Below are 70,880 nucleotides of genomic sequence, written 5' to 3' on the forward strand. Positions count from 1 at the left end.
GCAGCAGGATCAGCGCAGTAGCCGACGCCGATGAGCAGAGCAGAAAACAGCAGCAGGACCAGCGCAGTCGTCGACGAGCAGAGCAAAAAACAGCAGCAGGAGATGCGCAGTCGCAGACGCCGACGAGCAGAGCAGAAAACAGCAGCAGGATCAGTGCAGTCGCTGACGCCGATGAGCAGTGCAGAAAACAGCAGCAGGACCAGGCAGTCGCCGACGAGCAGGGCAGAAAACAGCAGCAGGTCCAGCGCAGTCGCAGACGCCGACGAGCAGTGCAGAAAACAGCAGCAGGACCAGCGCAGTCGCCGACGCCTATGAGCAGAGCAGAAAACAGCAGCAGGATCAGCACAGACACCGACGCCGATGAGCAGTGCAGAAAACAGCAGCAGGACCAGGCAGTCGCCGACGAGCAGGGCAGAAAACAGCAGCAGGTCCAGCGCAGTCGCAGACGCCGACAAGCAGAGCAGACGCCGACGAGCAGAGAAGAAAACAGCAGCAGTACCAGCGCAGTCGCCGACGCCGACGATCAGAGCAGAAAACAACAGCAGGACCAGGGCAGTCGCCGACGGCGACGAGCAGAAAAGGAAACAGCAGCAGGATCAGCGCATTCGCTGACGCAGACAAGCAGAGCAGAAAACAGCAGAAGGATCAGCGCAGTAGTCGACGCCGATGAGCAGAGCAGAAAACAGCAGCAGGACCAGCACAGTCGCCGACGAGCAGAGCAAAAAACAGCAGCAGGAGATGCGCAGTCACAGACGCCGACGAGCAGAGCAGAAAACAGCAGCAGGATAAGCGCAGTCGCTGACGCCGACGAGCAGAGCAAAAAACAGCAGCAGGAGATGCGCAATCGCAGACGATCAGAGCAGAAAACAGCAGCAGGGTCAACGCAGTCACTGACGCCGACGAGCAGAGCAGAAAAAAGCAGCAGGAGATGCGCAGTCGCAGATGCCAATGAGCAGAGCAGAAAACAGCAGCAGGATCAGCGCAGTCACTGACGCCGACGAGCAGAGCAGAAAAAAGCAGCAGGAAATGCGCAGTCGCAGATGCCAATGAGCAGAGCAGAAAACAGCAGCAGGATCAACGCAGTCGCCGACGCCGATGAGCAGTGCAGAAAACAGCAGCAGGACCAGCGCAGTCGCCGACGCCTACGAGCAGAGCAGAAAACAGCAGCAGGATCAGCACAGTCGCCGACGCCGATGAGCAGTGCAGAAAACAGCAGCAGGACCAGCGCAGTCGCCGACGAGCAGAGCAGAAAACAGCAGCAGGACCAGCGCAGTCGCAGACGCCGACGAGCAGAGGCGAAAACAACAGCAGGACCAGCGCAGTCGCCGACGCCGATGAGCAGTGCAGAAAACACCAGCAGGACCAGCGCAGTCGCCGATGAGCAGAGCAGAAAACAGCAGCAGGACCAGCGCAGTCGCAGACGCCGACAAGCAGAGCAGACGCCGACGAGCAGAGAAGAAAACAGCAGCAGTACCAGCGCAGTCGCCGACGATCAGAGCAGAAAACAACAGCAGGACCAGGGCAGTCGCCGACGGCGACGAGCAGAGAATGAAACAGCAGCAGGATCAGCGCATTCGCTGACGCAGACAAGCAAAGCACAAAACAGCAGAAGGATCAGAGCAGTAGTGTACGCCGATGAGCAGAGCAGTAAACAACATCAGGTCCAGCGCAGTCGCCGACGAGCAGAGCAAAAAACAGCAGCAGGATATGCGCAGTCGCAGACGCCGACGAGCAGAGCAGAAAACAGCAGCAGGATAAGCGCAGTCGCTGACGCCGACGAGCAGAGCAAAAAACAGCAGCAGGAGATGCGCAGTCGCAGACGATCAGAGCAGAAAACAGCAGCAGGGTCAACGCAGTCACTGACGCCGACGAGCAGAGCAGAAAAAAGCAGCAGGAGATGCGCAGTCGCAGACGCCAATGAGCAGAGCAGAAAACAGCAGCAGGATCAACGCAGTCGCCGACGCCGATGAGCAGTGCAGAAAACAGCAGCAGGACCAGCGCAGTCGCCGACTATCAGAGCAGAAAACAGCAGCAGGACCAGCGCAGTCACAGACGCCGATGAACAGTGCAGAAAACAGCAGCATGACTAGCGCAGTCGCCGACGCCTACGAGCAGATCAGAAAACAGCAGCAGGATCAGCACAGTCGCCGTCGAGAGGAGCAGAAAACAGCAGCAGGACAAGCGCAGTCGCAGACGCCGACGAGCAGAGGCGAAAACAACAGCAGGACCAGTGCAGTCGCCGACGCCGATGAGCAGTGCAGAAAACACCAGCAGGACCAGCGCAGTCGCCGATGAGCAGAGCAGAAAACAGCAGCAGGACCAGCGCAGTCGCAGACGCCGACGAGCAGAGCAGACGCCGACGAACAGAGAAGAAAACAGCAGCAGGACCAGCGCAGTCGCCGACGCTGACGATCAGAGCAGAAAACAACAGCAGGTCCAGCGCAGTCGCCGACAGCGACGAGCAGAGCAGGAAACAGCAGCAGGATCAGCGCATTCGCTGAAGCAGACAAGCAGAGCAGAAAACAGCAGCAGGATCAGCGCAGTAGCCGACGCCGATGAGCAGAGCAGAAAACAGCAGCAAGACCAGCGCAGTCGCCGACGAGCAGAGCAAAAAACAGCAGCAGGAGATGTGCAGTCGCAGACGCCGACGAGCAGAGCAGAAAACAGCAGCAGGATCAGCGCAGTCGCTGACGCCGACGAGCAGAGCAGAAAACAGCAGCAGGAGATGCGCAGTCGCAGATGATCAGAGCAGAAATAAGCAAGCAGGGTCAGCGCAGTCCCTGATGCTGATGAGCAGAGCAGAAAAAAGCAGCAGGAGATGCGCAGTCGCAGACGCCAATGAGCAGAGCAGAAAACAGCAGCAGGATCAACGCAGTCGCCAACGCCGATGAGCAGTGCAGAAAACAGCAGCAGGACCAGCGCAGTTGCCGACGAGCAGAGCAGAAAACAGCAGCAGGACCAGCGCAGTCGCCGACGCCTACGAGCAGAGCAGAAAACAGCAGCAGGATCAGCACAGTCGCCTACGCCGATGAGCAGTGCAGAAAACAGCAGCAGGACCAGCGCAGTCGCCGACGAGCAGAGCAGAAAACAGCAGCAGGACCAGCGCAGTCGCCGACCCCGACGATCAGAGCAGAAAACAACAGCAGGACCAGCGCAGTCGCCGACGGCGACGAGCATAGCAGGAAACAGCAGCAGGATCAGCGCATTCGCTGACACAGACAAGCAGAGCAGAAAACAGCAGCAGGATCAGCGCAGTAGCCGACGCCGATGAGCAGAGCAGAAAACAACAGCAGGACCAGCGCAGTCGCCGACGAGCAGAGAAAAAAACAGCAGCAGGATCAGCGCAGTCGCTGACGCCGACGAGCAGAGCAAAAAACAGCAGCAGGAGATGCGCAGACGATCAGAGCAGAAAACAGCAGCAGTGTCGGCGCAGTCGCTAACGCCGACGAGCAGAGCAGAAAAAAGCAGCAGGAGATGCACAGTCGCTGCGCCAATGAGCAGAGCAGAAAACAGCAGCAGGATCAACGCAGTCGCCGACGCCGATGAGCAGTGCAGAAAACAGCAGCAGGACCAGCGCAGTCGCCGACGAGCAGAGCAGAAAACAGCAGCAGGACCAGCGCAGTCGCAGACGCAGACGAGCAGAGCAGACACAGACGAGCAGAGGCGAAAACAACAGCAGGACCAGCGCAGTCGGCGCCGCCTAAGAGCAGAGCAGAAAACAGCAGCAGAATCAGCGCAGTCGCCGACGCCGATGAGCAGTGCAGAAAACAGCAGCAGGACCAGCGCAGTCGCCGACGCCTACGAGCAGAGCAGAAAACAGCAGCAGGATCAGCGCAGTCGCCGACGCCGATGAGCAGTGCAGAAAACAGCAGCAGGACCAGCGCAGTCGCTGACACCGACGAGCAGAGCAGAAAACAGCAGCAGGATCAGCGCAGTCACTGACGCCGACGAGCAGAGCAGAAAAAAGCAGCAGGAGATGAGCAGTCGCAGACGCCAACGAGCAGATTAGAAAACAGAAGCAGGATCAACGCAGTCGCTGACGTCGACGAGCAGAGGCGAAAACAACAGCAGGACCAGCGCAGTCGCCGACGCCGATGAGCAGTGCAGAAAACAGCAGCAGGACCAGCGCAGTCGCCGACGAGCAGAGCAGAAAACAGCAGCAGGACCAGCGCAGTCGCCGACAAGCAGAGCAGAAAACAGCAGCAGGACCAGCGCAGTCGCCGACGAGCAGAGCAGAAAATAGCAGCAGGACCTGCGCAGTCGCCGACGAGCAGTGCAGAAAACAGCCGCAGGATCAGCGCAGTCGCCGACGCCGACGAGCAGAGCAGAAAACAGCAGCAGGACCAGCGCAGTCGCAGACGCCGACGAGCAGAGCAGACGCTGACGAGCAGAGAAGAAAACAACAGCAGGACCAGCGCAGGCGCCGACGGCTACGAACAGAGCAGAAAACAGCAGCAGGATCAGCGCAGTCGCAGACGCCGACGAGCAGAGCAGACGCTGACGAGCAGAGAAGAAAACAACAGCAGGACCAGCGCAGGCGCCGACGGCTACGAACAGAGCAGAAAACAACAGCAGGACCAGCACAGTCGCAGACGCCGATGAGCAGAGCAGACGCCAACGAGCAGAGGCGAAAACAACAGCAGGACCAGCGCAGTCGCCGACGAGCAGAGCAGAAAACAGCAGCAGGACCAGCGCAGACGCCGACGAGCAGAGCAGACGCCGACGAGCAGAGAAGAAAACAGCAGCAGGACCAGTGAAGTCGCCGACGGCGACGAGCAGAGCAGAAAACAGCAGCAGGACCAGCGCAGTCGGCAACGCCTACGAGCAGAGCAGAAAAAAGCAGCAGGATCAGCGCAGTCGCCAACGTCGATGAGCAGTGCAGAAAACAGCAGCAGGACCAGCGCATTTGTCGACGAGCAGAGCAGAAAACAGCAGCAGGACCAGCGCAGTCGCAGACGCCGATGAGCAGAGCAGACGACGACGAGCAGAGGCGAAAACAACAGCAGGACCAGCGCAGTCACCGACGCCGATGAGCAGTGCAGAAAACAGCAGCAGGACCAGCGCAGTTGCCGACGCCTACGAGCAGAGCAGAAAACAGCAGCAGGATCAACACAGTCACCAACACCGATGAGCAGTAGAGGAAACAGCAGCAGGATCAGCGCAGTCGCCGACTAGCAGAGCAGAAAACAGCAGCAGGACCAGCGCAGTCGATGACGCCTACGAGCAGAGCAGAAAACAGCAGCAGGATCAGCGCAGTCGCCTACGCCGATGAGCAGTGCAGAAAACAGCAGCAGGACCAGTGCAATTCGCCCACGCCTACGCCTACGAGCAGAGCAGAAAACAGCAGCAGGATCAACGCAGTCGCCGACGCCGATGAGCAGTGCAGAAAACAGCAGCAGGACCAGCGCAGTCGCCGACGAGCAGAGCAGAAAACAGCAGCAGGACCAGCGCAGTCGGCGACGCCTACGAGCAGAGCAGAATACAGCAGCAGGGTCAGCGCAGTCGCCGACGCCGATGAGCAGTGCAGAAAACAGCAGCAGGACCAGCGCAGTCGACGACAAGCAGAGCAGAAAACAGCAGCAGGACCAGCGCAGTCGCAGACCACGATGAGCAGAGCAGACGCCGACGAGCAGAGGCGAAAACAACAGCAGGACCAGCGCAGTCGCCGACGCCGATGCGCAGTGCAGAAAACACCAGAAGGACCAGCGCAGTCGCCGACGAGCAGAGCAGAAAAAAGCAGCAGGACCAGCGCAGTCGCAGACGCAGACGAGCAGAGCAGACGCCGACCAGCAGAGAAGAAAACAGCAGCAGGACCAGCGCAGTCGCCGACGCCGGCGATCAGAGCAGAAAGCAACAGCAGGACCAGCGCAGTCGCCGACTGCGACAAGCAGAGCAGGAAACAGCAGCAGGATCAGCGCATTTGCTGACGCAGACGAGCAGAGCAGAAAACAGCAGCAGGATCAGCCCAGTCGCTGATGCCAATGAGCAGAGCAGAAAAAAGCAGCAGGATCAGCGCAGTCGCCGACGCCGACGAGTAGAGCAAAAAACAACAGCAGGAGATGCGCCGTCGCAGACGCCGACGAGCAGAGCAGAAAACAGCAGCAGGAGATGCGCTGTCGCAGACGCCAACGAGCAGATGAGAAAACAGCAGCAGGATCAACGCAGTTGCCAACGCCGATGAGCAGTGCAGAAAACAGCAGCAGGACCAGCGCAGTCGCCGACGCCGACGAGCAGAGCAAAAAACATCAGCAGGATCAGCGCAGTTGCCGACGCCGATGAGCAGTGCAGAAAACAGCAGCAGGACCAGCACAGTCGCCGACGCCGATGAGCAGTGCAGAAAACAGCAGCAGGAGATGCGCAGTCTCAGACGCCGACGAGCAGAGCAGAAAACAGCAGCAGAATCAGCACAGTCGCTGACGCTGATGAGTAGAGCAAAAAAAAGCAGCAGGAGATGCACAGTTGCAGATGCCAACGAGCAGAGCAGAAAACAGCATCACGATCAGCACAGTCGCCGACGCTGATGAGCAGTGCAGAAAACAGCAGCAGGAGATGTGCAGTCTCAGACGCAGACGAGCAGAGCAGAAAACAGCAGCAGAATCAGCGCAGTCGCTGACGCCGACAAGTAGAGCAAAAAAAAGCAGCAGGAGATGCGCAGTCGCAGACGCCAACGAGCAGAGCAGAAAACAGCAGCAGGATCAACGCAGTCGCCGACACCAATGAGCAGTGCAGAAAACAGCAGCATGCCCAGCGCAGTCACCGACGAGCAGAGATGAAAACAGCAGCAGGACCAGCGCAGTCGGCGACGCCTACAAGCAGAGCAGAAAACAGCAGCAGGATCAGCGTAGTCGCCGACGCCGATTAGCAGTGCAGAAAACAACAGCAGGACAAGCGCAGGCGCCGACGCCTACGAGCAGAGCAGAAAACAGCAGCAGGATCAGCGCAGTCGCCGACGCCGATGAGCAGTGCAGAAAACAGCAGCAGGACCAGCGCAGTCGCAGACGCCGATGAGCAGAGCAGACGCCGACGAGCAGAGGCGATAACAACAGCAGGACAAGCGCAGTCGCCGACGAGCAGAGCAGAAAACAGCAGCAGGACCAGCGCAGACGCAGACGAGCAGAGAAGAAAACAGCAGCAGGACCAGCGCTGTGGCTGACGCCGGCGATCAGAACAGAAAACAACAGCAGGACCAGCGAAGTCGCTGACGCCGATGAGCAGAGCAGAAAACAGCAGCAGGATCAGCGCAGTCGCCGACGCCGACGAGCAGAGCAAAAAACAGCAGCAGGAGATGCGCAGTCGCAGACGCCGACGAGCAGAGCAGAAAACAGCTGCAGGATCAGCGCAGTCACTGACGCCGACGAGCAGAGCAGAAAAAAGCAGCAGGAGATGCGCAGTCGCAGTCGCCGACGAGCAGAGCAGGAAACAGCAGCAGGATCAGCGCAGTCACCAACGCCGATGAGCAGTGCAGAAAAAAGCAGCAGGACCAGCGCAGTCGCCGACGCCTACGAGCAGAGCAGAAAACAGCAGCAGGATCAGCACAGTCGCCGACACCGATGAGCAGCGCAGAAAACAGCAGCAGGACCAGCGCAGTCGCCGACGAGCAGACCAGAAAACACCAGCAGGACCAGCGCAGTCGCAGACGAGAAGAGCAGAAAACAGCAGCAGGACCAGCGCAGTCGCAGACGCCGACGAGCAGAGCAGACACCGACGAGCAGAGAAGAAAACAGCAGCAGGACCAGCACAGTCGGCGACGCCGACGATCAGAGCAGAAAACAACAGCAGGACCAGCGCAGTCGCCGACGGCGACGAGCATTGCAGAAAACAACAGCAGGACCAGCGCAGTCGCCGACGCCTATGAGCAGAGCAGAAAACAGCAGCAGGAACAGCGCAGTCGCCAACGAGCAGAGAAGAAAACAGCAGCAGGACCAGCACAGTCGCCGACGCCGACGATCAGAGCAGAAAACAACAGCAGGACCAGAGCAGTCGCCGACGTCGACGAGCATTGCAGAAAACAGCAGCAGGACCAGCGCAGTCGCCGACAAGCAGAGAAGAAAACAGCAGCAGGATCAGCGCAGTCGGCGACGCCTACAAGCAGAGCAGGAAACATCAGTAGGATCAGCGCAGTCGCCGACGCCGATGAGCAGTGCAGAAAAAAGCAGCAGGATCAGCGCAGTCGCCGACGCCTACGAGCAGAGCAGAAAACAGCAGCAGGATCAGCGCAGTCGCCGACGCCAATGAGCAGTGCAGAAAACAGCAGCAGGATCAGCGCAGTCGCCGACGCCGATGAGCAGTGCAGAAAACAGCAGCAGGATCAGCGCAGTCGCCGACGCCGATGAGCAGTGCAGAAAACAGCAGCAGGACCAGCGCAGTCGCCAACGAGTAGAGCAGAAAACAGCAGCAGGACCAGCGCAGTCGCAGACGCCGATGAGCAGAGCAGACGCCGACGAGCAGAGGCAAAACCAACAGGAGGACCAGCGCAGTCGCCGACGAGCAGAGCAGAAAACAGCAGCAGGACCAGCGCAGACGCCGACGAGCAGAGCAGACGCCGACGAGCAGAGAAGAAAACAGCAGCAGGACCAGCGCTGTCGCTGACGCCGGCGATCACAGCAGAAAACAACAGCAGGACCAGCGAAGTCGCCGACGGCGACGAGCAGAGCAGGAAACAGCAGCAGGATCAGTACATTCGCTGATGCAGACAAGCAGAGCAGAAAACAGCAGCAGGATCAGCGCAGTCGCCGACGCCGACGAGCAGAGCAAAAAACAGCAGCAGGAGATGCGCAGTTGCAGACGCCGCTGAGCAGAGCAGAAAACAGCTGCAGGAGCAGCGCAGTCGCTGACGCCGACGAGCAGAGCAGAAAAAAGCCTCCGGAGATGCGCAATTGCAGTCGATGACGAGCAGAGCAGAAAACAGCAGCAGGATCAGCGCAGTCGCCGACGCCGATGAGCAGAGCAGAAAACAGCAGCAGGACCAGCCCAGTCGCCGACGCCTACGAGCAGAACCGAAAACAGCAGAAGGATCAGCACAGTCGCCGACGCCGATGAGCAGCGCAGAAAACAGCAGCAGGACCAGCGCAGTCGCCGACGAGCTGAGCAGAAAACAGCAGCAGGAACAGCACAGTCGCAGACGAGGAGAGCAGAAAACAGCAGCAGGACCAGCGCAGTCGCAGACGCCGACGAGCAGAGCAGACGCCGACGAGCAGAGAAGAAAACAGCAGCAGGAGCTGCGCAGTCGCCGACGCCGACGATCAGAGCAGAAAACAACAGCAGGACCAGCGCAGTCGCCGACGGCGACGAGCAGAGCAGGAAACAGCAGCAGGATCAGCGCATTCGCTGACGCAGACGAGCAGAGCAGAAAACAGCAGCAGGATCAGCGCAGTAGCCGACGCCGATGAGCAGAGCAGAAAACAGCAGTAGGACAAGCGCAGTCGCCAACGAGCAGAGCAAAAAACAGCAGCAGGAGATGCGCAGTCGCAGACGCCGACGAGCAGAGCAGAAAACAGTTGCAGGATAAGCGCAGTCGCTGACGCCGACGAGCAGAGCAAAAAACAGCAGCAGGAGATGCGCACACGATCAGAGCAGAAAACAGCAGCAGGGTCAGCGCAGTCGCTGACGCCGACGAGCAGAGCAGAAAAAAGCAGCAGGATCAGCGCAGTCGCCGACGCCAATGAGCAGTGCAGAAAACAGCAGCAGGATCAGCGCAGTCGCCGACGCCGATGAGCAGTGCAGAAAACAGCAGCAGGATCAGCGCAGTCGCCGACGCCGATGAGCAGTGCAGAAAACAGCAGCAGGACCAGCGCAGTCGCCAACGAGTAGAGCAGAAAACAGCAGCAGGACCAGCGCAGTCGCAGACGCCGATGAGCAGAGCAGACGCCGACGAGCAGAGGCAAAACCAACAGGAGGACCAGCGCAGTCGCCGACGAGCAGAGCAGAAAACAGCAGCAGGACCAGCGCAGACGCCGACGAGCAGAGCAGACGCCGACGAGCAGAGAAGAAAACAGCAGCAGGACCAGCGCTGTCGCTGACGCCGGCGATCACAGCAGAAAACAACAGCAGGACCAGCGAAGTCGCCGACGGCGACGAGCAGAGCAGGAAACAGCAGCAGGATCAGTACATTCGCTGATGCAGACAAGCAGAGCAGAAAACAGCAGCAGGATCAGCGCAGTTGCCGACGCCGACGAGCAGAGCAAAAAACAGCAGCAGGAGATGCGCAGTTGCAGACGCCGCCGAGCAGAGCAGAAAACAGCTGCAGGAGCAGCGCAGTCGCTGACGCCGACGAGCAGAGCAGAAAAAAGCCTCCGGAGATGCGCAATTGCAGTCGATGACGAGCAGAGCAGAAAACAGCAGCAGGATCAGCGCAGTCGCCGACGCCGATGAGCAGAGCAGAAAACAGCAGCAGGACCAGCCCAGTCGCCGACGCCTACGAGCAGAACCGAAAACAGCAGCAGGATCAGCACAGTCGCCGACGCCGATGAGCAGCGCAGAAAACAGCAGCAGGACCAGCGCAGTCGCCGACGAGCTGAGCAGAAAACAGCAGCAGGAACAGCACAGTCGCAGACGAGGAGAGCAGAAAACAGCAGCAGGACCAGTGCAGTCGCAGACGCCGACGAGCAGAGCAGACGCCGACGAGCAGAGAAGAAAACAGCAGCAGGAGCTGCGCAGTCGCCGACGCCGACGATCAGAGCAGAAAACAACAGCAGGACCAGCGCAGTCGCCGACGGCGACGAGCAGAGCAGGAAACAGCAGCAGGATCAGCGCATTCGCTGACGCAGACGAGCAGAGCAGAAAACAGCAGCAGGATCAGCGCAGTAGCCGACGCCGATGAGCAGAGCAGAAAACAGCAGTAGGACAAGCGCAGTCGCCAACGAGCAGAGCAAAAAACAGCAGCAGGAGATGCGCAGTCGCAGACGCCGACGAGCAGAGCAGAAAACAGTAGCAGGATAAGCGCAGTCGCTGACGCCGACGAGCAGAGCAAAAAACAGCAGCAGGAGATGCGCACACGATCAGAGCAGAAAACAGCAGCAGGGTCAGCGCAGTCGCTGACGCCGACGAGCAGAGCAGAAAAAAGCAGCAGGATCAGCACAGTCGCCGACGCCGATGAGCAGCGCAGAAAACAGCAGCAGGAGATGCGCAGTCGCAGACTCCGACGAGTAGAGCAGAAAACAGCAGCAGGATCAGCGCAGTCGCTGACGCCGACGAGCAGAGAAGGAAAAAGCGGCAGGAGATGCGCAGTTGAAGACGCCAACGAGCAGAGCAGAAAACAGCAGCAGGATCAACGCTGTCGCCAACGCCGATGAGCAGTGCAGAAAACAGCAGCAGGTCCAGTGCAGTCACCAACAAGCAGAGCAGAAAACAGAAACAGGATCAGCGTAGTTGCCAACGCCGATGAGCAGGGCAGAAAACAGCAGCAGGACCAGCGCAGTCTCCAACGAGCAGAGCAGAAAACAGCAGCAGGACCAGCGCAGTCGCAGACGCCGATGAGCAGAGCAGACGCCGACGAGCAGAGGCGAAAACAACAGCAGGACCAGCGCAGTCGCCGACGAGCAGAGCAAAAAACAGCAGCAGGAGATGCGCAGTCGCAGACTCCGACGAGTAGAGCAGAAAACAGCAGCAGGATCAGCGCAGTCGCTGACGCCGACGAGCAGAGAAGGAAAAAGCGGCAGGAGATGCGCAGTTGAAGACGCCAACGAGCAGAGCAGAAAACAGCAGCAGGATCAACGCTGTCGCCAACGCCGATGAGCAGTGCAGAAAACAGCAGCAGGTCCAGTGCAGTCACCAACAAGCAGAGCAGAAAACAGAAACAGGATCAGCGTAGTTGCCAACGCCGATGAGCAGGGCAGAAAACAGCAGCAGGACCAGCGCAGTCTCCAACGAGCAGAGCAGAAAACAGCAGCAGGACCAGCGCAGTCGCAGACGCCGATGAGCAGAGCAGACGCCGACGAGCAGAGGCGAAAACAACAGCAGGACCAGCGCAGTCGCCGACAAGCAGAGCAGAAAACAGCAGCAGGACCAGCGCAGACGCCGACGAGCAGAGAAGAAAACAGCAGCAGGACCAGCGCTGTCGCTGACGCCGGTGATCAGAGCAGAAAACAACAGCAGGACCAGCGAAGTCGCCGACGGCGACGAGCAGAGCAGGAAACAGCAGCAGGATCAGCACATTCGCTGACGCAGAGGAGCAGAGCAGAAAACACAGCAGGATCAGCCTAGTCGCTGACGCCGAAGAGCAGAGCAGTAAACAGCAGCAGGATCAGCACAGTCGCCGACGCCGACGAGCAGAGCAAAAAACAACAGCAGGAGATGCGCAGTCGCAGACGCCGACGAGCAGAGCAGAAAACAGCTGCAGGATCAGCGCAGTCGTAGTCGCCGACGAGCAGAGCAGAAAACAGCAGCAGGATCAGCGCAGTCGCCGACGCCGATGAGCAGTGCAGAAAACAGCAGCAGGACCAGCGCAGTCGCCGACGCCTACGAGCAGAGCAGAAAACAGCAGCAGGATCAGCACAGTCGCCGACGCCGATGAGCAGCGCAGAAAACAGCGGCAGGACCAGCGCAGTCGCCGACGAGCAGAGCAGAAAACAGCAGCAGGACCATCGCAGTCGCAGACGAGCAGAGCAGAAAACAGCAGCAGGACCTGCGCAGTCTCAGACGCCGACGAGCAGAGCAAACGCCGACGAGCAGAGAAGAAAACAGCAGCAGGACCAGCGCAGTCACTGACGCCGACGATCAGAGCAGAAAACAACAGCAGAACCAGCACAGTCGCCGACGGCGACGAGCATTGCAGAAAACAACAGCAGGACCAGCGCAGTCGCCGACGCCTACGAGCAGAGCAGAAAACAGCAGCAGGAACAGCGCAGTCGCCGACGAGCAGAGAAGAAAACAGCAGAAGGACCAGCGCAGTCAGCGACGCCTACAAGCAGAGCAGAAAACAGCAGCAGGATCAGCGCAGTCGCCGACGCCGATGAGCAGTGCAGAAAACAACAGCAGGACCAGCGCAGTCGCCGACGAGCAGAGCAGAAAACAGCAGCAGGACCAGCTCAGACGCCGACGAGCAGAGAAGAAAACAGCAGCAGGACCAGCGCAGTCGCTGACGCCGGCAATCAGAGCAGAAAACAACAGCAGGACCCGTGAAGTCGCCGACGGCGACGAGCAGAGCAGGAAACAGCAGCAGGATCAGCGCATTCGCTGAGGCAGACGAGCAGAGCCGAAAACAGCAGCAGGATCAGCCCAGTCGCTGACGCCGATGAGCAGTGCAGAAAACACCAGCAGGACCAGCGCAGTCGCCGACGAGCAGAGGAAAAAACAGCAGCAGTCGATGCGCAGACGCCGACGAGCAGAGCAGAAAACAGCAGCAGGAGATGCGCAGACGCCGATGAGCAGAGCAGAAAACAGCAGCAGGATCAGCGCAGTCGCTGACGCCGACGAGCAGAGCAGAAAAAAGCAGCAGGAGATGCGCAGTCGCAGACGCCAACGAGCAGAGCAGAAAACAGCAGCAGGATCAGCACAGTCGCCGACGCCGATGAGCAGTGCAGAAAACATCAGCAGGACCAGCGCAGTCGCGGACGAGCAGAGCAGAAAACAGCAGCAGGACAAGCGATGTCGCAGACGCCGACGAGCAGAGCAGAAAACAACAGCAGGATCAGCGCAGTCGCTGACGCCGACGAGCAGAGCAGAAAAAAGCAGCAGGAGATGCGCAGACGCCGACGAGCAGAGCAGAAAACAGCAGCAGGATCAGCGCAGTCGCTGACGCCGACGAGCAGAGCAGAAAAAAGCAGCAGGAGATGCGCAGTCGCCGACGAGCAGAGCAGAAAACAGCAGCAGGATCAGCACAGTCGCCGACGCCGATGAGCAGTGCAGAAAACAGCAGCAGGACCAGCCCAGTCGCCGACGAGCAGAGCAGAAAACAGCAGCAGGACCAGCGCAGTCGCAGACGCCGACGAGCAGAACAGACGCCGACGAGCAGAGAAGAAAACAGCAGCAGGACCAGCGCAGTCGCCGACGCCGACGATCAGAGCAGAAAACAGCAGCAGGAGATGCACAGTCGCAGACGATCAGAGCAGAAAACAGCAGCAGGGTCAGCGCAGTCGCTGACGCCGACGAGCAGAGCAGAAAAAAGCAGCAGGAGATGCGCAGTCGCAGACGCCAATGAGCAGAGCAGAAAACAGAAGCAGGACCAGCGCAGTCGCAGACGCCAATGAGCAGAGCAGACGCCGACGAGCAGAGGCGAAAACAAGAGCAGGACCAGCGCAGTCGCCGACGAGCAGAGCAGAAAACAGGAGCAGGACCAGCGCAGACGCCGACGAGCAGAGCAGAAAAAAGCGGCAGGAGATGTGCAGTCGCAGATGCCAACGAGCAGAGCAGAAAACAGCAGCAGGATCAGCGCAGTCGCTGACGCCGACGAGCAGAGCAGAAAAAAGCGGCAGGAGATGTGCAGTCGCAGATGCCAACGAGCAGAGCAGAAAACAGCAACAGGATCAGCGCAGTAGCCGACGCCGATGAGCAGAGCAGAAAACAGCAGCAGGACAAGCGCAGTCGCCGACGAGCAGAGCAAAAAACAGAAGCAGGAGATGCGCAGTCACAGACGCCGACGAGCAGAGCGGAAAACAGCAGCAGGATCAGCGCAGTCGCTGACGCCGACGAGCAGAGCAAAAAACAGCAGCAGGAGATGCACAGTCGCAGACGATCAGAGCAGAAAACAGCAGCAGGGTCAGCGCAGTCGCTGACGCCGACGAGCAGAGCAGAAAAAAGCAGCAGGAGATGCGCAGTCGCAGACGCCAATGAGCAGAGCAGAAAACAGCAGCAGGACCAGCGCAGTCGCAGACGCCAATGAGCAGAGCAGACGGCGACGAGCAGAGGCGAAAACAAGAGTAGGACCAGCGCAGTCGCCGACGAGCAGAGCAGAAAACAGCAGCAGGACCAGCGCAGACGCCGACGAGCAGAGCAGACGCTGACGAGAAGAGAAGAAAACAGCTAACAGGACCAGCGCAGTCGCCGACGCCGGCGATCAGAGCAGAAAACAACAGCAGGACCAGCGAAGTCGCCGACGGCGACGAGCAGAGCAGGAAACAGCAGCAGGATCAGCGCATTCGCTGACGCAGACGAGCAGGGCAGAAAACAGCAGCAGGATCAGCCCAGTCGCTGACGCCGATGAGCAGAGCAAGAAACAGCAGCAGGATCAGCGCAGTTGCCGACGCCGACAAGCAGAGCAAAAAACAGCAGCAAGAGATGCACAGTCGCAGTCGCCGATGAGCAGAGCAGAAAACAGCAGCAGGATCAGCTCAGTCGCTGATGCCGACGAGCAGAGCAGAAAAAAGCGGCAGGAGATGCGCAGTCGCAGACGCCGACGAGCAGAGCAGAAAAAAGCAGCAGGATCAGCGCAGTCGCCAACGCCGATGAGCAGTGCAGAAAACAGCAGCAGGTCCAGCGCAGTCGCCGACGAGCAGAGCAGAAAACAGCAGCAGGATCAGCAAAGTCGCCGACGCCAATGAGCAGTGCAGAAAACAGCAGCAGGACCAGCGCAGTCGCCGACGAGCAGAGCAAAAAACAGCAGCAGGAGATGCGCAGTCACAGACGCCGACGAGCAGAGCAGAAAACAGCAGCAGGATCAGCGCAGTCGCTGACGCCGACGAGCAGAGCAAAAAACAGCAGCAGGAGATGCACAGTCGCAGACGATCAGAGCAGAAAACAGCAGCAGGGTCAGCGCAGTCGCTGACGCCGACGAGCAGAGCAGAAAAAAGCAGCAGGAGATGCGCAGTCACAGACGCCAATGAGCAGAGCAGAAAACAGAAGCAGGACCAGCGCAGTCGCAGACGCCAATGAGCAGAGCAGACGCCGACGAGCAGAGGCGAAAACAAGAGCAGGACCAGCGCAGTCGCCGACGAGCAGAGCAGAAAACAGGAGCAGGACCAGCGCAGACGCCGACGAGCAGAGCAGACGCCGACGAGCAGAGCAGAAAACAGGAGCAGGACCAGCGCAGACGCCGACGAGCAGAGCAGATGCCGACGAGCAGAGAAGAAAACAACAGCAGGACCAGCGAAGTCGCCGACGGAGACGAGCAGAGCAGGAAACCGCAGCAGGATCAGCGCATTCGCTGACGCAGTCGAGCAGAGCAGAAAACAGCAGCAGGATCAGCCCAGTCGCTGACGTCGATGAGCAGAGCAGAAAACAGCAGCAGGATCAGCGCAGTCGCCGACGCGACGAGCAGAGCAAAAAACAGCAGCAGGAGATTCGCAAACGCCGACGAGCAGAGCAGAAAACAGCAGCAGGATCAGCGCAGTCGCTGACGCCGACGAGCAGAGCAGAAAAAAGCGGCAGGAGATGTGCAGTCGCAGATGCCAACGAGCAGAGCAGAAAACAGCAGCAGGATCAACGCAGTCGCCGACGCCAATGAGCAGTGCAGAAAACAGCAGCAGGTCCAGCGCAGTCGCCGACGAGCAGAGCAGAAAACAGCAGCAGGATCAGCACAGTCGCCGACACGATGAGCAGTGCAGAAACCAGCAGCAGGACCAGCACAGTCGCCGACGCCTACAAGCAGAGCAGAAAACAGCAGCAGGATCAGCACAGTCGCAGACGCCGATGAGCAGTGTAGAAAAAAGCAGCAGGACCAGCGCAGTCGCCGACGAGCAGAGCAGAAAACAGCAGCAGGACCAGCGCAGTCGCAGACGCCGATGAGCAGAGCAGACGCCGACAAGCAGAGAAGAAAACAGCAGCATGACCAGCGCAGTCGCCAATGATCATAGCAGAAAACAGCAGCAGGACAAGCGCAGTCGCCGACGAGCAGAGCAAAAAACAGCAGTGGGAGATGCGCAGTCACAGACGCCGACGAGCATAGCAGAAAACAGCAGCAGGATCAGCGCAGTCGCAGACGCCGACGAGCAGAGCAGACGCCGACGAGCAGAAAAGAAAACAGCAGCATGACCAGCGCAGTCGCCGGCGCCGACGATCAGAGCAGAAAACAACAGCAGGACCAGCGCAGTAACCGACGGCGACGAGCAGAGCAGGAAACAACAGCAGGATCAGCGCAGTAGCCGACGCTGATGAGCAGAGCAGAAAACAGCAGCAGGACCAGCGCAGTCGCCGACGAGCAGAGCAAAAAACAGCAGCAGGAGATGCGCAGTCGCAGACGCCGACGAGCAGAGCAGAAAACAGCAGCAGGATCAACGCAGTCGCCGACGCCAATGAGCAGTGCAGAAAACAGCAGCAGGATCAGCGTAGTCGCTGACACCGACGAGCAGAGCAGAAAACAGCAGCAGGATCAGCGCAGTTGCTGACGCCGACGAGCAGAGCAGAAAAAAGCAGCAGGAGATGCGCAGTCGCAGACGCCAACGAGCAGAGCAGAAAACAGCAGCAGGATCAACGCAGTCGCCGACGCCGATGAGCAGTGCAGAAAACAGCAGCAGGACCAGCACAGTCGGCGACGCCTACGAGCAAAGCAGAAAACAGCAGCAGGATCAGCGCAGTCGCCGACGCCGGTGAGCAGTGCAGAAAACAGCAGCTGGACCAGCGCAGTCGCCGACGAGCAGAGCATAAAACAGCAGCAGAACCAGCGCAGTCGCAGACGCCACGAGCAGAGCAGACGCAGACGAGCAGAGGCGAAAACAACAGCAGGACCAGCGCAGTCGCAGACGCCGACGAGCAGAGCAGACACACACAAGCAGAGGCGAAAATAACAGCAGGAGCAGCGCAGTCGGCGACGCCAACGAGCAGAGCAGAAAACAGCAGCAGGATCAGCGCAGTCGCCGACGAACAGAGCAGAAAACAGCAACAGGACCAGCACAGTCGCAGACGGCGAATAGCAGAGCAGAAAACAGCTGCAGGATCAGCTCAGTCGCTGACGCCGACGAGCAGAGCAGAAAAAAAGCAGCAGGAGATGCGCAGTCGCAGACGCCAACGAGCAGAGCAGAAAACAGCAGCAGGATCAGCGCAGTAGCCGACGCCGATGATCATAGCAGAAAACAGCAGCAGGACAAGCGCAGTCGCCGACGAGCAGAGCAAAAAACTTTAGCAGGAGATGCGCAGTCACAGACGCCGACGAGCAGAGCAGAAAACAGCAGCAGGATCAGCGCAGTCGCAGACGCCGACGAGCAGAGCAGACGCCGACGATCAGAGCAGAAAACAACAGCAGGACCAGCGCAGTCGCCGACGGCGACGAGCAGAGCAGGAATCAACAGCAGGATCAGCGCAGTAGCCGATGCCGATGAGCAGAGCAGAAAACAGCAGCAGGACCAGCGCAGTCGCCGACGAGCAGAGCAAAAAACAGCAGCAGGAGATGTGCAGTCGCAGACGCCGACGAGCAGAGCAGAAAACATCAGCAGGATCAACGCAGTCGCCGACGCCAATGAGCAGTGCAGAAAACAGCAGCAGGATCAGCGCAGTTGCTGACGCCGACGAGCAGAGCAGAAAAAAGCAGCAGGAGATGCGCAGTCGCATACGCCAACGAGCAGAGCAGAAAACAGCAGCAGGATCAACGCAGTCGCCGACGCCGATGAGCAGTGCAGAAAACACCAGCAGGACCAGCGCAGTCGCCGATGAGCAGAGCAGAAAACAGCAGCAGGACCAGCGCAGTCGCAGACGGCGACGAGCAGAGCAGGAAACAGCAGCAGGATCAGCGCATTCGCAGACGCCGCCGAGCAGAGCAGAAAAAAGCGGCAGGAGATGCTCAGTCGCAGACGCCAACAAGCAGAGCAGAAAACAGCAGCAGGATCAACGCATTCACCGACGCCGATGAGCAGTGTAGAAAACAGCAGCAGGTCCAGCGCAGTCGCCGACGAGCAGAGCAGAAAACAGCAGCAGGATCAGCACAGTCGCCGACGCCGATGAGCAGTGCAGAAAACAGCAGCAGGACCAGCGCAGTCGCCGACGCCTACGAGCAGAGCAGAAAACAGCAGCAGGATCAGCACAGTCGCCGACGCCGATGAGCAGTGCAGAAAAAAGCAGCAGGACCAGTGCAGTCGCCGACGAGCAGAGCAGAAAACGGCAGCAGGACCAGTGCAGTCGCAGATGCCGACGAGCAGAGGCGAAAACAACAGCAGGGCCAGTGCAGTCGCCGACGCCGATGAGCAGTGCAGAAAACACCAGCAGGACCAGCGCAGTCGCCGATGAGCAGAGCAGAAAACAGCAGCAGGACCAGCGCAGTCGCACACTCCGACGAGCAGAGCAGACGCTGACAAGCAGAGAAGAAAACAGCAGCATGACCAGCGCAGTCGCCGACGATCAGAGCAGAAAACAACAGCAGGACCAGTGCAGTCGCCGAAGGTGACGAGCAGAGCAGAAAACAGCAGCAGGATCAGCGCATTCGCTGACGCAGACAAGCAGGGCAGAAAACAGCAGCAGGATCAGCGCAGTAGCCGACGCCGATGAGCAGAGCAGAAAACAGCAGCAGGACCAGCGCAGTCGCCGACGAGCAGAGCAAAAAACAGCAGCAGGAGATGCGCAGTCGCAGACGATCAGAGTAGAAAACAGCAGCATGGTCAGCGCAGTCGCTGACGCCGACGAGCAGAGCAGAAAAAAGCAGCAGGAGATGCGCAGTCGCAGACGCCAATGAGCAGAGCAAAAAACAGCAGCAGGATCAACGCAGTCGCCGACGCCGATGAGCAGTGCAGAAAACAGCAGCAGAACCAGCGCAGTCGCCGACAAGCAGAGCAGAAAACAGCAGCAGGACCAGCGCAGTCGCAGACGCCGACGAGCAGAGCAGACGCAGACGAGCAGAGGCGAAAACAACAGCAGAACCAGCGCAGTCGCAGACGCCGACGAGCAGAGCAGACGCAGACGAGCAGAGGCGAAAACAACAGCAGGACCAGCGCAGTCGGCGACGCCTACGAGCAGAGCAGAAAACAGCAGCAGGATCAGCGCAGTCGCCTTTGAGCAGAGCAGAAAACAGCAACAGGACCAGCACAGTCGCAGACGGCGACGAGCAGAGCAGAAAACAGCTGCAGGATCAGCGCAGTCGCTGACGCCGACGAGCAGAGCAGAAAAAAGCAGCAGGAGATGCGCAGTCGCAGACGCCAACGAGCAGAGCAGAAAACAGCAGCAGGATCAGCGCAGTAGCCGACGCCGATGATCATAGCAGAAAACAGCAGCAGGACAAGCGCAGTCGCCGACGAGCAGAGCAAAAAACAGCAGCAGGAGATGCGCAGTCACAGACGCCGACGAGCAGAGCAGAAAACAACAGCTGGACCAGCGCAGTCGCAGACGCCGACGAGCAGAGCAGACGCAGACGAGCAGAGGCAAAAACAACAGCAGGACCAGCGCAGTCGGCGACGCCTACGAGCAGAGCAGAAAACAGCAGCAGGATCAGCACAGTCTTCAACGAGCAGAGCAGAAAACAGCAACAGGACCAGCACAGTCGCAGACGGCGTCGAGCAGAGCAGAAAACAGCTGCAGGATCAGCGCAGTAGCCGACGCCGATGAGCAGAGCAGAAAACAGCAGCAGGACAAGCGCAGTCGCCGACGAGCAGAGCAGAAAAAAGCAGCAGGAGATGCGCAGACGCCAACGAGCAGAGCAGAAAACAGCTGCAGGATCAACGCAGTCGCCGACGCCGATGAGCAGTGCAGAAAACACCAGCAGGACCAGCGCAGTCGCCGATGAGCAGAGCAGAAAACAGCAGCAGGACCAGCGCAGTCGCAGACGCCGATGAGCAGAGCAGACGCCGACAAGCAGAGAAAAAAACAGCAGCATGACCAGCGCAGTTGAAGACGATCAGAGCAGAAAACAACAGCAGGACCAGCGCAGTCGCCGACGGCGAAGAACAGAGCAGGAAACAGCAGCAGGATCAGCGCATTCACTGACGCAGACAAGCAGAGCAGAATACAGCAGCAGGAACAGCGCAGTCGCCGACGGCGACGAGCAGAGCAGGAAACAGCAGCAGGATCAGCGCATTCGCCGACGAGCAGAGCAGAAAAAAGCAGCAGGAGATGCGCAGTCGCAGACGCCAACGAGCAGAGCAGAAAACAGCAGCAGGATCAACGCAGTCGCCGACGCCGATGAGCAGTGCAGAAAACACCAGCAGGACCAGCGCTGTTGCCGATGAGCAGAGCAGAAAACAGCAGCAGGACCAGCGCAGTCGCAGACGCCGATGAGCAGAGCAGACGCCGACAAGCAGAGAAAAAAACAGCAGCATGACCAGCGCAGTTGAAGACGATCAGAGCAGAAAACAACAGCAGGACCAGCGCAGTCGCCGACGGCGAAGAGCAGAGCAGGAAACAGCAGCAGGATCAGCGCATTCACTGACGCAGACAAGCAGAGCAGAATACAGCAGCAGGAACAGCGCAGTCGCCGACGGCGACGAGCAGAGCAGGAAACAGCAGCAGGATCAGTGCATTCGCAGACGCCGACGAGCAGAGCAGAAAAAGCGGCAGGAGATGCGCAGTCGCAGACGCCAACGAGCAGAGCAGAAAACAGCAGCAGGATCAACGCAGTCGCCGACGCCAATGAGCAGTGCAGAAAACAGCAGCAGGTCCAGCGCAGTTGCCGACGAGCAGAGCAGAAAACAGCAGCAGGATAAGCACAGTCGCCGACGCAGATGAGCAGTGCAGAAAACAGCAGCAGGACCAGCGCAGTCGCCCACGCCTATGAGCAGAGCAGAAAACAGCAGCAGGATCAGCACAGTCGCCGACGCCGATGAGCAGTGCAGAAAAAAGCAGCAGGACCAGTGCAGTCGCCGACGAGCAGAGCAGAAAACAGCAGCAGGACCAGCGCAGTCGCAGACGCCGACGAGCAGAGGCGAAAACAACAGCAGGGCCAGTGCAGTCTCCGACGCCGATGAGCAGTGCAGAAAACACCAGCAGGACCAGCGCAGTCGCCGATGAGCAGAGCAGAAAACAGCAGCAGGACCAGCGCAGTCGCAGACTCCGACGAGCAGAGCAGACGCCGACAAGCAGAGAAGAAAACAGCAGCATGACCAGCGCAGTCGCCGACGATCAGAGCAGAAAACAACAGCAGGACCAGTGCAGTCGCCGACGGCGACGAGCAGAGCAGGAAACAGCAGCAGGATCAGCGCATTCGCTGACGCAGACAAGCAGAGCAGAAAACAGCAGCAGGATCAGCGCAGTAGCCGACGCCGATGAGCCGAGCAGAAAACAGCAGCAGGACCAGCGCAGTCGCCGACGAGCAGAGCAAAAAACCGGCAGTAGGAGATGCGCAGTCGCAGACAATCAGAGTAGAAAACAGCAGCAGTGTCAGCGCAGACGCTGACGCTGACGAGCAGAGCAGAAAAAAGCAGCAGGAGATGCGCAGTCGCAGACGCCAATGAGCAGAGCAGAAAACAGCAGCAGGATCAACGGAGTCGCCGACGCCGATGAGCAGTGCAGAAAACAGCAGCAGAACCAGCGCAGTCGCCGACTAGCAGAGCAGAAAACAGCAGCAGGACCAGCGCAGTCGCAGACGCCGATGAGCAGTGCAGAAAACAGCAGCAGGACCAGCACAGTCGCCGACGCCAACGAGCAGAGCAGAAAACAGCATCAGGATCAGCACAGTCGCCGACGCCGATGAGCAGTGCAGAAAACAGCAGCAGGACCAGCACAGTCGCCGACAAGCAGAGCAGAAAACAGCAGCAGGACCAGCGCATTCGCAGACGCCGACGAGCAGAGCAGACGCAGACGAGCAGAGGCGAAAACAACAGCAGGACCAGCGCAGTCGCAGACGCCGACGAGCAGAGCAGACGCAGACAGAGCAGAGGCGAAAACAACAGCAGGACCAGCGCAGTCGGCGACGCCTACGAGCAGAGCAGAAAACAGCAGCAGGATCAGCGCAGTCGCCAACGAGCAGAGCAGAAAACAGCAACAGGACCTGCACAGTCGCAGACGGGGACGAGCAGAGCAGAAAAAAGCAGCAGGAGAAGCGCAGTCGCAGACGCCAACGAGCAGAGCAGGAAACAGCAGCAGGATCAGCGCAGTAGCCGACGCCGATGATCATAGCAGAAAACGGCAGCAGGACAAGCGCAGTCGCCGACGAGCAGAGCAAAAAACAGCAGCAGGAGATGCGCAGTCACAGACGCCGACGAGCAGAGCAGAAAACAGCAGCAGGATCAGCGCAGTCGCAACGCCGACGAGCAGAGCAGACGCCGACGAGCAGAGAAGAAAACAGCAGCAGGACCAGCGCAGTCGCCGGCGCCGACGATCAGAGCAGAAAACAACAGCAGGACCAGCGCAGTCGCCGACGGCGACGAGCAGAGCAGGAAACAACAGCAGGATCAGCGCAGTAGCTGACGCTGATGAGCAGAGCAGAAAACAGCAGCAGGACCAGCGCAGTCGCCGACGGCGACGAGCAGAGCAGGAAAGAGCAGCAGGATCAGCGCATTCGCTGATGCAGACAAGCAGAGCAGAAAACAGCAGCAGGACCAGCGCAGTCGCCGACGAGCAGAGCAAAATACAGCAGCAGGAGATGCGCAGTCGCAGACGCCGACGAGCAGAGCAGAAAAAAGCAGCAGGATCAGCGCAGTCACTGATGCCGACGAGCAGAGCAAAAAACAGCAGCAGGAGATGCGCAGTCGCAGACGATCAGAGCAGAAAACAGCAGCAGGGTCAGCGCAGTCGCTGACGCCGACGAGCAGAGCAGAAAAAAGCAGCAGGAGATGCGCAGTCGCAGACGCCAATGAGCAGAGCAGAAAACAGCAGCAGGATCAACATAGTCGCCGACGCCGATGAGCAGTGCAGAAAACAGCTGCAGGACCAGCGCAGTCGCCGACGAGCAGAGCAGAAAACAGCAATTTGACCAGCGCAGTCGCAGACGCCGATGAGCAGTGCAGAAAACAGCAGCAGGACCAGCGCAGTCGCCGACGCCTACGAGCAGAGCAGAAAACAGCAGCAGGATCAGCACAGTAGCCGACGAGCAGAGCAGAAAACAGTAGCAGGACCAGCGCAGTAGCAGGACCAGTGCAGTCGCAGACGCCGACGAGCAGAGGCGAAAACAACAGCAGGACCAGCGCAGTCGCCGACGCCGATTAGCAGTGCAGAAAACACCAGCAGGACCAGCGCAGTCGTCGGTGAGCAGAGCAGAAAACAGCAGCACGACCAGCGCAGTCGCAGACGCCGACGATCAGAGCAGATGCCGACGAGCAGAGAAGAAAACAGCAGCAGGAGATGCACAGTCACAGACGCCTACGATCAGAGCAGAAAACAGCAACAGGGTCAGCGCAGTCGCTGATGCGAACGAGCAGAGCAGAAAGAAGCAGCAGGAGATGCGCAGTCGCAGACGCCAATGAGCAGAGCAGAAAACAGCAGCAGGATCAACGCAGTCGCCGACGCCGATGAGCAGTGCAGAAAACAGCAGCAGGACCAGCACAGTCGCCGACGAGCAGAGCAGAAAACAGCAACAGGACCAGCACAGTCGCAGACGGCGACGAGCAGAGCAGACGCAGACGAGCAGAGGCGAAAACAACAGCAGGACCAGCGCAGTCGCAGTCGCCGACGAGCAGAGCAGACGCAGACGAAGAGAGGCGAAAACAACAGCAGGACCAGCGCAGTCGGCGACGCCTACGAGCAGAGCAGAAAACAGCAGCAGGATCAGCGCAGTCGCCGACACCGATGAGCAGTGCAGAAAACAGCAGCAGGACCAGCGCAGTCGCCGACGCCTACGAGCAGAGCAGAAAACAGCAGCAGGATCAGCGCAGTCGCCGACGCCGATGAGCAGAGCAAAAAACAGCAGCAGGATCAGCGTAGTCGCTGACACCGACGAGCAGAGCAGAAAAAAGCAGCAGGAGATGAGCAGTCGCAGACGCCAACGAGCAGAGCAGAAAACAGCAGCAGGATCAACGCATTCACCGACGCCGATGAGCAGTGCAGAAAACAGCAGCAGGTCCAGCGCAGTCGCCGACGAGCAGAGCAGAAAACAGCAGCAGGATCAGCACAGTCGCCGACGCCGATGAGCAGTGCAGAAAAAAGCAGCAGGACCAGTGCAGTCGCCGACGAGCAGTGCAGAAAACGGCAGCAGGACCAGTGCAGTCGCAGACGCCGACGAGCAGAGGCGAAAACAACAGCAGGGCCAGTGCAGTCGCCGACGCCGATGAGCAGTGCAGAAAACACCAGCAGGACCAGCGCAGTCGCCGATGAGCAGAGCAGAAAACAGCAGCAGGACCAGCGCAGTCGCAGACTCCGACGAGCAGAGCAGACGCCGACAAGCAGAGAAGAAACCAGCAGCATGACCAGCGCAGTCGCCGACGATCAGAGCAAAAAACAACAGCAGGACCAGTGCAGTCGCCGAAGGTGACGAGCAGAGCAGAAAACAGCAGCAGGATCAGCGCATTCGCTGATGCAGACAAGCAGGGCAGAAAACAGCAGCAGGATCAGCGCAGTAGCCGACGCCGATGAGCAGAGCAGAAAACAGCAGCAGGACCAGCGCAGTCGCCGACGAGCAGAGCAAAAAACAGCAGCAGGAGATGCGCAGTCGCAGACGATCAGAGTAGAAAACAGCAGCAGGGTCAGCGCAGTCGCTGACGCCAACGAGCAGAGCAGAAAAAAGCAGCAGGAGATGCGCAGTCGCAGACGCCAATGAGCAGAGCAGAAAACAGCAGCAGGATCAACACAGTCGCCGACGCCGATGAGCAGTGCAGAAAACAGCAGCAGAACCAGCGCAGTCGCCGACAAGCAGAGCAGAAAACAGCAGCAGGACCAGCGCAGTTGCAGACGCCGATGAGCAGTCAGAAAACAGCAGCAGGACCAGCGCTGTCGCCGACGCCTACGAGCAGAGCAGAAAACAGCATCAGGATCAGCACAGTCGCCGACGCCGATGAGCAGTGCAGAAAACAGCAGCAGGACCAGCACAGTCGCTGACGAGCAGAGCAGAAAACAGCAGCAGGACCAGCGCAGTCGCAGACGCTGACGAGCAGAGCAGACGCAGACGAGCAGAGGCGAAAACAACAGCAGGACCAGCGCAGTCGCAGACGCCGACGAGCAGAGCAGACGCAGACGAGCAGAGGCGAAAACAACAGCAGGACCAGCGCAGTCGGCGAAAACAACAGCAGGACCAGCGCAGTCGGCGACGCCTACGAGCAGAGCAGAAAACAGCAGCAGGATCAGCGCAGTCGCCAACGAGCAGAGCAGAAAACAGCAACAGGACCAGCACAGTCGCAGACGGCGACGAGCAGAGCAGAAAACAGCTGCAGGACCAGCGCAGTCGCTGACGCCGATGAGCAGAGCAGAAAAAAGCAGCAGGAGATGCGCAGTCGCAGACGCCAACGAGCAGAGCAGAAAACAGCAGCAGGATCAGCGCAGTAGCCGACGCCGATGATCATAGCAGAAAACAGCAGCAGGACAAGCGCAGTCGCCGACGAGCAGAGCAAAAAACAGCAGCAGGAGATGCGCAGTCACAGACGCCGACGAGCAGAGCAGAAAACAACAGCTGGACCAGCGCAGTCGCAGACGCCGACGAGCAGAGCAGACGCAGACGAGCAGAGGCGAAAACAACAGCAGGACCAGCGCAGTCGGCGACGCCTACGAGCAGAGCAGAAAACAGCAGCAGGATCAGCACAGTCTTCAACGAGCAGAGCAGAAAACAGCAACAGGACCAGCACAGTCGCAGACGGCGACGAGCAGAGCAGAAAACAGCTGCAGGATCAGCGCAGTCGCTGACGCCGATGAGCAGAGCAGAAAACAGCAGCAGGATCAGCGCAGTAGCCGACGCCGATGATCATAGCAGAAAACAGCAGCACGACAAGCACAGTTGCCGACGAGCAGAGCAAAAAACAGCAGCAGGAGATGCGCAGTCACAGACGCCGACGAGCAGAGCAGAAAACAGCAGCAGGATCAGCGCAGTCGCAGACGCCGACGAGCAGAGCAGACGCCGACGAGCCCAGAAGAAAACAGCAGCAGGACCAGCGCAGTCGCCGGTGCCGACGATCAGAGCAGAAAACAACAGCAGGACCAGCGCAGTCGCCGACGGCGACGAGCAGAGCAGGAAACAACAGCAGGATCAGCGCAGTAGCCGACGCTGATGAGCAGAGCAGAAAACAGCAGCAGGACCAGCGCAGTCGCCGACGAGAAGAGCAAAAAACAGCAGCAGGAGATGCGCAGTCGCAGACGCCGACGAGCAGAGCAGAAAACAGCAGCAGGATCAGTGTAGTCGGTGACACCGACGAGCAGAGCAGAAAACAGCAGCAGGATCAGCGCAGTTGCTGACACCGACGAGCAGAGCAGAAAAAAGCAGCAGGAGATGCGCAGTCGCAGACGCCAACAAGCAGAGCGGAAAACAGCAGCAGGATCAACGCAGTCGCCGACGCCGATGAGCAGTGCAGAAAACAGCAGCAGGACCAGCGCAGTCGCCGACGAGCAGAGCAGAAAACAGCAGCAGGACCAGCGCTGTCGGCGACGCCTACGAGCAAAGCAGAAAACAGCAGCAGGATCAGCGCAGTCGCCGACGCCGATGAGCAGTGCAGACGCAGACGAGCAGAGGCGAAAACAACAGCAGGACCAGTGCAGTCGCAGACGCCGACGAGCAGAGCAGACGCAGACGAGCAGAGGTGAAAACAACAGCAGGACCAGCGCAGTCGGCGACGCCTACGAGCAGAGCAGAAAACAGCAGCAGGATCAGTGCAGTCGCCGACGAGCAGAGCAGAAAACAGCAACAGGACCAGCACAGTCGCAGACGGCGACGAGCAGAGCAGAAAACAGCTGCAGGATCAGCGCAGTAGCCGACGGCGATGAGCAGAGCAGAAAACAGCAGCAGGACAAGCGCAGTCGCCGACGAGCAGAGCAAAAAACTTTAGCAGGAGATGCGCAGTCACAGACGCCGTCGAGCAGAGCAGAAAACAGCAGCAGGATCAGCGCAGTCGCAGACGCCGACGAGCAGAGCAGACGCCGACGAGCAGAGAAGAAAACAGCAGCAGGACCAGCTTAGTCGCCGGCGCCGACGATCAGAGCAGAAAACAACAGCAGGACCAGCGCAGTCGCCGACAGCGACGAGCAGAGCAGGAAACAACAGCAGGATCAGCGCAGTAGCCGACGCCGATGAGCAGAGCAGAAAACAGCAGCAGGACCAGCGCAGTCGCCGACGAGCAGAGCAGAAAAAAGCAGCAGGAGATGCGCAGTCGCAGACGCCAACGAGCAGAGCAGAAAACAGCAGCAGGATCAACGCAGTCGCCGACGCCGATGAGCAGTGCAGAAAACACCAGCAGGACCAGCGCAGTCGCCGATGAGCAGAGCAGAAAACAGCAGCAGGACCAGCGCAGTCGCAGACGCCGATGAGCAGAGCAGACGCCGACAAGCAGAGAAAAAAACAGCAGCATGACCAGCGCAGTTGAAGACGATCAGAGCAGAAAACAACAGCAGGACCAGCGCAGTCGCCGACGGCGAAGAACAGAGCAGGAAACAGCAGCAGGATCAGCGCATTCACTGACGCAGACAAGCAGAGCAGAATACATTAGCAAGAACAGCGCAGTCGCCGACGGCGACGAGCAGAGCAGGAAACAGCAGCAGGATCAGCGCAGTCGCCGACGAGCAGAGCAGAAAAAAGCAGCAGGAGATGCGCAGTCGCAGACGCCAACGAGCAGAGCAGAAAACAGCAGCAGGATCAACGCAGTCGCCGACGCCGATGAGCAGTGCAGAAAACACCAGCAGGACCAGCGCTGTTGCCGATGAGCAGAGCAGAAAACAGCAGCAGGACCAGCGCAGTCGCAGACGCCGATGAGCAGAGCAGACGCCGACAAGCAGAGAAAAAAACAGCAGCATGACCAGCGCAGTTGAAGACGATCAGAGCAGAAAACAACAGCAGGACCAGCGCAGTCGCCGACGGCGAAGAGCAGAGCAGGAAACAGCAGCAGGATCAGCGCATTCACTGACGCAGACAAGCAGAGCAGAATACAGCAGCAGGAACAGCGCAGTCGCCGACGGCGACGAGCAGAGCAGGAAACAGCAGCAGGATCAGTGCATTCGCAGACGCCGACGAGCAGAGCAGAAAAAGCGGCAGGAGATGCGCAGTCGCAGACGCCAACGAGCAGAGCAGAAAACAGCAGCAGGATCAACGCAGTCGCCGACGCCAATGAGCAGTGCAGAAAACAGCAGCAGGTCCAGCGCAGTCGCCGACGAGCAGAGCAGAAAACAGCAGCAGGATCAGCACAGTCGCCGACGCAGATGAGCAGTGCAGAAAACAGCAGCAGGACCAGCGCAGTCGCCGACGCCTATGAGCAGAGCAGAAAACAGCAGCAGGATCAGCACAGTCGCCGACGCCGATGAGCAGTGCAGAAAAAAGCAGCAGGACCAGTGCAGTCGCCGACGAGCAGAGCAGAAAACAGCAGCAGGACCAGCGCAGTCGCAGACGCCGACGAGCAGAGGCGAAAACAACAGCAGGGCCAGTGCAGTCGCCGACGCCGATGAGCAGTGCAGAAAACACCAGCAGGACCAGCGCAGTCGCCGATGAGCAGAGCAGAAAACAGCAGCAGGACCAGCACAGTCGCAGACTCCGACGAGCAGAGCAGACGCCGACAAGCAGAGAAGAAAACAGCAGCATGACCAGAGCAGTCGCCGACGATCAGAGCAGAAAACAACAGCAGGACCAGTGCAGTCGCCGACGGCGACGAGCAGTGCAGGAAACAGCAGCAGGATCAGCGCATTCGCTGACGCAGACAAGCAGAGCAGAAAACAGCAGCAGGATCAGCGCAGTAGCCGACGCCGATGAGCCGAGCAGAAAACAGCAGCAGGACCAGCGCAGTCGCCGACGAGCAGAGCAAAAAAACGGCAGCAGGAGATGCGCAGTCGCAGACGATCAGAGTAGAAAACAGCAGCAGTGTCAGCGCAGTCGCTGACGCCGACGAGCAGAGCAGAAAAAAGCAGCAGGAGATGCGCAGTCGCAGACGCCAATGAGCAGAGCAGAAAACAGCAGCAGGATCAACGGAGTCGCCGACGTCGATGAGCAGTGCAGAAAACAGCAGCAGAACCAGCGCAGTCGCCGACTAGCAGAGCAGAAAACAGCAGCAGGACCAGCGCAGTCGCAGACGCCGATGAGCAGTGCAGAAAACAGCAGCAGGACCAGCGCAGTCGCCGACGCCTACGAGCAGAGCAGAAAACAGCATCAGGATCAGCACAGTCGCCGACGCCGATGAGCAGTGCAGAAAACAGCAGCAGGACCAGCACAGTCGCCGACAAGCAGAGCAGAAAACAGCAGCAGGACCAGCGCAGTCGCAGACGCCGACGAGCAGAGCAGACGCAGACGAGCAGAGGCGAAAAGAACAGCAGGACCAGCGCAGTCGCAGACGCCGACGAGCAGAGCAGACGCAGACAGAGCAGAGGCGAAAACAACAGCAGGACCAGCGCAGTCGGCGACGCCTACGAGCAGAGCAGAAAAAAGCAGCAGGATCAGCGCAGTCGCCAACGAGCAGAGCAGAAAACAGCAACAGGACCTGCACAGTCGCAGACGGGGACGAGCAGAGCAGAAAACAGCTGCAGGATCAGCGCAGTCGCTGACGCCGACGAGCAGAGCAGAAAAAAGCAGCAGGAGAAGCGCAGTCGCAGACGCCAACGAGCAGAGCAGGAAACAGCAGCAGGATCAGCGCAGTAGCCGACGCCGATGATCATAGCAGAAAACAGCAGCAGGACAAGCGCAGTCGCCGACGAGCAGAGCAAAAAACAGCAGCAGGAGATGCGCAGTCACAGACGCCGACGAGCAGAGCAGAAAACAGCAGCAGGATCAGCGCAGTCGCAATGCCGACGAGCAGAGCAGACGCCGACGAGCAGAGAAGAAAACAGCAGCAGGATCAGCGCAGTCGCCGGCGCCGACGATCAGAGCAGAAAACAACAGCAGGACCAGCGCAGTCGCCGACGGCGACGAGCAGAGCAGGAAACAACAGCAGGATCAGCGCAGTAGCTGACGCTGATGAGCAGAGCAGAAAACAGCAGCAGGACCAGCGCAGTCGCCGACGGCGACGAGCAGAGCAGGAAAGAGCAGCAGGATCAGCGCATTCGCTGATGCAGACAAGCAGAGCAGAAAACAGCAGCAGGATCAGCGCAGTAGCCGACGCCGATGAGCAGAGCAGAAAACAGCAGCAGGACCAGCGCAGTCGCCGACGAGCAGAGCAAAAAACAGCAGCAGGAGATGCGCAGTCGCAGACGCCGACGAGCAGAGCAGAAAAAAGCAGCAGGATCAGCGCAGTCACTGATGCCGACGAGCAGAGCAAAAAACAGCAGCAGGAGATGCACAGTCGCAGACGATCAGAGCAGAAAACAGCAGCAGGGTCAGCGCAGTCGCTGACGCCGACGAGCAGAGCAGAAAAAAGCAGCAGGAGATGCGCAGTCGCAGATGCCAACGAGCAGAGCAGAAAACAGCAGCAGGATCAACACAGTCGCCAACGCCGATGAGCAGTGCAGAAAACAGCAGCTGGACCAGCACAGTCGCCGACGGGCAGAGCAGAAAACAGCAGCAGGATCAGCGCAGAAGCGACGCCGATGAGCATTGCAGAAAACAGCAGCAGGACCAGCGCAGTCGCCGACGCCTACGAGCCGAGCAGAAAACAGCAGCAGGATCAGTGCAGTCGCCAACGACCAGAGCAGAAAACAGCAGCAGGACCAGCGCAGTCACAGACGCCGACGAGCAGAGCAGAAAACAGCAGCAGGATCAGCGCAGTCGCCGACGCCGATGAGCAGTGCAGAAAACAGCAGCAGGACCAGCGCAGTTGCCAACGCCTATGAGCAGAGCAGAAAACAGCAGCAGGATCAGCGCAATCGCCGACGCCAATGAGCAGTGCAGAAAACAGCAGCAGGACCAGCGCAGTCGCCAACGAGCAGAACAGAAAACAGCAGCAGGACCAGCGCAGACGCAGACGCCGATGAGCAGAGCAGACGCCGACGAGCAGAGGCGAAAACAACAGCAGGATCAGCGCAGTCGCTGACGCCGACGAGCAGAGCAGAAAAAAGCAGCAGGAGATGCGCAGTCGCAGATGCCAACGAGCAGAGCAGAAAACAGCAGCAGGATGAACACAGTCGCCAACGCCGATGAGCAGTGCAGAAAACAGCAGCTGGACCAGCGCAGTCGCCGACGGGCAGAGCAGAAAACATCAGCAGGACCAGCTTGGTCGGCGATGCCTACGAGCAAAGCAGAAAACAGCAGCAGGATCAGCGCAGAAGCGACGCCGATGAGCATTGCTGAAAACAGCAGCAGGACCAGCGCAGTCGCCGACGCCTACGAGCCGAGCAGAAAACAGCAGCAGGATCAGTGCAGTCGCCAACGACCAGAGCAGAAAACAGCAGCAGGACCAGCGCAGTCACAGACGCCGACGAGCAGAGCAGAAAACGGCAGCAGGATCAGCGCAGTCGCCGACGCCGATGAGCAGTGCAGAAAACAGCAGTAGGACCAGCGCAGTTGCCAACGCCTATGAGCAGAGCAGAAAACAGCAGCAGGATCAGAGCAATCGCCGACGCCGATGAGCAGTGCAGAAAACAGCAGCAGGACCAGCGCAGTCGCCAACGAGCAGAACAGAAAATAGCAGCAGGACCAGCGCAGACGCAGACGCCGATGAGCAGAGCTACGCCGACGAGCAGAGGCGAAAACAACAGCAGGATCAGCGCAGTCGCCGACTAGCAGAGCAGAAAACAGCATTAGGACCAGCGCAGTCGCAGACGCCGACAAGCAGAGCAGAAAACAGCAGCAGGATCAGCGCAGTCGCCGACGCCGATAAGCAGTGCAGAAAACAGCAGCAGGACCAGCGCAGTAGCCCACGCCTACGAGCAGAGCAGAAAACAGCACCAGGATCAGCGCAGTCGCCGACGCCGATGAACAGTGCAGAAAACAGCAGCAGGACCAGCGCAGTCGCCAACGAGCAGAGCAGAAAACAGCAGCAGGACCAGCGCAGACGCCGACGAGCAGAGCAGACGCCGACGAGCAGAGGCGAAAACAGCAGCAGGACCAGCTCAGTCGCCGACGAGCCGAGCAGAAAACAGCAGCAGGACCAGCGCAGACGTAGACGCCGGGGATCAGAGCAGAAAACAACAGCAGGAGATGTGCAGTCACAGACGCAAATGAGCAGAGCAGAAAACAGCAGCAGGATCAACGCAGTCGCCGACGCCGATGAGCAGTGCAGAAAACAGCAGCAGGACCTGCTCAGTCGCCGACGAGCAGAGCAGAAAACAGCAGCAGGACCAGCGCAGTCGCAGTCGCCGATGAGCAGTGAAGAAAACAGCAGCAGGACCAGCGCAGTCGCCGACGCCTACGAGCAGAGCAGAAAACAGCAGCAGGATCAGCACAGTCGCCGACGCCAATGAGCAGTGCAGAAAACTGCAGCAGGACCAGCGCAGTCGCCGACGAGCAGAGCAGAAAACAGCAGCAGGACCAGCGCAGTCGCAGACGCCGATGAGCAGAGGCGAAAACAACAGCAGGACCAGCGCAGTCGCCGAAGCCGATGAGCAGTGCAGAAAACACCAGCAGGACCAGCGCAGTCACCGATGAGCAGAGCAGAAAACAGCAGCAGGACCAGCGCAGTCGCAGACGCCGACGAGCAGAGCAGACGCCGACGAGCAGAGAAGAAAACAGCAGCAGAACCAGCGCAGTCGCCGACGCCGACGATCAGAGCAGAAAACAACAGCAGGACCAGCGCAGTCGCCGACGGCGACGAGCAGAGCAGGAAACAGCAGCAGGATCAGCGCATTCGCTGACGCCGATGAGCAGTGTAGAAAACAGCAGCAGGACCAGCGCAGTCGCCGATGCCTACGAGCAGAGCAGAAAACAGCAGCAGGATCAGCACAGTCACCGACGCTGATGAGCAGTGCAGAAAACAGCAGCAGGACAAGCGCAGTCGCCCACGAGCAGAGCAGAAAACAGCAGCAGGACCAGCGCAGTCTCAGACGCCGACGAGCAGAGGCGAAAACAACAGCAGGACCAGCGCAGTCGCCGACGTCGATGAGCAATGCAGAAAACACCAGCAGGACCAGTGCAGTCGCCGAAGAGCAGAGTAGAAAACAGCAGCAGGACCAGCGCAGTCGCAGACGCCGACGAGCAGAGCAGACGCCGACAAGCAGAGAAGAAAACAGCAGCAGGACCAGCGCAGTCGCCGACGCCGACGATCAGAGCAGAAAACAACAGCAGGACCAGATCAGTCGCCGACGCAGATGAGCAGTGCAGAAAACACAAGCAGGACCAGCGCAGTCACCGATGAGCAGAGCAGAAAACAGCAGCAGGACCAGCGCAGTCGCAGACGCCGACGAGCAGAGAAGAAAACAGCAGCAGGACCAGTGCAGTCGCTGGCGCCGACGATCAGAGCAGAAAACAACAGCAGGACCAGCGCAGTCGCCGACGGCGACGAGCAGAGCAGGAAACAACAGCAGGATCAGCGCAGTAGCCGACACCGATGAGCAGAGCAGAAAACAGCAGCAGGACCAGCGCAGTCGCCGAAGAGCAGAGCAAAAAACAGCAGCAGGAGATGCGCAGTCGCAGACGCCGACGAGCAGAGCAGAAAACAGCAGCAGGATCAGCGCAGTCGCTGACGCCGACGAGCAGAGCAAAAAACAGAAGCAGGAGATGCGCAGTCGCAGATGATCAGAGCAGAAAACAGCAGCAGGGTCAGCGCAGTCGCTGACCCCGACGAGCAGAGCAGAAAAAAGCAGCAGGAGATGCGCAGTCGCCGACGAGCAGAGCAGAAAACAGCAGCAGGACCAGCGCAGTCGCAGACGCCGATGAGCAGTGCAGAAAACAGCAGCAGGATCAGCGCAGTCGCCGACGCCTACGAGCAGAGCAGAAAACAGCAGCAGGATCAGCACAGTCGCCGACGCCAATGAGCAGTGCAGAAAACAGCAGCAGGACCAGCGCAGTCGCCGACGAGCAGAGCAAAAAACAGCAGCAGGACCAGCGCAGTCGCAGACGCCGACGAGCAGAGCAGACGCCGACGAGCAGAGAATAAAACAGCAGCAGGACCAGCACAGTTGCCGACGCTGACGATCAGAGCAGAAAACAACAGGAGGACCAGCGCAGTCGCCGATGGCGACGAGCAGAGCAGGAAGCAGCAGCAGGATCAGTGCATTCGCTGACGCAGACAAGCAGAGCAGGAAACAGCAGCAGGATAAGCGCAGTAGCCAACGCCGATGTGCAGAGCAGAAAACAGCAGCAGGACCAGCGCTGTCGCCGATGAGCAGAGCAAAAAACAGCAGCAGGAGATGCGCAGTCGCAGACTCCGACGAGCAGAGCAGAAAACAGCAGCAGGATCAGCGCAGTCGCTGACGCCGACGAGCAGAGCAAAAAAACAGCAGCAGGAGATGCGCAGTCGCAGACGATCAGAGCAGAAAACAGCAGCAGGGTCAGCGCAGTCACTGACGCCGACGAGCAGAGCAGAAAAAAGCAGCAGGAGATGCGCAGTCGCAGACGCAAATGAGCAGAGCAGAAAACAACAGCAGGATCAACGCAGTCGCCGACGCCAATGAGCAGTGCAGAAAACAGCAGCAGGAGATGCGCAGTCGCAGACGCCAACGAGCAGAGCAGAAAACAGCAGCAGGATCAGCGCAGTAGCCGACGCCGATGAGCAGAGCAGAAAACAGCAGCAGGACAAGCGCAGTCGCCGACGAGCAGAGCAAAAAACAGCAGCAGGAGATGCGCAGTCACAGACGCCGACGAGCAGAGCAGAAAAAAGCAGCAGGATCAGCGCAGACGCCAACGAGCAGAGAAGAAAACAGAAGCAGGACCAGCGCAGTCGCCGGCGCCGACGATCAGAGCAGAAAACAACAGCAGGACGAGCGCAGTCGCCGACGGCGACGAGCAGAGCAGGAAACAACAGCAGGATCAGCGCAGTAGCCGACGCCGATGAGCAGAGCAGAAAACAGCAGCAGGACCAGCGCAGTCGCCGACGCCGACGAGCAGAGCAAAAAACAGAAGCAGGAGATGCGCAGTCGCAGACGATCAGAGCAGAAAACAGCAGCAGGGTCAGCTCAGTCGCTGACGCCGACGAGCAGAGCAGAAAAAAGCAGCAGGAGATGCGCAGTCGCAGATGCCAATGAGCAGAGCAGAAAACAGCAGCAGGATCAACGCAGTCGCCGACGCCGATGAGCAGTGCAGAAAACAGCAGCAGGACCTGCGCAGTCGCCGACGAGCAGAGCAGAAAACAGCAGCAGGACCAGCGCAGTCGCAGACGCCGATGAGCAGTGCAGAAAACAGCAGCAGGACCAGCGCAGTCACCGACGCCTACGAGCAGAGCAGAAAACAGCAGCAGGATCAGCACAGTCGCCGACGCCAATGAGCAGTGCAGAAAACAGCAGCAGGACCAGCGCAGTCGCCGACGAGCAGAGCAGAAAACAGCAGCAGGACCAGCGCAGTTGCAGACGCCGACGAGCAGAGGCGAAAACAACAGCAGGACCAGCGCAGTTGCCAACGCCGATGAGCAGTGCAGAAAACACCAGCAGGACCAGCACAGTCACCGATGAGCAGAGCAGAAAACAGCAGCAGGACGAGCGCAGTCGCAGACGCCGACGAGCAGAGCAGACGCCGACGAGCAGAGAAGAAAACAGCAGCAGGACCAGCGCAGTCGCCGACGCCGACGATCAGAGCAGAAAACAACAGCAGGACCAGCGCAGTGGCCGACGGCGACGAGCAGAGCAGGAAACAGCAGCAGGATCAGCGCATTCGCTGACGCAGACAAGCAGAGCAGAAAACAGCAGCAGGATAAGCGCAGTAGCAGACGCCGATGAGCAGAGCAGAAAACAGCAGCAGGACCAGCGCAGTCGCCGACGAGCAGAGCATAAAACAGCAGCAGGATCAGCACAGTCGCTGATGCCGACGAGCAGAGCAAAAAACAGCAGCAGGAGATGAGCAGTCGCAGGCGATCAGAGCAGAATACAGCATCAGGGTCAGCGCAGTCGCTGACGCCGACGAGCAGAGCAGAAAAAAGCAGCAGGATCAACGCAGTCGCCGACGCCGATGAGCATTGCAGAAAACAGCAGCAGGACCAGCGCAGTCGCAGACGAGCAGAGCAGAAAACAGCAACAGGACCAGCGCAGTCGCAGACGGCGACGAGCAGAGCAGAAAACAGCTGCAGGATCAGTGCAGTCGCTGACGCCGACGAGCAGAGCAGAAAAAAGCAGCAGGAGATGCGCAGTCGCAGACGCCAACGAGCAGAGCAGAAAACAGCAGCAGGATCAGTGCAGTAGCCGACGCCGATGAGCAGAGCAGAAAACAGCAGCAGGACAAGCGCAGTCGCCGACGAGCAGAGCAGAAAACAGCAACAGGTTCAGCGCAGTCGCTGACACCGACGAGTAAAGCAGAAAACAGCTGCAGGATCAGCGCAGTCGCAGACGATCAGAGCAGAAAACAGCAGCAGGGTCAGCGCAGTCGCTGACGCCAACAAGCAGAGCAGAAAAAAGCAGCAGGAGATGCACAGTCGCAGATGCCAATGAGCAGAGCAGAAAACAGCGCAAGGACCAGCGCAGTCGCAGACGCCAATGAGCAGAGCAGACGCCGACGAGCAGAGGCGAAAACAAGAGCAGGACCAGCGCAGTCGCCGACGAGCAGAGCAGAAAACAGCAACAGGACCAGCGCAGACTCCGACGAGCAGAGCAGACGCCGACGAGCAGAGAAGAAAACAGCAGCAGGACCAGCGCAGTCGCCGACGCCAGCGATCAGAGCAGAAAACAACAGCAGGACCAGCGAAGTCGCCGACGGCGACGAGCAGAGCAGGAAACAGCAGCAGGATCAGCGCATTCGCTGACGCAGACGAGCAGAGCAGAAAACAGCAGCAGGATCAGCAGAGTCGCTGACGCCGATGAGCAGAGCAAGAAACAGCAGCAGGATCAGCGCAGTTGCCGACGCCGACGAGCAGAGCAGAAAACAGTGGCAGGATCAGAGCAGTCGCTGACGCCGACGAGCAGAGCAAAAAACTGAAGCAGGAGATGTGCAGTCGCAGACGATCAGAGCAGAAAACAGCAGCAGGGTCAGCGCAGTCGCTGACGCCGACGAGCAAAGCAGAAAAAAGCAGCAGGAGATGCGTAGTCGCAGACGCCAATGAGCAGAGCAGAAAACAGCAGCAGGATCAGCGCAGTCGCCGACGCCGATGAGCAGTGCAGAAAACAGCAGCTGGACCTGCGCAGTCACCGACGAGCAGAGCAGAAAACAGCAGCAGGACCAGCGCAGTCGCAGACGCCGATAAGCAGTGCAGAAAACAGCAGCAGGACCAGCGCAGTCGCCGATGCCTTCGAGCAGAGCAGAAAACAGCAGCAGAATAAGCACAGTCGCCGACGCCAATGAGCAGTGCAGAAAACAGCAGCAGGACCAGCGCAGTTGACGATGAGCAGAGCAGAAAACAGCAGCAGGACCAGCGCAGTCGCAGACGCCGACGAGCAGAGGCGAAAACAACAGCAGGACCAGCGCAGTCGCCGACGCCGATGAGCAGTGCAGAAAACACCAGCAGGACCAGCGCAGTCGCAGACGCCGACGAGCAGAGCAGATGCCGACGAGCAGAGAATTAAACAGCAGCAGGACCAGCGCAGTCGCCAACGCCGACGATCAGAGCAGAAAACAACAGCAGGACCAGCGCAGGCGCCGACGGCGACGAGCAGAGCAGGAAACAGCAGCAGGATCAGCGCATTCGCTGACGCAGACAAGCAGAGCAGAAAACAGCAGCAGGATCAGCGCAGTAGCCGACGCCGATGAGCAGAGCAGAAAACAGCAGCAGGACCAGCGCAGTCGCCGACGAGCAGAGCAAAAAACAGCAGCAGGAGATGCGCAGTCGCAGACTCCGACGAGCAGAGCAGAAAACAGCAGCAGGATCAGAGCAGTCGCTGACGCCGACGAGCAGAGCAAAAAACAGCAGCAGGAGATGCACAGTCGCAGACGATCAGAGCAGAAAACAGCAGCAGGGTCAGCGCAGTCGCTGACGCCGACGAGCAGAGCAGAAAAAAGCAGCAGGAGATGCGCAGTCGCAGACGCCAACGAGCAGAGCAGAAAACAGCAGCAGGACCAGCACAGTCGCCGACACCGACGATCAGAGCAGAAAACAACAGCAGGACCAGTGCAGTAGCCGACGGCGACGAGAAGACCAGGAAACAGCAGCAGGATCAGCGCATTCGCTGACGCAGACAAGCAGAGCAGAAAACAGCAGCAGGATCCGCGCAGTAGCCGACGCCGATGAGCAGAGCAGAAAACAGCAGCAGGATCAGCGCAGTCGCTGACGCCGACGAGCAGAGCAAAAAACAGAAGCAGGAGATGCGCAGTCGCAGACGATCAGAGCAGAAAACAGCAGCAGGGTCAGTGCAGTCGCTGACGCCGACGAGCAGAGCAGAAAAAAGCTGCAGGAGATGCGCAGTCACAGACGCCAATGAGCAGAGCAGAAAACAGCAGCAGGATCAACGCAGTCGCCGACGCCGATGAGCAGTGCAGAAAACAGCAGCAGGACCTGCGCAGTCGCCGACGAGCAGAGCAGAAAACAGCAGCAGGACCAGCGCAGTCGCAGTCGCCGATGAGCAGTGAAGAAAACAGCAGCAGGACCAGCGCAGTCGCCGATGCCTACGAGCAGAGCACAAAACAGCAGCAGGATCAGCACAGTCGCCGACGCCAATGAGCAGTGCAGAAAACAGCAGCAGGACCAGCGCAGTCGCCGACGAGCAGAGCAGAAAACAGCAGCAGGACCAGCGCAGTCGCAGACGCCGATGAGCAGAGGCGAAAACAACAGCAGGACCAGCGCAGTCGCCGAAGCCGATGAGCAGTGCAGAAAACACCAGAAGGACCAGCGCAGTCGCCGATGAGCAGAGCAGAAAACAGCAGCAGGACCAGCGCAGTCGCAGACGCCGATGAGCAGTGCAGAAAACACCAGCAGAACCAGCGCAGTCGCCGATGAGCAGAGCAGAAAACAGCAGCAGGACCATCGCAGTCGCAGACGCCGACGAGCAGAGCAGACGCCGACGAGCAGAGAAGAAAACAGCAGCAGGACCAGCGCAGTCGCCAAGGTCGACGATCAGAGCAGAAAACAACAACAGGACCAGCGCAGGCGCCGCCGGCGTCGAGCAGAGCAGGAAACAGCAGCAGGATCAGCGCATTTGCTGATGCAGACAAGCAGAGCAGAAAACAGCAGCAGGATCAGCGCAGTAGCCGACGCCGACGAGCAGAGCAGAAAACAGCAGCAGGATCAGAGCAGTAGCCGACGCCGGCGATCAGAGCAGAAAACAACAGCAGGACCAGCGAAGTCACCGACGGCGACGAGCAGAGCAGGAAACAGCAGCAGGATCAGCGCATTCGCTGACACAGACGAGCAGAGCAGAAAACAGCAGCAGGATCAGCCCAGTCGCTGACGCCGATGAGCAGAGCAGAAAACAGCTGCAGGATCAGCGCAGTCGCCGACGCCGACGAGCAGAGCAAAAAATCAGCAGCAGGAGATGCGCAGTCGCAGACGCCGACGAGCAGAGCAGAAAACAGCAGCAGGATCCGCACAGTCGCCAAAGCCGACGAGCAGAATAAAAAACAGCAGCAGGATCAGCGCAGTCGCAGACACCGACGAGCAGAGCAGAAAACAGCTGCAGGATCAGCGTAGTCGCTGACACAGACAAGCAGAGCAGAAAACAGCAGCAGGATCAGCGCAGTCGCTGACGCCGACGAGCAGAGCAGAAAAAAGCAGCAGGAGATGCGTAGTCGCAGATGCCAACGAGCAGAGCAGAAAACAGCAGCAGGATCAACACAGTCGCCAACGCCGATGAGCAGTGCAGAAAACAGCAGCTGGACCAGCGCAGTCGCCAACGGGCAGAGCAGAAAACATCAGCAGGACCAGCTTAGTCGGCGACGCCTACGAGCAAAGCAGAAAACAGCAGCAGGATCAGCGCAGTCGCGACGCCGATGAGCATTGCAGAAAACAGCAGCAGGACCAGCGCAGTCGCCGACGCCTACGAGCCGAGCAGAAAACAGCAGCAGGATCAGTGCAGTCGCCAACGACCAGAGCAGAAAACAGCAGCAGGACCAGCGCAGTCGCAGACGCCGATGAGCAGAGCAGACGCCGACAAGCAGAGGCGAAAACAACAGCAGGCTCAGCGCAGTCGCCGACTAGCAGAGCAGAAAACAGCAGCAGGACCAGCGCAGTCGCAGACGCCGACAAGCAGAGCAGAAAACAGCAGCAGGATCAGCGCAGTCGCCGACGCCGATAAGCAGTGCAGAAAACAGCAGCAGGACCAGCGTAGTCGCCCACGCCTACGAGCAGAGCAGAAAACAGCAGCAGGATCAGCGCAGTCGCCGACGCCGATGAACAGTGCAGAAAACAGCAGCAGGACCAGCGCAGTCGCCAACGAGCAGAGCAGAAAACAGCAGCAGGACCAGCGCAGACGCCGACGAGCAGAGCAGACGCCGACGAGCAGAGGCGAAAACAACAGCAGGACCAGCTCAGTCGCCGACGAGCAGAGCAGAAAACAGCAGCAGGACCAGCGCAGACGTAGACGCCGGGGATCAGAGCAGAAAACAACAGCAGGACCAGAGAAGTCGCCAACGGCGACGAGCAGAGCAGGAAATAGCAGCAGGATCAGCGCATTCGCTGACACAGACGAGCAGAGCAGAAAACAGCAGCAGGATCAGCCCAGTCCCTGACGCCGATGAGCAGAGCAGAAAACAGCAGCAGGATCAGCGCAGTCACCGACGCCGACGAGCAGAGCAAAAAACAGCAGCAGGAGATGCGAAGTCGCAGACGCCGACGAGAAGAGCAGAAAAAAGCTGCAGGATCAGCGCAGTCGCTGACGTCGACGAGCAGAGCAAAAAACAGCAGCAGGAGATGCGCAGTCGTGGACGATAAGAGCAGAAAACAGCAGCAGGACATGCACAATCGCCGACGAGCAGAGCAAAAAACAGCAGCAGGAGATGCGCAGTTGCAGACGCCAATGAGCAGAGCAGAAAACAGCAGCAGGACCAGCGCAGTCGCAGACGCCGATGAGCAGAGCAGACGCCGACGAGCAGAGGCGAAAACAACAGCAGGACCAGCGCAGTCGCCGACGAGCAGAGCAGAAAACAGCAGCAGGACCAGCGCAGGCGCCGACGAGCAGAGCAGACGCCGACGAGCAGAGAAGAAAACAGCAGCAGGACCAGCGCAGTTGCCGACGCCGGCGATCAGAGCAGAAAACAACAGCAGGACCAGCGAAGTCGCCGACGGCGACGAGCAGAGCAGAAAACAGCAGCAGGAGATGCTCAGTCGCAGACGCCGACGAGCAGAGCAGAAAACAGCAGCAGGATCAGCGCAGTCGCTGACGCCAACGAGCAGAGCAGAAGAAAGCGGCAGGAGATGCGCAGTCGCAGACGCCAACGAGCAGAGCAGAAAACAGCAGCAGGATCAACGCAGTCGCTGACGCCGATGAGCAGTGCAGAAAACAGCAGCAGGTCCAGCGCAGTCGCCGACGAGCAGAGCAGAAAACAGCAGCAGGATCAGCGCAGTCGCCGACGCCTACGAGCAGGGCAGAAAACAGCAGCAGGATCAGCACTGTCGCCGACGCCGATGAACAGTGCAGAAAACAGCAGCAGGACCAGCACAGTCGCAGACGCCGACGAGCAGAGGCGAAAACAACAGCAGGACCAGCGCAGTCGCCGACGCCTGATGAGCAGAGCAGAAAACAGCAGCAGGACCAGCGCAGTCGCCGACGCCGACTATAAGAGCAGAAAACAACAGCAGTACATGCGCTTTCGCCGACGAGCAGAGCAAAAAACAGCAGCAGGAGATGCGCAGTTGCAGACGCCAATGAGCAGAGCAGAAAACAGCAGCAGGACCAGCGCAGTCGCAGACGCCGATGAGCAGAGCAGACGCCGACGAGCAGAGGCGAAAACAACAGCGGGACCAGCGCAGTCGCCGACGAGCAGAGCAGAAAACAGCAGCAGGACCAGCGCAGACGCCGACGAGCAGAGCATCGCCGACGAGCAGAGAAGAAAACAGCAGCAGGACCAGCGCAGTTGCCGACGCCGGCGATCAGAGCAGAAAACAACAGCAGGACCAGCGAAGTCGCCGACGGCGACGAGCAGAGCAGGAAACAGCAGCAGGTCCAGCGCAGTCGCCGACGAGCAGAGCAGAAAACAGCAACAGGATCAGCGCAGTCGCCGACGCCTACGAGCAGGGCAGAAAACAGCAGCAGGATCAGCACTGTCGCCGACGCCAGTGAACAGTGCAGAAAACAGCAGCAGGACCAGCGCAGTTGCCGACGAGCAGAGCAGAAAACAGCAGCAGGACCAGCACAGTCGCAGACGCCGACGAGCAGAGGCGAAAATAACAGCTGGACCAGCGCAGTCGCCGACGCCGATGAGCAGCGCAGAAAACACCAGCAGGACCAGCGCAGTCGCCGATGAGCAGAGCAGAAAACAGCAGCAGGACCAGCGCAGTCGCAGACGCCGACGAGCAGAGCAGACGCCTTCGAGAAGAGAAGAAAACAGCAGCAGGACCAGCGCAGTCGCCGACGCCGACTATAAGAGCAGAAAACAACAGCAGGACCAGCACAGTTGCCGACGGCGAGAAGCAGAGCAGGAAACAGCAGCAGGATCAGCGCATTTGATGACGCAGACAAGCAGAGCAGAAAACAGCAGCAGGATCAGCGCAGTAGCCGACGCCAATGAGCAGAGCAGAAAACAGCAGCAGGACCAGCGCAGTCGCCGACGAGCAGAGCAAAAAACAGCAGCAGGAGATGCGCAGGCGCAGACGCCGACGAGCAGAGCAGAAAACAGCAGCAGGATCACCGCAGTCGCTGACGCCGACGAGCAGAGCAGAAAAAAGCTACAGGAGATGCGCAGTCGCAGACGCCAATGAGCAGAGCAGAAAACAGCAGCAGGATCAACGTAGTCGCCGACGCCGATGGGCAGTGCAGAAAACAGCAGCAGGACCAGCGCAGTCGCCGACGAGCAGAGCAGAAAACAGCAGCAGGACTAGCGCAGTCGACGACGCCTACGAGCAGAGCAGAAAACAGCAGCAGGATCAGCACAGTCGCCGACGAGCAGAGCAGAAAACAGCAGCAGGACCAGCGCAGTCGCAGATGCCGACGAGCAGAGGCGAAAACAACAGCAGGACCAGCGCAGTCGCCGACGCCGATGAGCAGTTCAGAAAACACCAGCAGGACAAGCGCAGTCGCCGATGAGCAGAGCAGAAAACAGCAGCAGGACCAGCGCAGTCGCAGACGCCGATGAGCAGTGCAGAAAACAGCAGCAGGACCAGCGCAGTCGTTGACACCGACGAGCAGAGCAGAAAACAGCAGCAGGATCAGCGTAGTCGCTGACACTGACGAGCAGAGCAGAAAGCAGCAGCAGGATCAGCGCAGTCGCTGACGCCAACGAGCAGAGCAGAAAAAAGCAGCAGGATCAACGCAGTCGCCGACGCCGACGAGCTGAGCAGAAAACAGCAGCAGGACCAGCGCAGTCGCAGACGCCAACGAGCAGAGGCGAAAACAACAGCAGGACCAGCGCAGTCGCCGACGCCGACGATCAGAGCAGAAAACAACAGCAGGACCAGCGCAGTAGCCGACGGCGACGAGCAGAGCAGGAAACAGCAGCAGGATCAGCGCATTCGCTGACGCAGACAAGCAGAGCAGAAAACAGCAGCAGGATCAGCGCAGTAGCCGACGCCGATGAGCAGAGCAGAAAACAGCAGCAGGACCAGCGCAGTCGCTGACGAGCAGAGAAAAAAACAACAGCAGGAGATGCGCAGTCGCAGACGCTGACGAGCAGAGCAGAAAACACTAGCAGGATCAACGCAGTCGCTGACGCCGATGAGCAGTGCAGAAAACAGCAGCAGGACCAGCGCAGTCGCCGACGAGAAGAGCAGAAAACAGCAGTAGGACCAGTGCAGTCGCAGACGCCTATGAGCAGTGCAGAAAACCGGAGCAGGACCAGCGCAGTCGCCGACACCTACGAGCAGAGCAGAAAACAGCAGCAGGATCAGCACAGTCGCCGACGCCGATGAGCAGTGCAGAAAACAGCAGCAGGACCAGCGCAGTCGCCGATGAGCAGAGCAGAAAACAGCAGCAGGACCAGCGCAGTCGCAGACGCCGACGAGCAGAGCAGACGCCGACGAGCAGAGAAGAAAACAGCAGCAGGATTAGCGCAGTCGCCAACGCCGACGATCAGAGCAGAAAACAACAGCAGGACCAGTGCAGTCGCCGACGGCGACGAGCAGAGCAGGAAACAGCAGCAGGATCAGCGCATTAGCTGACGCAGACAAGCAGAGCAGAAAACAGCAGCAGGACCAGCGCAGTCGCCGATGAGCAGAGCAAAAAAACAGCAGCAGGATCAGCGCAGTCGCTGACGCCGACGAGCAGAGCAAAAAACAGCAGCAGGTGATGCGCAGTCGCAGACGATCAGAGCAGAAAACAGCAACAGGTTCAGCGCAGTCGCTGACACCGACGAACAGAGCAGAAAACATCAGCAGGATCAACGCAGTCGCCGACGCCGATGAGCAGAGCAAAAAATAGCAGCAGGAGATGCGCAGTCGCAGACGATCAGAGCAGAAAACAGCAGCAGGGTCAGCACAGTCGCTGACGCCGACGAGCAGAGCAGAAAAAAGCAGCAGGAGATGTGCAGTTGCTGCGCCAATGAAAAGAGCAGAAAACAGCAGCAGGATCAACGCAGTCGCCGACGCCGATGAGCAGTGCAGAAAACAGCAGCAGGACCAGCGCAGTCGTTGACACTGACGAGCAGAGCAGAAAGCAGCAGCAGGATCAGCGCAGTCGCTGACGCCAACGAGCAGAGCAGAAAAAAGCAGCAGGAGATGAGCAGTCGCAGACGCCAACGAGCAGAGCAGAAAACAGCAGCAGGATCAACGCAGTCGCCGACGCCGACGAGCAGAGCAGAAAACAGCAGCAGGACCAGCGCAGTCGCAGATGCCAACGAGCAGAGGCGAAAACAACAGCAGGACCAGCGCAGTCGCCGACGCCGATGAGCAGTGCAGAAAACAGCAGCAGGACCAGCGCAGTTGCCGACGAGCAGAGCAGAAAACAGCAGCAGGACCAGCGCAGTCGCCGACCAGCAGAGCAGAAAACAGCTGCAGGTCCAGCGCAGTCGCAGACGAGCAGAGCAGAAAACAGCAGCAGGACCTGTGCAGTCCCCGACGAGCAGTGCCGAAAACAGCCGCAGGATCATTGCAGTTGCAGACGCCGACGAGCAGAGCTGACGCTGACGAGCAGAGAAGAAAACAACAGCAGGATCAGCGCATTTGCTGACGCCGAAAGAGCAGAGGCGAAAACAACAGCAGGACCAGCGCAGTCGCCGACGCCGATGTGCAGTGCAGAAAACAGCAGCAGGATCAGCGTAGTCGCAGACACTGACGAGCAGAGCAGAAAGCAGCAGCAGGATCAGCGCAGTCGCTGAAGCCAACGAGCAGAGCAGAAAAAAGCAGCAGGAGATGAGCAGTCGCAGACGCCAACGAGCAGAGCTGAAAACAGCAGCAGGATCAGCGCAGTCGCTGACGCCGACGAGCAGAGCAAAAAACAGCAGCAGGTGATGCGCAGTCGCAGACGATCAGAGCAGAAAACAGCAGCAGGGTCAGCGCAGTCGCTGACGCCAACGAGCAGAGCAGAAAACATCAGCAGGATCAACCCAGTCGACGACGCCGACGAGCAGAGCAAAAAATAGCAGCAGGAGTTGCGCAGTCGCAGACGATCAGAGCAGAAAACAGCAGCAGGGTCAGCGCAGTCGCTGACGCCGACGAGCAGAGCAGAAAAAAGCAGCAGGAGATGTGCAGTTGCTGCGCCAATGAAAAGAGCAGAAAACAGCAGCAGGATCAACGCAGTCGCCGACGCCGATGAGCAGTGCAGAAAACAGCAGTAGGACCAGCGCAGTCGCCGACGAGCAGAGCAGAAAAGTGCAGCAGGACAAGCGCAGTCGCAGACGCAGACGGGCAGAGCAGATGCAGACGAGCAGAGGCGAAAACAACAGCAGGACCAGCGCAGTCGCAGATGCCGACGAGCAGAGCAGACGCAGACGAGCAGAGGCAAAAACAACAGCAGGACCAGCGCAGTCGGCGACACCTACGAGCAGAGCAGACAACAACAGCAGGATCAGCGCAGTCGCCGACTCCGATGAGCAGTGCAGAAAACAGCAGCAGGACCAGCGCAGTCGTTGACACCAACGAGCAGAGCAGAAAACAGCAGCAGGATCAGTGCAGTCGCCGACGGGGACGAGCAGAGCAGGAAACAGCAGCAGGATCAGCGCATTCGCTGACGCAGACGAGCAGAGCAGAAAACAGCAGCAGGATCAGCGCAGTAGCCGACGCCGATGAGCAGTGCAGAAAACAGCAGCAGGACCAGCGTAGTCGCAGACACTGACGAGCAGAGCAGAAAGCAGCAGCAGGATCAGCGCAGTCGCTGACGCCAACGAGCAGAGCAGAAAAAAGCAGCAGGAGATGAGCAGTCGCAGACGCCAACGAGCAGAGCTGAAAACAGCAGCAGGATCAGCGCAGTCGCTGACGCCGACGAGCAGAGCAAAAAACAGCAGCAGGTGATGCGCAGTCGCAGACGATCAGAGCAGAAAACAGCAGTAGGATCAGCGCAGTCGCTGACGCCGACGAGCAGAGCAAAAAACAGCAGCAGGTGATGCGCAGTCGCAGACGATCAGAGCAGAAAACAGCAGCAGGGTCAGCGCAGTCGCTGACGCTGACGAGCAGAGCAGAAAACATCAGCAGGATCAACCCAGTCGCCGACGCCGACGAGCAGAGCAAAAAATAGCAGCAGGAGTTGCGCAGTCGCAGACGATCAGAGCAGAAAACAGCAGCAGGGTCAGCGCAGTCGCTGACGCCGACGAGCAGAGCAGAAAAAAGCAGCAGGAGATGCGCAGTTGCTGCGCCAATGAAAAGAGCAGAAAACAGCAGCAGGATCAACGCAGTCGCCGACACCGATGAGCAGTGCAGAAAACAGCAGTAGGACCAGCGCAGTCGCCGACGAGCAGAGCAGAAAAGCGCAGCAGGACAAGCGCAGTCGCAGACGCAGACGGGCAGAGCAGATGCAGACGAGCAGAGGCGAAAACAACAGCAGGACCAGCGCAGTCGCAGATGCCGACGAGCAGAGCAGACGCAGACGAGCAGAGGCAAAAACAACAGCAGGACCAGCGCAGTCAGCGACACCTACGAGCAGAGCAGACAACAACAGCAGGATCAGCGCAGTCGCCGACTCCGATGAGCAGTGCAGAAAACAGCAGCAGGACCAGCGCAGTCGTTGACACCAACGAGCAGAGCAGAAAACAGCAGCAGGATCAGTGCAGTCGCCGACGGGGACGAGCAGAGCAGGAAACAGCAGCAGGTTCAGCGCATTCGCTGACGCAGACGAGCAGAGCAGAAAACAGCAGCAGGATCAGCGCAGTAGCCGACGCCGATGAGCAGTGCAGAAAACAGCAGCAGGACCAGCGCAGTCGCCAACGAGCAGAGCAGAAAACAGCAGCAGGACCAGCGCAGTCGCAGATGCCGATGAGCAGAGCAGACGCCGACGAGCAGAGGCGAAAACAACAGCAGGACCAGCGCAGTCGCCAACGAGCAGAGCAGAAAACAGCAGCAGGACCAGCGCAGACGCCGACGAGCAGAGCAGACGCCGACGAGCAGAGAAGAAAACAGCAGCAGGACCAGCGCAGTCGCCGACACCGGCAATCAGAGCAGAAAACAACAGCAGGACCAGCGAAGTCGCCGACGGCGACGAGCAGAGCAGGAAACAGCAGCAGGATCAGCACATTCGCTGACACAGACGAGCAGAGCAGAAAACAGCAGCAGGATCAGCCCAGTTGCTGACACCGAGGAGCAGAGCAGAAAACAGCAGCAGCATCAGCGCAGTCGCCGACGCCAACGAGCAGAGCAAAAAACAGCAGCAGGAGATGCGCAGTCGCAGACGCCGACGAGTAGAGCACAAAACAGCTGAAGGATCAGCGCCGTCGTTGACGTCGACGAGCAGAGCAGAAAAAAGCAGCAGGAGATGCGCAGACGCCAACGAGCAGAGCAGAAAACAGCAGCAGGATCAACGCAGTCGCCGACGCCGATGAGCAGTGCAGAAAACAGCAGCAGGACCAGCGTAGTCGCCGACGAGCAGAGCAGAAAACAGCAGCAGGACCAGCGCAGTCGCAGACGCCGTCGAGCAGAGGCGAAAACAACAGCAGGACCAGCGCAGTCGCCGACGCCGATGTGCTGTGCAGAAAACACCAGCAGGACCAGCGCAGTCGCCGACGAGCAGAGCAGAAAACAGCAGCAGGACCAACGCAGTCGCAGACGCCGACGAGCAGAGCAGACGCCGACGATTAGAGAAGAAATTAGCAGCAGGACCAGCGCAGTCGCCGACGCCGATGATCAGAGCAGAAAACAACAGCAGGACCAGCACAGTCGCCGACGGGGACGAGCAGAGCAGGAAACAGCAGCAGGATCAGCGCATTCGCTGACGCAGACGAGCAGAGCAGAAAACAGCAGCAGGATCAACGCAGTAGCCGACGCCGATGTGCAGAGCAGAAAACAGCAGCAGGACAAGCGCAATCGCCGACGAGCAGAGCAAAAAACAGCAGCAGGAGATGCGCAGTCACAGACGCCGACGAGGAGAGCAGCAAACAGCAGCAGGATCAGCGCAGTCGCTGACGCCGACGAGCAGAGCAAAAAACAGAAGCAGGAGATGCACAGTCGCAGACGATCAGAGCAGAAAACTGCAGCAGGGTCAGCGCAGTCGCTGACACCGACAAGCAGAGCAGAAAAAAGCTGCAGGAGATGCGCAGTCGCAGACGCCAATGAGCAGAGCAGAAAAAAACAGCAGGACCAGCGCAGTCGCAGACGCCGATGAGCAGAGCAGACGCCGACGAGCAGAGGCGAAAGCAACTGCAGGACCAACGCAGTCGCCGACGAGCAGAGCAGAAAACAGCAGCAGGACCAGCGCAGTCGCCGACGAGCAGAGCAGAAAACAGCAGCAGGATCAACGCAGTCGCCGACGGGGACGAGCAGAGCAGGAATAGCAGCAGGATCAGTGCATTCGCTGATGCAGACGAGCAGAGCAGAAAACAGCAGCAGGACCAGCGCAGTCGCAGATGCCGACGAGCAGAGCAGACACCAACGAGCAGAGAAGAAAACAGCAGCAGGACCAGCGCAGTCGGCGACGCCTACAAGCAAAGCAGAAAACAGCAGCAGGATCAGCGCAGTCGCGACGCCGATGAGCATTTCAGAAAACAGCAGCAGGACCAGCGAAGTCGCCGACGCCTACGAGCCGAGCAGAAAACAGCAGCAGGATCAGTGCAGTCGCCGACGACCAGAGCAGAAAACAGCAGCAGGACCAGCGCAGTCGCAGACGCCGACGAGCAGAGCAGAAAACAGCAGCAGGATCAGCGCAGTCGCCGACGCCGATGAGCAGTGCAGAAAACAGCAGCAGGACCAGCGCAATCGCCAACGCCTACGAGCAGAGCAGAAAACAGTAGCAGGATCAGCGCAGTCGCCGACGCCGATGAGCAGTGCAGAAAACAGCAGCAGGACCAGCGCAGTCGCCAACGAGCAGAGCAGAAAACAGCAGCAGGACCAGCGCAGTCGCAGACGCCGATGAGCAAAGCAGACGCCGACGAGCAGAAGCGAAAACAACAGCAGGATCAGCGCAGTCGCCGACGAGCAGAGCAGAAAACAGCAGCAGGACCAGCGCAGTCGCAGACGCCGACGAGCAGAGCAGAAAACAGCAGCAGGATCAGCGCAGTCGCCGACGCCGATAAGCAGTGCAGAAAACAGCAGCAGGACCAGCGCAGTCGCCAACGCCTACGAGCAGAGCAGAAAACAGCAGCAGGATCAGCGCAGTCGCCGACGCCAATGAACAGTGCAGAAAACAGCAGCAGGACCAGCGCAGTCGCCAACGAGCAGATCAGGAAACAGCAGCAGGACCAGCGCAGACGCCGACGAGCAGAGCAGATGCCGACGAGCAGAGGCGAAAACAACAGCAGGACCAGCTCAGTCGCCGACGAGCAGAGCAGAAAACAGAAGCAGGACCAGCGCAGACGTAGACGTCGGCGATCAGAGCAGAAAAACACAGCAGGACCAGAGAAGTCGCCGACGGCGACGAGCAGAGCAGGAAACAGCAGCAGGATCAGCGCATTCGCTGACAGAGACGAGCAGAGCAGAAAACAGCAGCAGGATCAGCCCAGTCGCTGACGCCGTTAAGCAGAGCAGAAAACAGCAGCAGGATCAGCGCAGTCGCCGACGCCGACGAGCAGAGCAAAAAACAGCAGCAGGAGATGCGCAGTCGCAGACGCCGACGAGCAGAGCAGAAAAAAGCTGTGGGATCAGCGCAGTCGCTGACGTCGACGAGCAGAGCAAAAAACAGCAGCAGGAGATGTGCAGTCGCGGACGATCAGAGCAGAAAACAGCAGCAGGACATGCGCAATCGCCGACGAGCAGAGCAAAAAACAGCAGCAGGAGATGCGCAGTCACAGACGCCGACGAGCAGAGCAGAAAACAGCAGCAGGATCAGCGCAGTCGCTGACGCCGACGAGCAGAGCAAAAAACAGCAGCAGGAGATGTGCAGTCGCGGACGATCAGAGCAGAAAACAGCAGCAGGGTCAGCGCAGTCGCTGACGCCGACGAGCAGAGCAGAAAAAAGCAGCAGGAGATGTGCAGTTGCAGACGCCAATGAGCAGAGCAGAAAACAGCAGCAGGAACAGCGCAGTCGCAGACGCCGATGAGCAGAGCAGACGCCGACGAGCAGAGGCGAAAACAACAGCAGGACCAGCGCAGTCGCCGACGAGCAGAGCAGAAAACAGCAGCAGGACCAGCGCAGACGCCAACGAGCAGAGAAGAAAACAGCAGCAGGACCAGCGCAGTTGCCGACGCCGGCGATCAGAGCAGAAAACAACAGCAGGACCAGCGAAGTCGCCGATGGCGACGAGCAGAGCAGGAAACAGCAGCAGGATCAGCGCATTTGCTGATGCAGACGAGCAGAAAAGAAAACAGCAGCAGGATCAGCCCAGTCGCTTACGCCGATGAGCAGATCAGAAAACAGCAGCAGGAGATGTGCAGTCGCAGACGCCGACGAGCAGAGCAGAAAACAGCAGCAGGACCAGCGCAGTCGCTGACGCCAACGAGCAGAGCAGAAAAAGGCAGCAGGAGATGCGTAGTCGTAGACGCCAACGAGCAGAGCAGAAAACAGCAGCAGGATCAATGCAGTCGCTGACGCCGATGAGCAGTGCAGAAAACAGCAGCAGGTCCATTGCAGTCGCCGACGAGCAGAGCAGAAAACAGCAGCAGGATCAGCGCTGTCGCCGACGCCTACAAGCAGGGCAGAAAACAGCAGCAGGATCAGCACAGTCGCCGACGCCGATGAGCAGTGCAGAAAACAGCAGCAGGACTAGCGCAGTCGCCGACGAGCAGAGCAGAAAACAGCAGCAGGACCAGCACAGTCGCAGACGCCGACGAGCAGAGGCGAAAACAACAGCAGGACCAGCGCAGTCGCGGACGCCGATGGGCAGTGCAGAAAACAGCAGCAGGACCAGCGCAGTCTCAGACGCCGACAAGCAGAGTAGACGCCGACGAGCAGAGAAGAAAACAGCAGCAGGACCAGCGCAGTCGCCGACGCCGACTATAAGAGCAGAAAACAACAGCAGGACCAGCGCAGTCGCCGACGGCGACGAGCAGAGCAGGTAACAGCAGCAGGATCAGCGCATTTGCTGACGCAGACAAGCAGAGCAGAAAACAGCAGCAGGATCAGCGCAGTAGCCGACGCCGATGAGCAGAGCAGAAAACAGCAGCAGGACCAGCGCAGACGCCAACGAGCAGATCAGACGCCGACGAGCAGAGAAGAAAACAGCAGCAGGACCAGCGCAGTTGCCGACGCCGGCGATCAGAGCAGAAAACAACAGCAGGACCAGCGAAGTCGCCGACGGCGACGAGCAGAGCAGGAAACAGCAGCAGGATCAGCGCATTTGCTGATGCAGACGAGCAGAAAATAAAACAGCAGCAGGATCAGCCCAGTCGCTTACGCCGATGAGCAGATCAGAAAACAGCAGCAGGAGATGCGCAGTCGCAGACGCCGACGAGCAGTGCAGAAAACAGCAGCAGGACCAACGCAGTCGCCGACGAGCAGAGCAGAAAAAAGCAGCAGGAGATGCGCAGTCACAGACGCCAACGAGCAGAGCAGAAAACAGCAGCAGGATCAACGCAGTCGCTGACGCCGATGAGCAGTGCAGAAAACAGCAGCAGGACCAGCGCAGTCGCCGACGAGCAGAGCAGAAAACAGCAGCAGGATCAGCGCTGTCGCCGACGCCTACAAGCATGGCAGAAAACAGCAGCAGGATCAGCACAGTCGCCGACGCCGATGAGCAGTGCAGAAAACAGCAGCAGGACCAGCGCAGTCGCCGACGACCAGAGCAGAAAACAGCAGCAGGACCAGCACAGTCGCAGACGCCGACGAGCAGAGGCGAAAACAACAGCAGGACCAGCGCAGTCGCGGACGCCGATGAGCAGTGCAGAAAACAGCAGCAGGACCAGCGCAGTCGCAGATGCCGACAAGCAGAGTAGACGCCGACGAGCAGAGAAGAAAACAGCAGCAGGACCAGCGCAGTCGCCGACGCCGACGAGCAGAGGCGAAAACAACAGCAGGACCAGCGCAGTCGCCGACGCCGATGAGCAGTGCAGAAAACACCAGCAGGACCAGCGCAGTCGCCGACGAGCAGAGCAGAAAACAGCAGCAGGACCAGCGCAGTCGCAGACGCCGAGGAGCAGAGCAGACGCCGACGAGCAGAGGCGAAAACAACAGCAGGACCAGCGCAGTCGCCGACGCAACGATCAGAGCAGAAAACAACAGCAGGACCAGCGCAGTCGCCGACGGGGACGAGCAGAGCAGGAAACAGCAGCAGGATCAGCGCATTCGCTGACTCAGACGAGCAGAGCAGAAAACAGCAGCAGGATCAGCGCAGTAGCCGACCTTGATGACCAGAGCAGAAAACAGCAGCAGGACAAGCGCAATCGCCGACGAGCAGAGCAAAAAACAGCAGCAGGAGATGCGCAGTCACAGACGCCGACGAGCAGAGCAGAAAACAGCAGCAGGATCAGCGCAGTCGCTGACGCCGACGAGCAGAGCAAAAAACAAAAGCAGGAGATGTGCAGTCGCAGACGATCAGAGCAGAAAACAGCAGCAGGGTCAGCGCAGTCTCTGACGCCGACGAGCAGAGCAGAAAAAAGCTGCAGGAGATGCGCAGTCGCAGACGCCATTGAGCAGAGCAGAAAACAGCAGCAGGACCAGCGCAGTCGAAGACGCCGATGAGCAGAGCAGACGCCGACGAGCAGAGGCGAAAACAACAGCAGGACCAGCGCAGTCGCCGACGAGCAAAAAACAGCAGCAGGACCAGCGCAGACACCGACGAGCAGAGCAGACGCCGACAAGCAGAGAAGAAAACAGCAGCAGGACCAGCGCAGTCGCCGACGCCGGCGATCAGAGCAGAAAACAACAGCAGGACCAGCGAAGTCGCCGACGGCGACGAGCAGAGCAGGAAACAGCAGCAGGATCAGCGCATTCGCTGACGGAGACGAGCAGAGCAAAGCAAAAAATAGCAGCAGGATCAGCCCAGTCGCTGACGCCGATGAGCAGAGCAGAAAACAGCAGAAGGATCAGCGCAGTCGCTGACGCCGACGAGCAGAGCAAAAAATAGCAGCAGGATATGCGCAGTCTCAGATGCCGACGAGCAGAGCAGAAAACAGCAGCAAGTTCAGCGCAGTCGCTGACGCCGACGAGCAGAGCATAAAAAAGCGGCAGGAGATGCGCGGTCGCAGACGCCAACGAGCAGAGCAAAAAACAGCAGCCGGATCAACGCCGTCGCCGACGCCGATGAGCAGAACAGAAAACAGCAGCAGGATCAGCGCAGATGCTGACCTCGACGAGCAGTGCAGAAAACAGCAGCAGGTCCAGCGCAGTTGCTGACGAGCACAGTAGAAAACAGCAGCAGGATCAGCGCAGTCGCCGACGCCGATGAGCAGTGCAGAAAACAGCAGCAGGACCAGAGCAGTCGCCAACGAGCAGAGCAGAAAATAGCAGCAGGACCAGCGCAGTCGTTGACGCCGACGAGCAGAGGCAAAAACAACAGCAGGACCAGCGCAGTCGCCGACGCCGATGAGCAGTGCAGAAAACACCAGCAGGACCAGCGCAGTCGCCGATGAGCAGAGCAGAAAACAGCAGCAGGACCAGCGCAGTCGCAGACGCCGACGAGCAGAGCAGACGCCGACGAGCAGAGAAGAAAATAACAGCAAGACCAGCGCAGTCGCCGACACCGACGATCAGAGCAGAAAACAACAGCAGGACCAGCGCAGTCGCCGACGGCGACGAGCAGAGCAGGAAACAGCAGCAGGATCACCGCATTTGCTGATGCAGACAAGCAGAGCAGAAAACAGCAGCAGGATCAGCGCAGTAGCCGACGCCGATGAGCAGAGCAGAAAACAGCAGCAGGACAAGCGCAATCGCCGACGAGCAGAGCAAAAAACAGCAGCAGGAGATGCGCAGTCACAGACGCTGACGAGCAGAGCAGAAAACAGCAGCAGGATCAGCGCAGTCGCTGACGCAGACAAGCAAAGCAAAAAACAGCAGCAGGAGATGCGCAGTCGCAGACGATCAGAGCAGAAAACAGCAGCAGGGTCAGCGCAGTCGCTGACGCCGACGAGCAGAGCAGAAAAAAGCAGCAGGAGATGCGCAGTCGAAGACGCCAATGAGCGGAGCAGAAAACAGCAGCAGGACCAGCACAGTCTCAGACGCCGATGAGCAGAGCAGACGCCGACGAGCAGAGCAGAAAACAGCAGCAGGACCAGCGCAGAGGCCGACGAGCAGAGCAGACGCCGACGAGCAGAGAAGAAAACAGCAGCAGAACCAGCGCAGTCGCCGACGCCGGCGATCAGAGTAGAAAACAACAGCAGGACCAGCGAAGTCGCCGACGGCGACGAGCAGAGCAGGAAACAGCAGCAGGATCAGCGCATTCGCTGACGCAGACGAGCAGAGCAGAAAACAGCAGCAGGATCAGCCCAGTCGCTGACGCCGATGAGCAGTGCAGAAAACAGCAGCAGGACCAGCACAGTCGCTGACACCGACGAGCAGAGCAGAAAACAGCAGCAGGATCAGCGTAGTCGCTGACACCAACGAGCAGAGCAGAAAACAGCAGCAGGACCAGCGCAGTCGCCGACGAGCAGAGCAGAAAACAGCAGCAGGACCAGCACAGTCGCCGATGAGCAGAGCAGAAAACAGCAGCAGGACCTGCGCAGTCGCCGACGAGCAGTGCAGAAAACAGCCGCAGGATCAGCGCAGTCGCCGACGCCGATGAGCTGTGCAGAAAACACTAGCAGGACCAGCGCAGTCACCGACAAGCAGAGCAGAAAACAGCAGCAGGACCAGCGCAGTCGCAGACGCCGACGAGCAGAGCAGACGCTGACGAGCAGAGAAGAAAACAGCAGCAGGATCAGCGCATTCGCTGACGCCAATGAGCAGAGCAGAAAATAGCAGCAGGATCAGCACAGTAGCCGACGCCGACAGAACAGAGCAGGAAACAGCAGCAGGGTCAGTGCAGTCGCCGACGCCGACGAGCAGAGCAGAAAACAGCAGAAGGACCAGCGCAGTCGCCGACGCCGACAATCAGAGCAGAAAACAACAGCAGGACCAGCGCAGTCGCCGACGGCGATGAGCAGAGCAGGAAACAGCAGCAGGGTCAGCAGCGACGCCGACGAGCAGAGCAGAAAACAGCAGCAGGACCAGCGCAGGCGCCGACGCTGACGAGCAGAGCAGAAAACAGCAGCAGGATAAGCGCAGTCGCCGACGCACAGAGCAAAAAACAGCGGCAGGAGATGCGCAGTCTCATACGCCGACGAGAAGAGCAGAAAACAGCAGCAGGATCAGCGCAGTCTCATACGCCGACGAGCAGAGCAGAAAACAGCAGCAGGACCAGCGCAGTCGCAGACGCCGACGAGCAGAGGCGAAAACAACAGCAGGACCAGCGCAGTCACCGACGCCGATGAGCAGTGCAGAAAACAGCAGCAGAACCAGCGCAGTCACCGACGAGCAGAGCAGAAAACAGCAGCAGGACCAGCGCAGTCGCCGACGCCGAAGAGCAGAGCAGACGCCGACGAGCAGAGCAGACGCCGACGAGCAGAGCAGACGCCGACGAGCAGAGCAGACGCCGACGAGCAGAGCAGACGCCGACGAGCAGAGAAGAAAACAACAGCAGGACCAGCGCAGTCGCCGACGGCGACGAGCAGAGCAGGAAACAGCAGCAGGATCAGCGCTGACGTAGACGAGCAGAGCAGAAAACAGAAGCAGGATCAGCGCAGTCGCCGTCGCCGATGAGCAGTGCAGAAAACAGCAGCAGGACCAGCACAGTCGCTGACACTGACGAGCAGAGCAGAAAACAGCAGCAGGATCAGCGTAGTCGCTGACACCAACGAGCAGAGCAGAAAACAGCAGCAGGATCAGCGCAGTCGCTGACGCCGACGAGCAGAGCAGAAAAAAGCAGCAGGAGATGAGCAGTCGCCGACGCCGACGAGCAGAGCAGAAAACAGCAGCAGGACCAACGCAGTCGCCGACGAGCAGAGCAGAAAACAGCAGCAGGACCAGCACAGTCGCCGATGAGCAGAGCAGAAAACAGCAGCAGGACCTGCGCAGTCGCCGACGCCGATGAGCAGTGCAGAAAACACTAGCAGGACCAGCGCAGTCACCGACAAGCAGAGCAGAAAGCAGCAGCAGGACCAGCGCAGTCGCAGACGCCGACGAGCAGAGAAGACGCTGACGAGCAGAGAAGAAAACAGCAGCAGGATCAGCGCATTCGCTGACGCCGATGAGCAGAGCAGAAAATAGCAGCAGGATCAGCACAGTAGCTGACGCCGACAAGCAGAGCAGGAAACAGCAGCAGGGTCAGTGCAGTCGCCGACGCCGACGAGCACAGCAGAAAACAGCAGAAGGACCAGCGCAGTCGCCGACGCCGACAATCAGAGCAGAAAACAACAGCAGGACCAGCGCAGTTGCCGACGGCGATGAGCAGAGCAGGAAACAGCAGCAGGGCCAGCGCCGACGCCGACGAGCAGAGCAGAAAACAGCAGCAGGACCAGCGCAGTCGCCAACGCTGACGAGCAGAGCAGAAAACAGCAGCAGGATAAGCGCAGTCGCCGACGCACAGAGCAAAAAACAGCGGCAGGAGATGCGCAGTCTCAGACGCCGACGAGAAGAGCAGAAAACAGCAGCAGGATCAGCGCAGTCGCTGACGCCGACGAGCAGAACTGAAAAAAGCAGCAGGATCAACGCGGTTGCCGACGCCGATGAGCAGTGCAGAAAACAGCAGCAAGTTCAGCGCAGTCGCTGACGCCGACGAGCAGAGCATAAAAAAGCGGCAGGAGATGCGCGGACGCAGACGCCAACGAGCAGAGCAAAAAACAGCAGCCGGATCAACGCCGTCGCCGACGCCGATGAGCAGAACAGAAAACAGCAGCAGGATCAGCGCAGATGCTGACCTCGACGAGCAGTGCAGAAAACAGCAGCAGGTCCAGCGCAGTTGCTGACGAGCACAGTAGAAAACAGCAGCAGGACCAGCGCAGTCGTTGACGCCGACGAGCAGAGGCAAAAACAACAGCAGGACCAGCGCAGTCGCCAACGCCGATGAGCAGTGCAGAAAACACTAGCAGGACCAGCGCAGTCACCGACGAGCAGAGCAGAAAACAGCAGCAGGACCAGCGCAGTCGCAGACGCCGACGAGCGGAGCAGACGCTGACGAGCAGAGAAGAAAACAGCAGCAGGATCAGCGCATTCGCTGACGCCGATGAGCAGAGCAGAAAATAGCAGCAGGATCAGCACAGTAGCCGACGCCGACAAGCAGAGCAGGAAACAGCAGCAGGGTCAGTGCAGTCGCCGACGCCGACGAGCAGAGCAGAAAACAGCAGAAGGACCAGCGCAGTCGCCGACGCCGACAATCAGAGCAGGAAACAGCAGCAGGGTCAGCGCCGACGCCGACGAGCAGAGCAGAGCAGAAAACAGCAGCAGGATAAGCGCAGTCGCCGACGCACAGAGCAAAAAACAGCGGCAGGAGATGCGCAGTCTCAGACGCCGACGAGAAGAGCAGAAAACAGCAGCAGGATCAGCGCAGTCGCTGACGCCGACGAGCAGAGCAGAAAAAAGCAGCAGGAGATGAGCAGTCGCAGACGCCAACGAGCAGAGCAGAAAACAGCAGCAGGATCAACGCGGTTGCCGACGCCGATGAGCAGTGCAGAAAACAGCAGCAGGACCAGCGCAGTCGCCGACGAGCAGAGCAAAAAACAGCAGCAGGACCAGCACAGTCGCAGACGCCGACGAGCAGAGGCGAAACAACAGCAGGACCAGGACAGTCACCAACGCCGATGAGCAGTGCAGAAAACAGCAGCAGAACCAGCGCAGTCACCGACGAGCAGAGCAGAAAACAGCAACAGGACCAGCGCAGTCGCCGACGCCTACGAGCAGAGCAGAAAACAGCAGCAGGATCAGCCCAGTCGCCGATGCCAATTAGCAGTGCAGAAAACAGCAGCATGATCAGCGCAGTCGCCGAAGCCGATGAGCAGTGCAGAAAACCCCAGCAGGACCAGCGCAGTCACCAACGAGCAGAGCAGAAAACAGCAGCAGGACCAGCGTAGTCGCAGACGCCGACGAGCAGAGCAGACGCCGATGAGCAGAGCAGACGACGACGAGCAGAGCAGACGCCGACGAGCAGAGAAGAAAACAACAGCAGGACCAGCGCAGTCGCCGACGGCGACGAGCAGAGCAGGAAACAGCAGCAGGATCAGCGCTGACGGAGACGAGCAGAGCAGAAAACAGCAGCAGGATCAGCGCATTCGCTGACGCAGACGAGCAGAGCAGAAAACAGCAGCAGGATCAGCCCAGTCGCTGACGCCGATGAGCAGAGCAGAAAATGGCAGCAGGATCAGCGCAGTAGCCGACGCCGATGAGCAGAGCAGAAAACAACAGCAGGACGAGCGCAGTCGCCGACGGCGACGAGCAGAGCAGAAAACAGCAGCAGGATCAGCTCAGTTGCTGACGCCGACGAGTAGAACAGAAAACAGCAGCAGGATCAGCGCAGTTGCTGACCTCGACGAGCAGAGAAGAAAACATCATCAGCGCAGTCGCTGATGCCGACGAGCAGAGCAGAAAACAGCAGCAGGACCAGCGCAGTCGCTGACGCTGACGAGCATAGAAGAAAACAGCAGCAGGACCAGCGCAGTCGCCGACGCCGACGAGCAGAGCAGAAAACAGCAGCAGGATCAGCGCAGTCGCAGTCGCCGACGAGCAGAGCAGAAAACAGCAGCAGGATCAGCGCAGTCGCCGACGCCGACGAGCAGAGCAAAAAACAGCAGCAGGATCAGCGCAGTCGCAGACGCCGACGAGCAGAGCAGAAAACAGCAGCAGGACCAGTGCAGTCGACGATGAGCAGAGCAGAAAACAGCAGGAGGACCAGCGCAGTCGGCGACGCCAACGAGCAAAGCAGAAAACAGCAGCAGGATCAGCGCAGTCGCCGACGCCGATGAGCAGTGCAGAAAACAGCTGCAGGACGAGCGCAGTCACAGACGCCGACGAGCAGAGCAGACGCAGACGAGCAGAGGCGAAAACAACAGCAGGACCAGCGCAGTCGGCGACGCCTACAAGCAGAGCAGAAAACAGCAGCAGGATCAGCGCAGTCGCCGACGCCGATGAGCAGTGCAGAAAACAGCAGCAGGACCAGCGCAGTCGCCGACGCCGATGAGCAGTGCAGAAAACAGCAGCAGGACCAGTGCAGTCGCCGACGCCTACGAGCAGAGCAGAAAACAGCAGCAGGATCAGCGCAGTCGCCGACGAGCAGAGCGAAAAACAGCAGCAGGATCAGCATAGTCGCTGACACCGACGAGCAGAGCAGAAAACAGCAGGAGGATCAGCGTCGCTGACGCCGACGAGCAGAGCAGAAAACAGCAGCAGGAGATGAGCAGTCACAGACGCCAACGAGCAGAGCAGAAAACAGCAGCAGGTTCAACGCAGTCACCGACGCCGACGAGCAGAGCAGAAAACAGCAGCAGGACCAGCGCAGTCACCGACAAGCAGAGCAGAAAACAGCAGCAGGATCAGCGTAGTTGCAGACGCCGACGAGCAGAGCAGACGCCGACGAGCAGAGCAGACGCCGACGAGCAGAGAAGAAAACAACAGCAGGACCAGCGCAGTTGCCGACGGCGACAAGCAGAGCAGGAAACAGCAGCAGGATCAGCGCTGACGGCGACGAGCAGAGCAGAAAACAGCAGCAGGATCAGCGCATTCGCTGACGCAGACGAGCAGAGCAGAAAACAGCAGCAGGATCAGCCCAGTCGCCGACGGCGACGAGCAGAGCAGAAAACAGCAGCAGGGTCAGCGCAGTTGCTGACGCCGATGAGCAGAACAGAAAACAGCAGCAGGATCAGCGCAGTTGCTGACGCCGACGCGCAGAGCAGAAAACAGCAGCAGGACCAGCGCAGTCGCCGACGCGCAGAGCAGAAAACAGCAGCAGGATCAGCGCAGTCGCAGACGCCGACGAGCAGAGCAGAAAACAGCAGCAGGATCAGCACAGTCGCCGACTCCGACGAGCAGAGCAAATAACAGCAGCAGGATCAGCGCAGTCGCAGACGCCGACGAGCAGAGCAGAAAACAGCAGCAGGACCAGCGCAGTCGCCGATGAGCAGAGCAGAAAACAGCAGCAGGACCAGCGCAGTCTGCGACGCCAACGAGCAAGGCAGAAAACAGCAGCAGGATCAGCGCAGTCGCCGACGCCGATGAGCAGTGCAGAAAACAGCAGCAGGACCAGCGCAGTCACAGACGCCGACGAGCAGAGCAGACGCAGACGAGCAGAGGCGAAAACAACGGCAGGACCAGCGCAGTCGGCGACGCCTACAAGCAGAGCAGAAAACAGCAGCAGGATCAGCGCAGTCGCCGACGCCGATGAGCAGTGCAGAAAACAGCAGCAGGACCAGCGCAGTCGCCGACGCCTACGAGCAGAGCAGAAAACAGCAGCAGGATCAGCGCAGTTGCCGACGCCGATGAGCAGTGCAGAAAACAGCAGCAGGAACAGCGCAGTCGCCGACGAGCAGAGCAAAAAACAGCAGCAGGATCAGCGTAGTCACTGACACCGACGAGCAGAGCAGAAAACAGCAGCAGGATCAGCGAAGTCGCTGACGCCGACGAGCAGAGCAGAAAACAGCAGCAGGAGATGAGCAGTCGCAGACGCCAACGAGCAGAGCAGAAAACAGCAGCAGGATCAACGCAGTCACCGACGCCGACGAGCAGAGCAGAAAACAGCAGCAGGACCAGCGCAGTCGCAGACGCCGACGAGCAGAGCAGACGCCGACGAGCAGAGGCGAAAACAACAACAAGACCAGCGCAGTCGCCGACGCCGATGAGCAGTGCAGAAAACAGCAGCAGGACCAGCGCAGTCGCCGACAAGCAGATCAGAAAACAGCAGCAGGGCCAGCGCAGTCGCCAACGAGCAGAGCAGAAAACAGCAGGAAGACCAGCGCAGTCGCCGGCGAGCAGAGCAGAAAACAGCAGCAGGACCTGCGCAGTCGCCGACGAAAAGTGCAGAAAACAGCCGCAGGATCAGTGGAGACGCAGACGCCGACGAGCAGAGCAGACGCTGACGAGCAGAGAAGAAAACAACAGCAGGACCAGCGCAGGCGCCGACGGCGATGAGCAGAGCAGAAAACAGCAGCAGGATCAGCGCATTCGCTGACGCAGACGAGCAGAGCAGAAAACAGCAGCAGGATCATCCCGGTCGCTGACGCAGATGAGCAGAGCAGAAAATAGCGCCAGGATCAGGGCAGTAGCCGACGCCGACAAGCAGAGCAGAAAACAGCAGCAGGGTCAGTGCAGTCGCCGACGCCAACGAGCAGAGCAGAAAACAGCAGCAGGACCAGCGCAGTCGCCGACGCCGACAATCAGAGCAGAAAACAACAGCAGGACCAGCGCAGTCGCCGACGGCGGCGAGCAGAACAGGAAACAGCAGCAGGATCAGCGCCGACGCCGATGGGCAGAGCAGAAAACAGCAGCAGGACCAGCGCAGTCGCCGACGCTGACGAGCAGAGCAGAAAACAGCAGCAGGACCAGCGCAGTCGCCGACGAGCAGAGCAGACGCTGACGAGCAGAGAAGAAAACAACAGCAGGACCAGCGCAGGCGGCGACGGCAATGAGCAGAGCAGAAAACAGCAGCAGGATCAGCGCATTCGCTGACGCAGACGAGCAGAGCAAAAAACAGCAGAAGGATCATCCCGGTCGCTGACGCCGATGAGCAGAGCAGAAAATAGCAGCAGGATCAGCGCAGTAGCCCACGCCGACAAGCACAGCAGAAAAAAGCATCAGGGTCAGTGCAGTCGCCGACGCCGACGAGCAGAGCAGAAAACAGCAGCAGGACCAGCGCAGTCGCCGACGCCGACAATCAGAGCAGAAAACAACAGCAGTACCAGCGCAGTCGCCGACGGCGACAAGCAGAGCAGGAAACAGCAGCAGGATCAGCGCCGACGCCGATGAGCAGAGCAGAAAACAGCAGCAGGACCAGCGCAGTCGCCGACGCTGACGAGCAGAGCAGAAAACAGCAGCAGGACCAGCGCAGTCGCCAACGATCAGAGCAGAAAAAAAGCAGCAGGACCAGCGCAGTCGCAAACGCCGACGAGCAGAGGCGAAAACAACAGCAGGACCAGCGCAGTCGCCGACGCCGATGAGCAGTGCAGAAAACAGCAGCAGGACCAGCGCAGTCGCCGACGAGCAGAGCAGAAAACAGCAGCAGGACCAGCGTAGTCGCAGACGCCGACGAGCAGAGCAGACGCCGACGAGGAGAGAAGAAAACAGCAGCAGGATCAGCGCATTCGCTGACGCCGATGAGCAGAGCAGAAAACAGCAGCAGGACAAGCGCAATCGCCGACGAGTAGAGCAAAAAACAGCAGCAGGAGATGCGCAGTCACAGACGCCGACGAGCAGAGCAGAAAACAGCAGCAGGACCAGCGCAGTCGCTGACGCCAATGAGCAGAGCAACAAACAAAAGCAGGAGATGTGCAGTCGCAGACGATCAGAGCAGAAAACAGCAGCAGGGTCAGCGCAGTCTCTGACGCCGACGAGCAGAGCAGAAAAAAGCAGCAGGAGATGCGCAGTCGCAGACGCCAATGAGCAGAGCAGAAAACAGCAGCAGGACCAGCGCAGTCACAGACGCCGATGAGCAGAGCAGATGCCGACGAGCAGAGGCGAAAACAACAGCAGGACCAGCGCAGTCGCCGACGAGCAGAGCAGAAAACAGCAGCAGGACCAGCGCAGACACCGACGAGCAGAGCAGACGCAGACAAGCAGAGAAGAAAACAGCAGCAGGACCAGCGCAGTCGCCGACGCCGGCGATCAGAGCAGAAAACAACAGCAGCACCAGCGAAGTCTCCGACGGCGACGAGCAGAGCAGGAAACAGCAGCAGGATCAGCGCATTCGCTGACGCAGACGAGCAGAGCAGAGCAGAAAACAGCAGCAGGACCTGCGCAGTCGCCGACGAAAAGTGCAGAAAACAGCCGCAGGATCAGTGCAGTCGCAGACGCCGACGAGCAGAGCAGACGCTGATGAGCAGAGAAGAAAACCACAGCAGGACCAGCGCAGGCGCCGACGGCGATGAGCAGAGCAGAAAACAGCAACAGGATCAGCGCATTCGCTGACGCAGACGAGCAGAGCAGAAAACAGCAGCAGGATCATCCCGGTCGCTGACGCAGATGAGCAGAGCAGAAAATAGCAGCAGGATCAGGGCAGTAGCCGACGCCAACAAGCAGAGCAGAAAACAGCAGCAGGGTCAGTGCAGTCGCCGACGCCGACAAGCAGAGCAGAAAACAGCAGCAGGACCAGCGCAGTCGCCGACGCCGACAATCAGAGCAGAAAACAACAGCAGGACCAGCGCAGTCGCCGACGGCGGCGAGCAGAACAGGAAACAGCAGCAGGATCAGCGCCGACGCCGATGGGCAGAGCAGAAAACAGCAGCAGGACCAGCGCAGTCGCCGACGCTGATGAGCAGAGCAGAAAACAGCAGCAGGACCAGCGCAGTCGCCGACGGGCAGAGCAGACGCTGACGAGCAGAGAAGAAAACAACAGCAGGACCAGCGCAGGCGGCGACGGCGATGAGCAGAGCAGAAAACAGCAGCAGGATCAGCGCATTCGCTGACGCAGACGAGCAGAGCAAAAAACAGTAGCAGGATCATCCCGGTCGCTGACGCCGATGAGCAGAGCAGAAAATAGCAGTAGGATCAGCGCAGTAGCCCACGCCGACAAGCAGAGCAGAAAACAGCATCAGGGTCAGTGCAGTTGCCGACGCCGACGAGCAGAGCAGGAAACAGCAGCAGGATCAGCGCCGACGCCGATGAGCAGAGCAGAAAACAGCAGCAGGACCAGCGCAGTCGCCAACGCTGACGAGCAGAGCAGAAAACAGCAGCAGGACCAGCGCAGTCGCCAACGAGCAGAGCAGAAAAAAAGCAGCTGGACCAGCGCAGTCGCAAACGCCGAAGAGCAGAGGCGAAAACAACAGCAGGACCAGCGCAGTCGCCGACGCCGATGAGCTGTGCAGAAAACAGCAGCAGGACCAGCGCAGTCGCCGACGAGCAGAGCAGAAAACAGCAGCAGGACCAGCGCTGTCGCAGACGCCGACGAGCAGAGCAGACGCCGACGAGGAGAGAAGAAAACAGCAGCAGGACCAGCGCAGTCGCCGACGCGACAATCAGAGCAGAGAACAACAGCAGGACAAGGGCAGTCGCCGACGAGCAGAGCAGACGCTGACGAGCAGAGAAGAAAACAACAGCAGGACCAGCGCAGGCGGCGACGGCGATGAGCAGAGCAGAAAACAGCAGCAGGATCAGCGCATTCGCTGACGCAGACGAGCAGAGCAAAAAACAGCAGCAGGATCATCCCGGTCGCTGACGCCGATGAGCAGAGCAGAAAATAGCAGCAGGATCAGCGCAGTAGCCCACGCCGACAAGCAGAGCAGAAAACAGCATCAGGGTCAGTGCAGTCGCCGACGCCGACGAGCAGAGCAGAAAACAGCAGCAGGACCAGCGCAGTCGCCGACGCCGACAATCAGAGCAGAAAACAACAGCAGGACCAGCGCAGTCGCCGACAGCGACGAGCAGAGCAGGAAACAGCAGCAGGATCAGCGCCGACGCCGATGAGCAGAGCAGAAAACAGCAGCAGTACCAGCGCAGTCGCCGACGGTGACGAGCAGAGCAGAAAACAGCAGCAGGACCAGCGCAGTCGCCAACGAGCAGAGCAGAAAAAAAGCAGCAGGACCAGCGCAGTCGCAAACGCCGACGAGCAGAGGCGAAAACAACAGCAGGACCAGCGCAGTCGACGACGCCGATGAGCAGTGCAGAAAACAGCAGCAGGACCAGCGCAGTCGCCGACGAGCAGAGCAGAAAACAGCAGCAGGACCAGCGCAGTCGCAGACGCCGACGAGCAGAGCAGACGCCGACGAGGAGAGAAGAAAACAGCAGCAGGATCAGCGCATTCGCTGACGCAGACGAGCAGAGCAGAAAACAGCAGCAGGATCAGCGCAGTAGCCGACGCCGATGAGCAGAGCAGAAAACAGCAGCAGGACAAGCGCAATCGCCGACGAGCAGAGCAAAAAACAGCAGCAGGAGATGCGCAGTCACAGACGCCGACGAGCAGAGCTGAAAACAGCAGCAGGACCAGCGCAGTCGCTGACGCCGATGAGCAGAGCAACAAACAAAAGCAGGAGATGTGCAGTCGCAGACGATCAGAGTAGAAAACAGCAGCAGGTTCAGCGCAGTCTCTGACGCCGACGAGCAGAGCAGAAAAAAAAGCAGGAGATGCGCAGTCGCAGACGCCAATGAGCAGAGCAGAAAACAGCAGCAGGACCAGCGCAGTCACAGACGCCGATGAGCAGAGCAGACGCCGACGAGCAGAGGCGATAACAACAGCAGGACCAGCGCAGTCGCCGACGAGCAGAGCAGAAAACAGCAGCAGGACCAGCGCAGACACCGACGAGCAGAGCAGACGCCGACAAGCAGAGAAGAAAACAGCAGCAGGACCAGCGCAGTCGCCGACGCCGGCGATCAGAGCAAAAAATAACAGCAGCACCAGCGAAGTCTCCGACGGCGACGAGCAGAGCAGGAAACAGCAGCAGGATCAGCGCATTCGCTGACGCAGACGAGCAGAGCAGAGCAGAAAACAGCAGCAGGACCTGCGCAGTCGCCGACGAAAAGTGCAGAAAACAGCCGCAGGATCAGTGCAGTCGCAGACGCCGACGAGCAGAGCAGACGCTGACGAGCAGAGAAGAAAACAACAGCAGGACCAGCGCAGGCGCCGACGGCGATGAGCAGAGCAGAAAACAGCAGCAGGATCAGCGCATTCGCTGACGCAGACGAGCAGAGCAGAAAACAGCAGCAGGATCATCCCGGTCGCTGACGCAGATGAGCAGAGCAGAAAATAGCAGCAGGATCAGGGCAGTAGCCGACGCCGACAAGCAGAGCAGAAAACAGCAGCAGGGTCAGTGCAGTCGCCGACGCCGACGAGCAGAGCAGAAAATAGCAGCAGGACCAGCGCAGTCGCCGACGCCGACAATCAGAGCAGAAAACAACAGCAGGACCAGCGCAGTCGCCGACGGCGGCGAGCAGAACAGGAAACAGCAGCAGGATCAGCGCAAACGCCGATGGGCAGAGCAGAAAACAGCAGCAGGACCAGCTCAGTCGCCGACGCTGACGAGCAGAGCAGAAAACAGCAGCAGGACCAGCGCAGTCGCCGACGAGCAGAGCAGACGCTGACGAGCAGAGAAGAAAACAACAGCAGGACCAGCGCAGGCGGCGACGGCGATGAGCAGAGCAGAAAACAGCAGCAGGATCAGTTCTGACGCAGACGAGCAGAGCAGAAAACAGCAGCAGGATCAGCCCAGTCGCTGACACCGATGAGCAGAGCAGAAAATAGCAGCAGGATCAGCACAGTAGCCGCCGCCGACAAGCAGAGCAGGAAACAGCAGCAGGGTCAGTGCAGTCGCCGACGAGCAGAGGAAAAAACAACAGCAGGACCAGCGCAGTCGCCGACGGCGACGAGCAGAGCAGGAAACAGCAGCAGGATCAGCGCTGACGGAGACGAGCAGAGCAGAAAACAGCAGCAGGATCAGCCCAGTCGCAGACGCCGACGGGCAGAGCAGACGCCGACGAGCAGAGGCGAAAACAACAACAGGACCAGCGCAGTCGCCGACGCCGATGAGCAGTGCAGAAAACAGCAGCAGGACCAGCGCAGTCGCCGACGAGCAGAGCAGAAAACAGCAGCAGGGCCAGCGCAGTCGCCGACGAGCAGAGCAGAAAACAGCAGCAGGACCAGCGCAGTCGCCGGCGAGCAGAGCAGAAAACAGCAGCAGGACCTGCGCAGTCCCCGACGAAAAGTGCAGAAAACAGCCGCAGGATCAGTGCAGTCGCAGACGCCGACGAGCAGAGCAGACGCTGACGAGCAGAGAAGAAAACAACAGCAGGACCAGCGCAGGCGCCGACGGCGATGAGCAGAGCAGAAAACAGCAGCAGGATCAGCGCATTCGCTGACGCAGATGAGCAGAGCAGAAAACAGCAGCAGGATCATCCCGGTCGCTGACGCAGATGAGCAGAGCAGAAAATAGCAGCAGGATCAGCGCAGTAGCCGACGCCGACAAGCAGAGCAGAAAACAGCAGCAGGGTCAGTGCAGTCGCCGACGCCGACGAGCAGAGCAGAAAACAGCAGCAGGACCAGCGCAGTCGCCGACGCCAACAATCAGAGCAGAAAACAACAGCAGGACCAGCGCAGTCGCCGACGGCGGCGAGCAGAACAGGAAACAGCAGCAGGATCAGCGCCGACGCCGATGGGCAGAGCAGAAAACAGCAGCAGGGCCAGCGCAGTCGCCGACGCTGAAGAGCAGAGCAGAAAACAGCAGCAGGACCAGCGCAGTCGCCGACGAGCAGAGCAGAAAAAAGCAGCAGGACCAGCGCAGTCGCAAACGCCGACGAGCAGAGGCGAAAACAACAGCAGGACCAGCGCAGTCGCCGACGCCGATGAGCACTGCAGAAAACAGCAGCAGGACCAGCACAGTCGCCGACGAGCAGAGCAGAAAACAGCAGAAGGACCAGCGCAGTCGCAGACGCCGACGAGCAGAGCAGACGCCGACGAGCAGAGAAGAAAACAGCAGCAGGACCAGCGCAGTCGCCGACGCGACGATCAGAGCAGAAAACAACAGCAGGACAAGGGCAGTCGCCGACGGGGACGAGCAGAGCAGGAAACAGCAGCAGGATCAGCGCATTCGCTGACGCAGACGAGCAGAGCAGAAAACAGCAGCAGGATCAGCGCAGTAGCCGACGCCGATGAGCAGAGCAGAAAACAGCAGCAGGACAAGCGCAATCGCCGACGAGCAGAGCAAAAAACAGCAGCAGGAGATGCGCAGTCACAGACGCCGACGAGCAGAGCAGAAAACAGCAGCAGGACCAGCGCAGTCGCTGACGCCGATGACCAGAGCAACAAACAAAAGCAGGAGATGTGCAGTCGCAGACGATCAGAGCAGAAAACAGCAGCAGGGTCAGCGCAGTCTCTGACGCCGACGAGCAGAGCAGAAAAAAGCAGCAGGAGATGCGCAGTCGCAGACGCCAATGAGCAGAGCAGAAAACAGCAGCAGGACCAGCGCAGTCACAGACGCCGATGAGCAGAGCAGACGCCGACGAGCAGAGGCGAAAACAACAGCAGGACCAGCGCAGTCGCCGACGAGCAGAGCAGAAAACAGCAGCAGGACAAGCGCAGACACCGACGAGCAGAGCAGACGTCGACAAGCAGAGCAGAAAACAACAGCAGCACCAGCGAAGTCTCCAACGGCGACGAGCAGAGCAGGAAACAGCAGCAGGATCAGCGCATTCGCTGACGCAGACGAGCAGAGCAGAGCAGAAAAAAGCAGCAGGATCAGCCCAGTCGCTGACGCCGATGAGCAGAGCAGAAAACAGCAGCAGGATCAGCGCAGTCGCTGACGCCGACGAGCAGAGGAGAAAAAAGCGGAAGGAGATGCGCGGTCGCAGACGCCAACAAGCAGAGCAAAAAACAGCAGCAGGATCAATGCCGACGCCGATGAGCAGAACAGAAAACAGCAGCAGGATCAGCGCAGTTGCTGACCTCGACGAGCAGAGCAGAAAACACCATCAGCGCAGTCGCTGATGCCGACGAGCAGTGCAGAAAACAGCAGCAGGTCCAGCACAGTCGCCGACGAGCAGAGTAGAAAACAGCAGCAGGATCAGCGCAGTCGCCGACGCCGGTGAGCAGTGCAGAAAACAGCAGCAGGACCAGCGCAGTCGCCGATGAGCAGAGCAGAAAACAGCAGCAGGACCAGCGCAGTCGCAGACGCCGACGAGCAGAGGCGGAAACAACAGCAGGACCAGCGCAGTCGCCGACGTCGATAAGCAGTGCAGAAAACACCAGCAGGACCAGCGCAGTCGCCAAAGAGCAGAGCAGAAAACAGCAGCAGGACCAGCGCAGTCGCAGACGCCGACGAGCAGAGCAGACGCCGACGAGCAGAGAAGAAAATGACAGCAGGATTAGCACAGTCGCCGACGCAGATGATAAGAGCAGAAAACAACAGCAGGACCAGCGCAGTCGCCGACGGCGACGAGCACAGCAGGAAACAGCAGCAGGATCAGCACATTCGCTGACGCAGACAAGCTGAGCAGAAAACAGCAGCAGGATCAGCGCAGTAGCCAACGCCGATGAGCAGAGCAGAAAACAGCAGCAGGACCAGCGCAGTCGCTGACGAGCAGAGCAAAAAACAGCAGCAGGAGATGCGCAGTCGCAGACGCCGACGAGCAGAGCAGAAAAAAAGCAGCAGGATCAGCGCAGTCGCTGACGCCGACGAGCAGAGCAAAAAACAGCAGCAGGAGATGCGCATTCGCAGACGATCAGAGCAGAAAACAGCAGCAGTGTCAGCGCAGTCGCTGACGCCGACGAGCAGAGCAGAAAAAAGCAGCAGGAGATGCGCAGTCGCAGACGCCAATGAGCAGAGCAGAAAAAAGCAGCAGGACCAGAGCAGTCGCCGACGAGCAGAGCAGAAAACAGCAGCAGGTCCAGCGCAGTCGCAGACGCCGATGAG

The sequence above is a fragment of the Nothobranchius furzeri genome, chromosome 8 (assembly GCF_043380555.1).
Source record: "Nothobranchius furzeri strain GRZ-AD chromosome 8, NfurGRZ-RIMD1, whole genome shotgun sequence".
NCBI classification, from domain to species: Eukaryota; Metazoa; Chordata; class Actinopteri; order Cyprinodontiformes; family Nothobranchiidae; genus Nothobranchius; species Nothobranchius furzeri.